This window comes from Dipodomys spectabilis, unplaced genomic scaffold (assembly GCF_019054845.1).
Source record: "Dipodomys spectabilis isolate Male_0828 unplaced genomic scaffold, ASM1905484v1 ptg000175l, whole genome shotgun sequence".
In the NCBI taxonomy this organism is placed as follows: domain Eukaryota; kingdom Metazoa; phylum Chordata; class Mammalia; order Rodentia; family Heteromyidae; genus Dipodomys; species Dipodomys spectabilis.
Window position 1 is genome coordinate 8,856,824 of NW_024870852.1, and position 71,190 is coordinate 8,928,013.

General features: G+C 47.7%; 2 protein-coding genes across 2 annotated transcripts; one reads left to right on the forward strand and one right to left on the reverse strand.

Moving 5' to 3' along the window:
* The first annotated feature begins 1,237 nt into the window (after positions 1–1,237).
* Positions 1,238–6,783, forward strand: Tmem74b (transmembrane protein 74B). The gene is made up of 2 exons (XM_042694611.1): positions 1,238–1,293; positions 4,802–6,783. The coding sequence occupies exon 2, from the start codon at positions 4,843–4,845 to the stop codon at positions 5,512–5,514; it is 672 nt and encodes a 223-aa protein (XP_042550545.1). The 5' UTR covers positions 1,238–1,293; positions 4,802–4,842; the 3' UTR covers positions 5,515–6,783.
* Positions 6,784–16,380: 9,597 nt separating this feature from the next.
* Positions 16,381–41,214, reverse strand: Psmf1 (proteasome inhibitor subunit 1). Its single transcript, XM_042694715.1, has 7 exons — positions 40,936–41,214; positions 37,146–37,298; positions 34,877–34,959; positions 30,595–30,783; positions 18,337–18,390; positions 17,312–17,470; positions 16,381–16,798 (listed from the first exon to the last, which is right to left on the reverse strand). Exons 1-7 carry the CDS (start codon positions 41,062–41,064, stop codon positions 16,747–16,749), a joined length of 819 nt encoding a protein of 272 aa, XP_042550649.1. The 5' UTR covers positions 41,065–41,214; the 3' UTR covers positions 16,381–16,746.
* Between the last annotated feature and the right edge of the window lie 29,976 nt (positions 41,215–71,190).

The following is a 71,190-nucleotide window of genomic DNA, read 5'->3' on the forward strand; positions in this document are numbered from 1 at the left end:
TCCTAGAGACAGACATAGACAAGAAACTCAAAAATAGATGCAAGGGGGCTCACCTGAAGCCCTGCCACGGAATTCTCCTGGAAAGCCAGCTCCTTCGATGGAGTTTCCTGGGCTTGGCCTGGGCCCTCCAAAGGAAGTGTCTAGTTGAGGTCTGTGCTCAACTTAATACACCATAGCAAGAAAGGGTCACGCCCACTCACTACCTGCTCACCCACCCACCATGCTGTATTCTGGGGGTGTCCTGCCTAGGCCCTGTTCTCTTAAGAGCTGCCAGGTTGAAGGAGGAGGCTGGCCCTACATAGACAATCACAACCAAGTGGCTTGGTCTAAAGAGCATGGGGTGTCTGGGAATATTCAGGGGCTGGCTGCAGGTGAGTCTCCTGGGCTTTCTGAGCCTGTATCCACCCTTGTCCATGGGGATAATGATGGCAGGGCTCAGGGAGGGTGAGCAGAGGCAGAGAGAGCCTGAGCTGGGCGCTGGTGGCTCATGCCTGTCATCCTAGCTACTCATGAGGCTGAAATCTGAGGCTCATGGTTCAAAGCAAGCCTGGGCAGGAAAGTCCATGAGTCTCTTATCTCCAATTAACCACCAGAAAACCGGAAGTGGCGCTGTGGCTCTTGGGGTACGCGAGGGGGTGCGAGGAAGCTAGGGGTCTAGCACCTGAGCCATGGAGGGTGAGGGTGTGCATGGCCAGCGGGAAAGCCCAGAACACGCCCGCCCGTTGGGTGTGCATCCTCTCCTGTGTCCCACAGATGAAGACCGGGGGATGGGGTGCGGTCTGTCAGAAGCTTCCCTTCCACCCTCAGGTGGCGCCCTCGAGCCATGGAGTCCCACGCGCGCGGGGACACTGGGAACCCCAGGACCTTAGAGCGGACCTTCGGTCCTACCCGGGGAGGGAGGCGTGGGAGCGGGGAAACCGCGGGGCTGGGCGCAACCGGAGCCCCCAGCGGCGGGGGAAGAGGCGTCTGGACCCCGCTCCTCCCGCCGCCCCGCCCCGGTTCCTTGAACCCTAGCGGGGACGCCCGCACTCCGGAGATGCCCTGAGGGAGGAGGAGGAAGCCGGGTCGGCGCCCCCGAGTCCCCCGCCCTAGGCCGTGGCCCGCCTGCCGGTTCCGCCCCGCGCTAACTCTCGGGGCGCTCTCGCCGGCGGCAGGCGGAGCTCGATCGGCGGCGCTCGAGGATCCCCGGCTCCCGCCCCTTCCCCGCCCCTCCTTCCCTCCCTCCCTCCCTCCCTCCCCGGAGCCCCGCGGCGGCCGGAGCCGCGGCGGTGTGGCCCCGCGCGGCGCGAGCAGGTACGTGCGCCTCGGCCGCGGCTCGGGGCCGGCAGGGGAAGGTGGGCGGGAGCCGAGGAGGGCGAGGCAGGGGCGGCCGGGCCCCGAGCCGCAGCCCAGACTCGGGCAGGCGGGCGCCGGGGAGGACGCACCCCGGGCCGCCCCGCGCCCTCCGTTCCCGCGTGGGGAGGCGGCGGGAGGCCCGGTGCAGGTAGGCGCGCCGGGCGCGATCGGCTCCGCGAGGCGGGCGGCGTGGCGGCGGCGGGAGGCGGAGGCCCGAGGCGGCGGCGGGGGAGCGGCGGCGGACAGCTCAGCCTGACCTCGCGGCCCGCCGAAGGACACGCGCCGCGGCGTGGGGGGGGGGGGGGGACCCGGGCGCGCTCGGATCCCCGCCGCGCCTCGGCATCTCCGGGGCCTCCCTGCGGTGGGCGCTGCCCGGCCGGCCCGCTCCGGCCTGGCCCGGGCCCGCGGCGGCGTTGGCGGTCAAGGGCAGGAGCCGGGGGGTGTGAACTGCGGGCCGGCGGGCGCGCGGGCGCGGCGGGCGGGCGGGCTGCCGGGGCTTTCTGCGCGGAACTTTGGGTATGACAGCGTGGACCTGCGTGTGCGTACCCGCGCGCAGGAGGCTTTGTGTACAACTCATGCGTGCGTGTGTCTGCCGATTGGATTTGTGAAGCTTCGCCCATCCTCGCTGGACGTCTGTTTCCCTGGGTGCTAGGGTACCTACGCCATGGGCCGGGTGTTGGGGCCTGGGCAGGTCTGGGGTGGGCATGGCTTGGATCTCAGCCGTCCTAGGAGGACCAGGGGAATCTTTCTGGATGGTCTCTCTGTCTCTGTCTCCCTTTCTCCCTTTCTCTCTCCACTCTATTCCCTCCTTAGTACCAGAGTGGCCCGCGGGTCACACTGCTGGCTCCCCGTACCTGGGGGTGTGCCTTTCAGGACCTGCCCCACTGCAGATGGGCATGGTGGTGGTGGTGGTGGTGGTGGTGGTGGGGTGTAACCGATGGGCACCAGAACATGGCATGGCATGGCCTTGAGTAACTAATTGGTGGGCACCGGGACCTTAATGAGAAAAAAACATACTCTAAAACTGAGGGTGAGGACCCTCCCCCCACACACACTGTCATCTTACAGAAAAGTTTTGGGTTCTTGCAGGGTGAAAGAGAGCCCCCAAGCCAGGAATTTGAGCACCCAGATTTCCTCTGGGATATAGGGTTATCAGGGAAGAGGTAGGATATTCAAGGGGACTGATGGGTGGGGCACATCTGAGCACCTTAGCACCGTGGACGTAGCTTATGGTGCTAAGAACAAAAAGTCAGCCAGCTCTCCTGTCTTTCCTGAGCACTCACCAGGGAGTGAGAGGGCCCTAGGCAGGACCTTCAGGGCTCTATTACAAGTGGAGGGCAGGCAAGGAGCAGGATGAGCTGGGGAAGGAGGGTGGAGTGCTGTCACCGCACAGGACACACAGCTGTGCAGGCTTTAGGGTATAATCATCTTAGAGCACCTGCATTCAACTGGCTCCCTCATGTGTGCTGTGGAATCCGGGCATGTTTCCTGTTCCCTGTGAAGATTAACCAAGATATTCTTCATCATGAATGAAGGGCGGGTCCAGAGTCCAGCACATAGTGGGTGCTCAGTGAACACTTATTAAATGAGTGCTCCGGAAAGAGGGACAAAGTGACAGAATTATCAGTAGAAGCAGGTCTTTTGCTCAGATGAAAGGCCTAGTGCTGCCCGTCCACATGGTTCGGAAGGTCAGAAGAGGGAAGCCTATGCCTTCTTGCATGGAACCTCTTGTCCTCAGCATGTAAGACTTCCATTTCATTCATGCTCACTTCATTCATTTGCTCAGATTCACACATACATCTGCAGAGCATGAGAGAATAAACACGAGAATGCACAGCATCAGGTATGTGTGCATGTGTGTGCATGTGTGTACATGTGACAGATAGCAGCACAGCCATTCTGAATCTAGGGGATGGTGTCCCTGGGATGTGTGAACACTTGTGTGCTCAGGGGGCCTAGGTATCTGTGCCCAGGGCCCAGCAGAGCCACCTGCTGTGTGGCTTTGCAGTGAAGGAGGGGCCTGTGGGAAAGAGACAGGATCTGGGTGAGACAGGACTAGGCTGATAGCTGCCCCCCCCCCCCCCCCCCCCCCCCCCCGGTGTTAGGAAGGAATGGGACCAGGGTGGGCTGATTCTTCCATTGTTCAAGAGAAGAAAAAGCCAGGCATCCAAAAAATAAAATGGGCTTTTGCTATACATATAAGTGTGTGTATGTGTGTGTGTGTGTGTGTATAAAACTAATTCACTGAAACCAGACTAGAAATAAAACAAAGCAAAAATTTGTGTAAGTCAAATCTGGCCATGGGACTGTAGATAGGTATTGTTTGATGGGTGTGCCTCTGTGTGTGTGTGTGTGTGTGTGTGCGTGCACACTTGTTTGAGCATGGTGGGTGTGAGCTTTGCAGCTCACAGAGTCCCCCTTCTCCTTCCTCCCCTTTTCTCTTCTTCCCCCCTTCCTTCCTCCTCCTCCTAACCTCTCCTATTCAGTTTCAGTCCTGACTCTCAGGTCTGCACCTCCCCGTCCCCGCCTCGCTGCTCCTTATCCCAAGGAGTGAAACACATAGCTTGTTCTAGCCCCCATCAGCCTCCCTGTGAGATGAGCCACCACAGGGCCAGTCCGTGCCCAGGGACCAGTGTGGTGTCAGCTCCCCCAGCCCACTGGCTTCCTGGCGGACATGCCCTCCATTCTCCTTCTGCTTCCTTTCCTACTATCTATCCTGCTGCCTTCTGAAACTCACCTGGATCTAACGCCATCACTCCCCTGACTCCCCGGCCTGGCTTTCAGAGCCCTCTGAGCTGCCTCTGGGGCCCTTCTTTTCCTTTCCTGAATTCCCTCCTAGATCACCTTACTTATGGGGGGCCCCATAAGTCTGGCCCCAGGAACAGCAAGTCTCAGAGGCTTCCCTGGTTCCTCCCCTTTGTTCTCACCCCTCTCCATCCTCACCACAAATAATGATGCTCATGCATTGAACCAGCCAGGGCCTCATGTGCATTGTACTTGAAATCCTCACAGCCACCTTGGGAGGAAGATGTTTTGTTTATTCCCACTTTACACATGAGAATAGTTAGTCTGGAGAGCCACCCACACCATGTGCCTAAGCTCAAGATGGACCTAAAGCCTATGGCCACCCTAACTCCCTCCATTGCTGATACTTCTGTATGTTGCCTCCATCCCACACTAGGCCTGTGCAGCAGGGAGTGCTGCTATCCTGTCACTCCATAGATGGAGACACAGAGGCCTAGAGAGGCCGAGGGACTTGTTCAAAGTCACATACCAGCCAGTGCTGGAGAGGATCTTTGCGTGGACCATACTGCTGTGTCATGTTCTTGTCCCCATCTCCTCCTCTGTGTGTCCAGCCAACCCCGGGTGGAACCACACCCATGGACAAGTGTGACGTCCCATCGCAGCAGGCATTTACTTGGCAGAAGTCGGCTGAATTCAACTAATGTGCTGTTTTCTCTTCTAGCTGCCAAGGGGCCAAGGGATGAACTGGGGTCTTCCTTCCCAATGGCATCGATCCCTGGACTGGAACTGAAGACATTGAGCAATGGTCCCCAGGTCCCAAGGCCACCCAGAGTGGGTGTGGATAATGCCTGTTTCTCCTCTGAGGAGCATGAGACTCGATTCCAGTACTCTGGGGATGCCAGACTGGGTGGCTCCCCCAGCTCCCCAGGGCATGTTTCCTCACTGCCCCGGTCTCAGAGAGACGATTTGTCCCTGCATTCAGAGGAGGGGCCAGGGTTGGAGCCCATAAGCCGCCCGGTGGATTATGGCTTTGTTTCTGCCCTGATTTTCCTGGTGAGTGGGATTCTCCTGGTGGTCACAGCCTATGCCATCCCCCGTGAGGCCCGCATCAACCCAGACACAGTGACCGCGAGGGAGATGGAGCGCCTAGAGATGTACTATGCCCGCCTGGGCACCCACCTGGACAAGTGCATCATCGCGGGCCTGGGGCTACTCACAGTGGGCGGCATGCTCTTGTCTGTGCTGCTCATGGTCTCCCTGTGCAAGGGTGAGCTGTACCGCCGGCGGACCTTCGTCCCAGGCAGGGGCTCCAGGAAGACCTACGGCTCCATTAACCTGCGCATGAGACAGCTCACTGGGGATGGAGGCCAGGCCCTGGTGGAGAATGAGGTTGTCCAAGTCTCAGAGACCAGCCACCCCCTCCAGGGCTCTTAAGTAGGAGCACACCCTTTGTGGCTGCTTCAGCTGCAGGTCTAAGCCCCCCCAGAGGCCTGAGCTCCACATAGTGCCCCATGGAAGGAGTCTTGGTGCCAGAGAAGGAGACAGAGCCTGGGCCAGGCCACATACATGCAAAGTGCTCACTGATCTGTTTTGCAGCTTGAGGTTTTGCATAAGGTTTTGTTTGGAGGGGGATGGCTTCTGCTGCTAAAAATACAAAGTTTGGAAACCACTGCTCTTGGAAGATGAGGTCTCTTGGCATTTCTGAGGGCTGAGAGTTTGTTTGAAAGATTGCCCAGGCCTGGGGGAATTCTGAGACCTCCACCAGCCTCTTCTGCCAAGGTTTGATCTTGGCAGGGTAGGGTGGAGGGGGATTTTGAGCTCTGGCCATCCACGGTGGCAGATAGCTTCTTGAAAATGGGGATCCCATTCAGCATTGGGGTGACTCCTGCAGCATTCCACTGACTGAACTATAATCTCCCCCACTAAAGACAGCTGTTAGGCTTGTCCATAAAGTGAGAGGTTAAACTGCACAAACCCTTAGGGCCAGCTCTGCCCCGGAAATGAGAACTCCCCAACTCTGACCTCGGCCATTCCTCCAAGGACCAGCAGGCACGAGTTATTCTCAGTGGCACATTCTGGCCCACGCTTGGTGATCCAGGCGTAGTGATCTTAGGCCTTCTAGAGTCCTTTGGTCCAGTTGGGCTAAATCTATCATTTGCCAAAACCTTAGTTTTGGTCTTGGGTATCACTTCCCGTAGTGCAGGTGAGTGGGAGGCCAAGAGGGCTTTGCTGTGTCTGTGGCACAAGGTGGGCCATTGTCACTTCCTTTTGCAACCGTGTGTCCCTAGGGATTGACCTCATTCTGGTAGTAAAAAATGTTGTTGTTTTTCTTTTAAAGAATGTGTTTTTTTAAATGCTGAATTTGTAGCAAACTATAGATATGATCCCTGAAAGTATAGTCTGAAGGTATAAATGCTGAATTTGTAATCTTTATTTCTCCTCTTAGTAGTTAACATGCAGTGACATTTGTTTGGGGAGAAATCAGGCACTTTTAGGTAGATACTCCAGCCATATTGATCACTGTTTGTTTTTGGCCCGGTGGAATTTTTGCAGGCTCCTTCCAAACTCCCTTTAAACTTCTAACAGGGAAGGGACACAGATTCTAAGGGCAAGGGGCTGTGGGTGTGTGAGGATTGGGGGCTTCCAGAGCCCATACCTTCTAAGCCACTGGTGAGTTGTTTTGGTGATCCCCTAGGGGCTGAGGATCTGGGCTGTCATGGGGTATGGATGGGGTGGGCGGTGGGGGGATGCAGGGGGAGTCTATGGATTAGAGATGCCCTGAGTCCCTGTAACAAGAGCTTTCAGTCTAGCGAGTTGAGCCTCTGGGGCAGTGTAATGTCACAGCTTCTGAGACAGATCAAATATCTGCTTCTGCTGGCAGTCTTTGCCCAGAGCTGAGGGCCCAGTGATTGCTGAGGGGACAAAGATGGTAGAGCTTGGCCTCCCAGGTTTGGAGGTAGTGGTGGTGAATGGGTGGAGCTTGCCCAGCATGGGCGGGAGGATCACAAGTCCTGGGCTTGTGTAGACAAGTCAGTCTCTCTCTCTCTCAGGCTCCAAGCAAAGGAACAACGCAAAGAATTCCACCCCTGGTGAACCACAGTGGAACTGGACCATCCCAAATGATGGGCCCAGGCTTTGCAAATCCATAATGATAATAATAAAAATGTGAACCTAAGCCATACTGGTTCCTGTGACAGTGGCGGGGGGTGGGGTGGGGGCTCATTTGGTTCTTAAACCTGTGAAGAAGCTGAACCTGAGATCATCCACTCACATCCGTTGAAATGCAATGAATTGTATTGAGGGGGGAAAAAATCTATGAGAAGATTAAATTCCAGGAATCTCAGGTTTTTCTCTAAACCACAGAAGCCTGCTTTGCATGCTGATGTGGAAACTCCTTTAGAAAATGTGGATAATGGATTGAGGCAGTCATTACCTTGTCAGTGAATTAAGAAAAACGTGAGAGATGCCAAAAAACATTTCCCTAGATTGCAGCTGAACTCTCCCAAACTGGCAGATCCCAGACAGAAAGGAGTCAGGTAGAGGGTAGATGCCTAAGAAGGTCCTTTGTAGGGTTTTTCTCTCCCACACAACAGGCTACCAGGGTTCCAAAAGCCGGATTTTCCTCGCAGTATCTTTACACATCATGATTTTGGAGTGAGCGAGCCCTGGTGATACTCATGGCTAGCCTTCGGCTCCTTCTCACTCTGTACCTCTGGCCCACTGGCAGATCCTGCTGGTTCCACTTTTAGTCTCATCACAGCTCATTCCTTGGCCACTGATACTCATCCAGGATACTCTCTGGGGGTTGTGGCTTTCTTTCCTCCCCCTCCCTCCCACCCCGTGTTCAGCTAGGTCAGGTCATCCCTCTGCCCTAAGCCCTGCTAAATGTCTCTTGTTCTAAGCAAAACTCAGCCAGAGGTGGATGGAGGCAGGACTAGCACAGCTCATGCGTCCAGATCCCTCCCCTGCACAGCCCCCTTCTGAGGCCTTCAGAGGCACCCAGTCCTGAGCCTTTGGAAGTCTCCACTCACTCATCTCAGGTGCTGGCTGGGATCCACTGCTGTTGCTCCCTTTCTCAGGAATATTACCTTCCCTGGAATTCTCTTTAAATGCCCTCCTCCTTGCACACATGCATCTGCCTACATGCATGCAGGTGCATATGCACATACCCTTGTGTGTACACACTCACATCCTGTAACACACACACACACACACACACACACACAGCTTCTTCTTGTCTGACCTTGCTCAGAAGCCAAGGACACATGCTCTGGGAAAGCAGCACCAAGCCAGGGCATCCTTTGGATGATTGACGACGTTTGCTTTCTCTGCCAGCTACAGGCTGTGCGGTTCCCGGCATGCCTCCCTCCCCACTGTCAGATCTGCCCTTTCCAGGGTGGGCCGCCATTTCCTTCCATACTCTCTGCACTGCTTCCAAGCCTCTTCCCTTGGGGAGAGGAGGAGGATGTCTAAGACGTTTACCTGGGCACTTTGGGAGGGGACTAGGTGAGCCAGGTCCTGCCCAGTGTTGACTTTGGGCAGGTAGGTCTACCTCCTTGGTCTTCCAGAGTAAAACTGGGCAGGTAGAATGTGGTTCCTTGAATGTCAAAGGGCAGAAGCAAGAGGAAGATGGAGTGTCAGTAGCACTGAGGAAGGCAGAGACACTCAGGGGAGAGAAGCTTGCTGAGATCGTTCCCAGATGCTGGTGGTGAGTACCTCATCACTGAAGGGATGTTAGCAATCAGGCACTGTCTATATTCAGGCATGGAGCTTGTAGAGTTTGGTGAGCTCCCTGAGCTTTTACCCCTCCTGTGAGGAATGCCAATGCTCCATTGGCCAGAGCCTGGCTAAAGACAAGGACAACATTAGCCCAAACACCCTCTTCCAGGCCTAGTTTGCCCAGGGACAGATGGGCAGAGGTACCAGGCCACCTGTGAAGTGCAGAGTGTGACAGGATGGCCACCTCCCTCCTCCGTGTGTGTGTGTGTGTGTGTGTGTGTGTGTGTGTGCGCGTGCGTGCACATGCGTGCACACGTTGTGATTCCCCAGGGGAATCTAGGCTGAGAGCAGAACCTTCCAGAAGGACTGCATGAGATCTGTCTGATGGAAAAGTCAGTCAGTGCCTCTAGACTGCCAGGGTGCTGAGAAGGTGCCCAGTGTCTTGTAGACTGTTTCCTGAGCTGTGTAAGTGACAGTGCGAATCTCAGTACCTTCCCCAGAAGCCTGTCCAGGAAGCACTTAGCACGGTGCTTACTCACTTGATGCTTTCTGCGCCGGTGCTTCCTAATTGTTTGGTAAATGTCAGTGCTCAGGTTCATTTATTCACGCACATCTAATCTCCATTCTTCACACACAGCCCCTGTCCTGGAGCCACTGCCAGGCTGGCTGGGGAACAGGGCAGTTCAGTGGTCCCTGTGGTGATGTGGGAAGCAGGGAGGCTTGTGCATGGGGGGGGGGGTGCGGATGAGGCAGCTGTGTGAGCTGGAGTAAGGCTGTCCTGGTAGGGGGAGGTCTAGTAGGAATCTCAAACAATGATGCGGCACCCATGTGGGATGAGGAGAAAAGACACCCCAGACACACACAGAGGCCAGCGTGAGCAAAGTCCTCCACAGCAGGCAGAGTGGGGATGGGGGGAGGGATAAGGTCTACAGGTTCTGTGCAGGAAGGAGTGGGAGATGACATGCTGGAGTATGGGGGGTGGGGGGTGCGGGTGGCGTTAGTAACTGGCTTGCAGGTTACTGTGAAGACTTCTACAGGCTCCAGGAGTAGCAGAAGGTCTGTTTGCCCTTGGATGGCTACAGATGTGTGTACCAGGAAGGATCTGCAAGGGCAGATGCAGTGGGGGAGCACTGTAGCACTGTGGCTTGCTGTGGGAATTCTCCAGGGCTCCCGCTGCAGTCCTGACCCCAGCATGACCTCAAGCTCCCTCGTGTGACCTCTTACCTCCAAGGTCAAGACACAGCCACTTTCACTGAGTGAAAGGGAGCTCACTAACCAGCTCTGCTAGCAGGAAGACTGGCCCCAGGGAGCAGGGAGGGAGCCGGGGAAGGCGGCGGCTGCCTTGTCAACCTCTTCCCAGGAGGTATGGTGTCTGGGCCCTCACTGACTTAGGGCCAATGACATTCAGCCACCTCTTTCCAATCGTCTCTTTCTTCTTCTCTTCTACTCTCCCTACATCCTTTGATCCCTGTCTCTGTGTCCACCTCTCTTTCACTGAAGCTGCTCAGGAGCAGCCAGGCATCCAGAGGTGAGCTGTCACTTTTGCTGACTCTCCTGCCAGCCGCCAGCCACTCCTGAGCCCCCACCAGATGAAAGCTGGGACCAAGTGCAGATGTCTGCAGGGCTTGGCAGGGACATCAATGAACGCAGCGGGTGGCTGTGGCAGTGGTGGCAGGACCAAAGGGCATCTGTTCCAGCTCTGGCCAGCTGTTCCCTGTGGTCACCAGAGCCCCGGGTTTCTCAAGGGCAGCTGGACAGCTCAACTTTTAAGTGGGCGCAGAGATGATGCCAGGCATTATCGCATTGCTGAGGCCAAAGCTGGGGTGCTGGGGCTAGAACAGTACCCACTCACAGTGACAGGGGCACAGACCATCTGAGGTGCCCAGCCAAACACCATTCATTCATTCATTCATTCTCTGGTGCTTGGAGATTCAGCACTAAATAGATAAAAGTGAGTTTTTTTTTTCAGGGCTTTGTGCTTGGCAGGCAGAGGCTCTACCACTTGAGTCATGCTACACCCCTTTTTGCTTTAGTAATTTTCTAGATAGGGTCTCCTGACCCTCTCCCCCTCTCACCTAGGCTGATCTGGACCACAATTCGATTTATGCTTTCCTTATTCCTACCACTCCTGAGTAGTTTCAGTGAAAGAAATGTGGACATGGAGGAATCCAAAAGGAGGTTGAACACCTGTCATCACCTCCATTTCACAGATGAGGAAGACCAAGGCATCTGCAAAAGTCCACACAGCTGATGAAGCAGGGACAAGACTCAAGCCTAATGATACATCATCATGTATCGCATGACTTAATATGACAGAAGCCAGTTGGAGCTTGTTTATGGAAGATCTAGGCTGTGGACTACTCTTTTATAATCTCACAGGTGGCCAGATCCTAGTCAGCTCCATCCCTACCTTGCCTTTACAGATGGGAAAGCAAAGGGGACAGGACTTGCCCAGGGTGTCTATGGCACAGACCCATCCCTTTTCATGGGCTTCTCATGGATGCAAGAAGCCTGAGGATGAACCTGCTCCTGTAGTTCTGAGGGTGGGACTTCTACATGGGAGGCAGGAATCCTAGGTATAGTTTTCCTCCCTTCAGGGATGCCTCCCTGTTCTTAGGAGTTGGACAATCTGGGTTCTTGGGTAGACTGGTCTGGCATAACCAGGCCCAAAGTTCTCCCAGGGCTGCAGGGCAGGCAGGCGCTGGCCAGGGTGCTGAACCAGTACAATGCTCTCCTGACTACTCAGGAGAGCATCAGAACCTCCATGACTGTTTTGGCCAGTGTTTGGCGGAAGAGCCTTGGAGTTGAAGCCAAGATTTTCTAAGATCAGTGTGACTCTGGGAAGGTCATCCTTACTCATCTGCCCTGGACTTGCTTTTTCACTTGTTTGTTGAGCTTCCATCTTACTAAACTCAGAAGGCTGAGGTGAGCAGCCGCTGGGGGCAAGTGATTGCCATCCTTTAGAGCCCAAACCTGGTTTTGACACCCAGAGAAGCCTCCAAGGAGTTTACCATCCAGGGGGCTCTGGGCTTGTCTCCTCTGCAAGGTGGAGGCTGTGCCGGGTGGACCAGAGTCCCCTTCTGCTCCAGGCATTCTGGAACAGTAGCTGTTAAGCTGCTTAGGGGTATGAGGAGCATTTTGCCAAAGAATGTTTTTGCTTATTAGGATCACACAGCATTGTCCTTTTTCAGACAGGCCTTGATTCTTCCCAGCTTCTGGGATGAGTTTGGGCCAGGGCATGAGGTCTAGGACACCTCTATTGAAAAAAAAATGCTACAGCTGTAGAATCAATGATCCCTGCTCTGCCGCCCCCCTGGGGACATCTGGCACAACAAATGTCACTAGGAGGGTTTATCTTGGGTTTGAGGAGCACTCCTTGAGATGGTATGCCTAGCATACTGGGCACCATATTAATGCTTGTCCCCTGCACTGGGGACAGCACAAGGTTCCTATTCTTTGGCTCACTGAGTCTCATCTCACCTACCCATAAGACCTTGGTAATAATTGTGACTGGCACCCACTGGGCCACCATTACCTGCTGATATGACACATGTTTGCCACACACTGGCAAAAGGAATGTGGGATCACATTCATGCCTGCCTTCTAGGGTCTGTCCTATCACCAGGGCTGGAACACCACACTGCCTCACCCCCAGTGCTGGCTTAGACTTGCCTTATAGCCTACTAGCAGAGGCAGATTCAAGGCTCATCCTAACTGGAGTGAGCCAGGGTGTGTTTGTGGCAAACAAAGTCTGGGGCCCAGATCCTGCCTGGGTCTCTCTGGAGCAAGAAGTCAACACTACCCAGCAAACATGCAAGTGTTAGGACAGCAAAAGGTAGAGGTATGCTTGTGGGGTAGTGAGTCCTGTGTTTACCAGAACTACACCAAAGTGTTATGAGATTAGGTGACAGAGAACATGACCTACTCCCTGTGTCCCAGTTGTCCTCCTGTGAAGACAGCCATGGGTCTGTAACAAAGTGTTACTAATGAAAACAGATAGGGAGGCCCCAGGGAGGCTGGGCCCTAAAGAGTGAGTCTGTGTGGGACTCGCCACACATTCTTTAACTCTGCGTTCATAGGCACTGCTCAGCTTAAGAATATACTCGGCATTGCAAACACTATGCATTCTTGGGATGGGTCTTAAGATACTCATGACTTGGATTGGAGGTGTCCTGAAGTTCAGAATGGAAAGGTAACACAAGGGGCCACTAATCTAAGAATGGGGAAAACCATCCAAAGAAGAGAAAGTGGAATGCGGGTCAGTACAAGGTCTGTGGCACTTCAGCACCACTGGAAGACAATGGTTTAGAACCAGACTCATATTCTACTTGTGTAAGCCTCTGATGAACTATGGTATTTCAAACCATGCAAGGGTGGTGCTGTGGACCTCACTGTATCAGAACAGGTCATAGGAACTCACCTGAAGGACTGTCCTGTATCACATCTAGCCAAGAACCATCCCCCAAAGTCACAACTTCTGTGTCTCACTGGCAATGGCTTGCCCCAAGATGGCTGTTCTCAAAGCCATGGTCTGCTCCCTGAGGGTGAATGCTCTTCTTTCTTGCATGACATAAATATAGGTAAAAAAGAAAACAAAACAAAAAACCCACACAACCAAAACCACAACAAGCTGAGCTGAGAGCCACTAGGTTGGCTGGGCCAGAAGCTGAGTAACAGAGCTGGCAAGAATGACTGGAGTTCTCCTCCACACTTCTGGGTGTGAGGATGGTGCGGTGCTGCGGAAAACAAGAGTTCCTCACCAGCAAGTGGACTCCTTCACTGCCCAGATAAACACAACTCATCTGCCCACATAAAATCTTGTACACCACTTTTCATAGTAGTATTAATTGTAATAGCCAAAAAGAAGAAGCTATCCTAGTAGTATTAATTGTAATAACCCCAAAGGAGAAACTATCCAACTAGCCATCAGCTGATGGATTAATAAAATGTGATCTAGCCCTATAATGGATTATTCAGCCACAAAAGGAATGCAATAGGCTACAATATGAATTAATCTTGAAAAAGCCGGACTGATTCCATTTATGAGAACTGTCCAGAATGAGCAAATTTTTAGATAGTGGACTAAGAGTTGCCTAGGCTGGGACAGAAGAAAAGGGGGTAAACTGCCTGTGGGCATGGAGCTACTTTTTTGGGGATAGTAAAATGTCCTGGTGGCAGATGCCTAATACTATAAATATACTACAATTCACTGAATCACAGTACTTTAAACAGGACAGCTTATAGGTAGTTTCTCTCTCTATAAAGCAGCTACTTTGAAGGAAACAGAAAACAGGCTATTAATGCTGATGTTTATTGTCAAGGCTGTTTTGGGTTCTACAAGACATGGCCTGAAACATGCCACTGCTGCTTGTTACCATTCATAGCTCAGACAAACAGCAGCAACAGCCTGCTGGGAAACTCAAGCCCCACTCCCTGCCTTCTCCCTCCCTCCCCCACCCTCCTCCCTCCCCACCCAGTCCCAGGGCATTGCCAGTGTCCTTGATGCAAGACCACATGAAAAATGGCTGATTCTGCAAATGAATCACTGTCTTCAGAAAACAGGACTTTATATATGATTCTTTTTGACCTTTTGCTACTAGAAAATCAGTGGCCAATTTATTGTTTACATTTCCTTTTTTCCTAAAATCAGAGTTCTAAAAGTTACCAATATTTGCTGTAGATATCTGTCCAATGGCCTTTAATCCAATATTCCTCTAAATGTTCCTCTGGTTGAAATGGGTATTTTTATGAGGAAATTGCTCCTTGAAAGCCCCTTTAGCTGCAGGTATGGTCCAATTCCAAAACAGAGACAGACATTCCACCCATCCGCCAGCCTCAAAGGCAGTTAAGAGCAATGATGGCATTTGCACTCATGCCTTTCTTTCTCCACAGCATATGTTCTAAAGGCTTCAAGGTGGTCAGCACTCTGTCTCCAGGATTTGTGCTAGTGTCTGACGTGGGAACTGCCAGAAATACCCGGAAGACCAAAGCTGAGATTCAGCTCAGGTAGAAAAGTCAGGGGCTGGGAAGGTGGCTCAGTGGTAGACTGCTTGCCTTGCATGTCTGAGGCCCTGGGTTCAATTCCTCAGCACCACATAAGCAAAAAGAAAAAAGCTGGAAGTGGTGCTGTGGCTCAAGTGGTAGAGCGCTAGCCTTGAGCTGAAGAGCTGAGGACAGCGCCCAGGCCCAGAGTTCAGGCCCCACGACCGGATCCCTCCCCAAAAAAGAAAAGTTTGCCAGATTCCAACTCAATGGAAGAAGCTGGAGTGGAGTATACGTCTCAGATGTGTGGGAGGCTTGAGATTGGGAGGATCATAGTTTGAGGCCAGCTTGGGCAGAAAAGCATGAAACTCCATCTTAAAAGAAGCTAGATGTGGTAGCATAGGTCTGTCATTACAGCTACAATGGGAAGCCAAAAATAGGCAGATCAAAGTCCAGGCACCAGCCATGGCAAGTAAGACCCTAGCTTTTATCAAAATTAGTGCAGAAAAAAGCTGGAGGTATGGTTTAGCAGTATAGCACCTGCCTAGCAAGCATAAGACCCTAGTAGTTTAAAATAAACAACCCCCCCCAAAAAAAAACCCAAAACAGATTCAGGGAGCCCACTCATGTTAGCCTGGCCTCAAGTCCAGTTTCTACCTGAGACTAGCTCTGGGCTTGTTCAGTTTTTCCTGCCCATTCTTGGGCTGAGCAGACAGGCAGTCCTAGGCTATAGAAAAAAGCCTGCAGCACTTCAGAAAAGTGACAGCAGCCTGTTGCTGCCTACAGGAAATGCTGTGTTTCATTTTCAGGGAGGGAAACAAGGAAGTGAAAAGTGGAAGGATCCACTCAGATGACAGTGCCAAGCCCACACCTGTCAGCTCAGGCTGCAAAGGATCCAGATGGCCAAATGTCAGGAGGACTGGACAGAGATTTCCAGAGGCTCCCTGCATCCCAGGGTGCATGACCACACTCAGATGGAGCCTATGTTCCTGTGTTCTCATCTGAGCCCCAAGAGAGACAAGAGACACGGATGGACTTAAGGCCTCAAACTTTTACTCTTTTCCTTTTGTTCCAGCTCCTAGGGTTGTTGCTATCCACAGAAAGAGACTTCATAATGTTTCAGAGTAGAAAAGGCAACTCTGATTTTACATGGGGCTACAAGGATCAGAGAGGACTTTTTTTTTTAAGGCCAATACAGAGCAAAAGTAAGATCAGCTTCAGGTCTGTTCTCATTATTCCTCTTCCTGAAGGCCACTGCTACTGAGGCGCACATGTACCTAGAGGTCTGCTCAGAAAAGGAACATTTAGGAGGAGAATAGGAGCAAATGGGAGGATTCTGCCCTCATGTAGAGGGAACAGTATTTCCACATTGTGCCTATCCTGGTGACAATCATCCTGGTGGCCTATTGGGGGCTCCATGCATGCCACCCATCTGGGGCCCATTTTAGTAATGTCAGGAGCAACAGCAATGTATGAAAGGAAGGTACTTGGGAAGCAAGAATGGTTCCTGGATAGGCAAGAAGTCCTTTAGCCCTACAAAGACACGGAAGTCTCACCACTGGACAGCACTGTGCATTAATATAAATAAAAAAAAGTGGAGTCCGGCAACATGAATTCTGTATTGACATTTGGTTCTTAATTATAACATCCAAAATGCATTTTGTTCTTATACCACTGTGAGTGGGACTGCATCGGGACTGCTGCCGGAGTCTCCCTTGGACGAGGGGAGGAGCTGGTGGTGTGTGGACATACTGATTTCTCTTCGGGACCTATATGCAGCCGGGTGGAGAGCTGCAGCAGAAGCCTCGGCTGTGACAAGGGAGGGCGAGGCAATCCCAGCCAGCCTGCAAACATACAGGCAGAGTCCCTTGCTCCGAGCCTGCCAGAACACTGTTGCTGACAGGGCCAGTGGCGGCAGCTCCTGGACAGTGGAGGAAGGACTGGGATGTTACATTCTTGAGGATCTCACAGGTACATGTCATCGTAGCCAGGTGGGGGGAGATGGTCTGGGTTAGGTCTGAAACGGAAAGAGGGGACTAGTGAGCATGAGGAGATGCGAGGGAGGACTGGGTGCACACACAGAGGCGACCCTCTGCCAGCCCTCCAGGGTGTTGCCTGGATCATGGAGTTTCAGTCATGCACTCTACAACCAGAGGGCCTAAGTGTGAGCCCCTTTGGCTAGGTTATCCAATCCTTGGGGGCTCGATTTTACATTTATAAAATGTGGATCGTTGTCATCTACTAAGCCCATCACAGCAGCATTCAGTGTTTCTGCCACACTGTCACTTTCGGTTAAGTGTGGTGCCTCCTCCCTGAGGGGAGGTTAGGGAGCAGGCATGGAAGGTAGGGGCTCCCAGAGGGCTCCAGGGAGGCAGTAAGCAGGGACTGGAGGATGCGCCGCCCTCTTGGCAGTGGCTGGTGGTAGCAGTGGTGACCATGAGCTGGGTGCAGACATCTCAAAGGCTGTAGTGCGGGGTGAGCTGAGCTGCCTCCAGGTCCCACCACTGGGCATGATGGAGTAAATACCTACCCGGATGGGCTGGTCCCAATGGGTCCAAAGGGGTCAAAACGAGCTCCTGGGGGCACAGCGCCGGGAGGAAGCCGGTTTGGGAGGCCCGAAGATGGGTCAATGAGTGCTCGTGGAAAGCCAGATCTCAGGGGATCCACAATCATGCCACCTCTCCGGCACCTGAGGCAACAAGGAAGCTGGTTAAGCAGCTGGGCAGGGATTGCGCTGGATAAGGAGGTGAAGAAGGCGAGAAGGGACCAGGTGGACGTGTGGGGCTCAGCTGGAAGTGGGCCAGAGCCCCAGCACAAGAGTGTGAAGGGCACACTGTCACTGTACAGACACCTAGCACAGTCCAGGAAGTTCTGCAGGGATGGTTCCACAAAGTACTGCTTAGCTTTAAGGACTAATAGCACAGAGACTCTAATGCCAGTGCTTTTCCTTTAGGGTATCAGGGTGGTAGCTTCTACCCAAGTCTGGCTCTACACAGCATCTGTCCCTCATGGAGTTCCATGGACCTGACTTCGGGCCCTTGCAATGGGAGGGATGAGCCTCACGTTCTCAGGTCATTGGTGGTCAGATGATATAGTTGGGTCACTGCAGCAGGGGTTACAAGCTCATCTGAACCTTTCACAACACACACACTGCACAGCCGAGGCTGTAATTCCTTTGCTAAGTGCATGACAAGGATCACAGAGAACCTAACGGGACTCAAAGACTCCCGTTACAGAGGAAAAGAGCACTGAGGCGGCTTGGGCTGCCCTCAGGCCTGTGACCCACTGAGTGCTCTGCACTATATACCCAATATCCTTCCACCCAGGGGAGGGCTGCTGTCCCCTGGGTGGGGTGGGGGTAGGGCATGACGGAGGACCTGAGGTCCTCCCCAACATCAGCGCTCTCCTGGCTGTTCCACGAACGGCAGAACATGGCTGTGTTTTCTCAGCCACTCAGCGACAATGGCCTCCTTCACCCCTAAGGACAACACTGACGAAAGCTCTAAAATTAGAAAATGAGCTGGGGCTGACAGCCACAGAACCAGCAGTACTCACCCGAAGGGGTCTAGGTCTTCTCCCCCGACAGTAAATGGGCCCAGGGGATCACACCTGAAACAAACAAGGGACAATTACTTCAAGTCCCTGAACAGCTGGGCGCCTGGGCTCCCACAGGCTCGAAGCTGACGCCGGCAGAGTCACAAATGCACGCCCACGCATAGGAGGCAGGGAAGACACCCACCCGCAAGAGACCATAACACAAGGGTATTTTAGCACAGATTAACAGATTAACACTGATGGCAATTACAGAAGAAGGGATGAGGCAAAGCAAAGTTACGTAGAGGATGACAATCTGTATCAACAATGGTTACCCATACGTACATTGTGTTTTATTCCCACTTACCTCAAGTTCCTAAACTTTAAAGAATCAGAATGTTTACATCTGAAAAGTATTAGTCTAAAGCTAAAACCCCAAACCCCAAAGCTGAGATTTACAAGACAGGCATGTGCTGGAAAGCTGATGATCCTCAGTGCATTACAATTAGCCTCACAGGGGACCTCTACACTCTGAAACCTGGTTGTGCAGGTAGCCTGTTAGATGACCACAGGCCAAAACCTCAGCAATCTCCAAGATTTTCTCCTCTATTTTCCTTCACTGAGATGCCTAGGCTAGGAGCATAAACGTCATGCATTCTGGAGGGCATTTCTGATTTATCTCAACACACACAAAGTATCATCGATCTCTTTGTCCTTTAGCTAAATAATTTTGTGCTTCAGTATCCAAAATATATCCACAAAGGACTTTAATGAGAAAAAGTGGACTCAGCCTAAATGGGGACCAGTCAGGCTCTCCATGGTTTAGCCTCTAGGTAGCCATGGAAACAATAGAAACAAGGTTTTAAGAATGCAGAAAGTACTCCTGCCCTAGTGCTAAATGTTGAGGAGCGTGTGTGGGGGCGGGGTATGAGTGTGTATGGGCGGGGCCTGAGCACAGGGAGGAAACTAGGAAGCAGCACACTCAAGCCGCAACTGTGACAGGCACTTCTGGGGGTGGGTTTCTCTTTATATTTTTCACAAGGGATGTACACACAACTGTAATAATGTAAGAGAGATTCAGTGTTTAAAAATGTGTGCTTGGAACCCTGGCAAACCACATAACCCTGACAGTTCTGGGGCACAGGCAGCTTCCTGCCAGAATAGAAGAGCCTGTTCAGCAGCAGCTAATCCAAGCTCACAGGTAGAGAACTGGTAAGAAACCCCAAAGTGCCTCTGCCCCAACCAGTTGCACCTACTGGGCTGGAAACCAAGGCCAGGCTCCAAAGGAAGGAAGTGAATTGTTCCTGACCTAGGTTAGGTTGCCAAGACATGGTTCATGGAGCCAGACACAGTTTCTGGTGCCCTTACTCCTCCCCAAACCTGGCCTTTCTGGAGACAAGCCAGATGGTGCCTGAGGGAAGCATCTTCTTAACTCTATGAAGTGCTTGGCCAGACCAGCAGCTGCAGGGGTTACTAGTGTCTGGGCAGATGTCTAGGGTAGAGCCTAACTGCTCCTATTCTTCTTGGACCAGAGTGAGGATGAGAGAAGAAACAGCAAAAAGGCTAGCAAGGCGGCTGCAAGGCCGTCCCAGCAAGTTACACACTTGAAACTGTCACAGCACATTCAGTAGGCTCTCAACAGTGTCACTGCTACCCGTGCATACTTGTGGGAACACATTCTGTACACACAGCTCCTTTAAAGCAAATGGGCCAGGTTCTGGTCTTCCTTTCCACAACTCCCTTAGCCAGTCTTAGTCCTAGATGTGCTCAATGGGGCTCCAGGGATGAGAAAAAAAAAATCACTTTCATACAAGGCTCCTGAATTCAAGTCCCTACTCTTTTCTGGTGAAGAACTGTTGACAAGATCTTCTGGATCTGTAATGGTCTCTCTTGTTCTTGTCCTCTAGCTAATGAGGCACGAATGACATTAGTTTCTTCCAAAGGTGCCCATGAGACACGCCGATGTGTTCCCACTTTTTAAGTAGATGAGGTGTGTGGCTCTCCCTACACACCTCATCTCACCACACCTCTGCAGCAGCCCTCTCAGTGTGTTTCTCATCCCTTGTCACAGAGGAGGACACAGGCCCATAGAGGCAGTTGTTTTTTGGTCAGTTGTGGGGCTTGAACTCGGCCTGGGCGGCCTGGGCGCTGTCCCAGTGTTCTACCACTTGAGCCACAGAGCCACTTCCGTTTTTCTGAGTGGTTTATTAGAGATAAAAGTCTCACCGACTTTCCTGCCTGGGCTGGCTGTGAACTGCTATCCTCAGATCTCAGCCTCCTCAGTAGCCAAGATTACAGGCATGAGCCACCAGCACCCAGCTGGCAGTTTCTTGTATGAGGCCACAGACATTAATAAATGACAAGATGGAGCCAGGCTCCACAGTGGCTCACACATGTAATCCTAGATACTCAGGAGGCTGAGATCTGAGGATTGTAGTCAAAGCCAGCCCCAGCAGAAAAGTCTGTCAGATTTTTATCTCCAATTAACCACCAGAAAACCAGAAGTGGAAGTGGAGCTCCAAGTGGTAAAGCACTAGCCCTGAGCAAAAGAGCTCAGGGACAGAGCACAGGCCTTGAGTTCATGCCCCAAAACAAACAAACAAACAAGGTAGGGGGGCTGGGAAGGTGGCTCAGTGGTAGAGTGCTTGCCTTGCATGCATGAGGCCCTGGGTTCAATTCCTCAGCACCACATAAGCAGAAAAAGCTGGAAGTTGGACTGAGGCTCAAGTGGTAGAGTGCTAGTCTACAGCTGAAGAGCTGAGCAACAGTGCCCAGGCCGAGTTCAGGCCCCACGACCGACAAAAAAAAAACAACAAGATAGGAATCATATCAAGGCCAGTCCAACTTCAAAAATCAAGCTATTTTAACTGGGCTGTGGAGACTGTTTAGCTTTATGTAATTATTGTTTAGATTTTGATGTCATTTTATTACTGGATTTCCTAATGCTCCCTCTCGTTTTTATTTTCCCCTTCCCATTCCTCCATTTTAATTTGTTGTGGTTTTTGCTATTTCTCTTTGCAACAGTTTTGTTGGTTGTGGGTTTTTTTTTTTTTTAGTGGCTGCTCAAGAGATTGCAAGTTATCAGTCTTCTTAGAAATAATCTTTAGCCACTTCAAGGGGAATGCAGGGACCATATATATTCTCTGCTTCAGCTCTGACACACATTTTAGAGAACCCTAGAGAACAGTCTATTATGCTTTTCATTTCTTTCACTCTTCTTCCATTCCTGATGCTTCCATCTTGTACCATTTCCCTTTTCCCTTCTGTCTGAAGAACACTTCTCTTTGAGGAGACTTACTAAATTCTCTTAAGCTTCTTTCAAAAAGGAGACAATCTTTAGAAATGAAGGTGAAATACTCACTGGAATCTGGGTTGAGGATTCTTTATTCTCTATACTTTAAAAACGCTGTTTTACTTCTTTCTGGTTCCCATTGTTTCTGATGAAGAATTCATAACCATCAGAATATGTCATTTTTCCCTAGCTGCATTCAAAACTTTTCTTGGTCTTTAGTGTTCAACAGTTTATGAAATGTTTAAGACTTCATTTTTTTTTTTTTTTGGTAGGTCGTGGGGCTTGAACTCTGGGTCTGGGCGCTGTCCCTCAATCCTTCAGCTCAAGGCTAGCACTCTACCACTTGAGCCACAGTGTCACTTCCAGCTTTTTTCTGTTTATGTGGTGCTGAGGATTCAAATCCAGGGCCTCATGTGTGTGAGGCAAGCACTCTGCCACTGAGCCACCTTCCCAGCCTCCAAGTTTATCTTATTTAGGATTTGGCAGGCTTCCTGGATCTCTTGGCTGTTTTGTTTTTGCAAGATGGAAGGAGTTTCCAGTCATTATTTTCTTCCATCATTTCTTCTGTATTGTATTCTCCTTTTCTTCTTGGACTCCAATGGCCCCACAGAGTTAAGACCTTTTACAATTGTTTCCTAGGTGCTAAGAATTTTAAATCCTCTTTTCTCTCTTGTTCAATTGGATAGTTTGTTAATTTCTAAGTTAATTCTTCAGTCAAATAAATTCTATTAATCATTCAAAGAGATTTAATCTTAATTCAAATTCTTCTTAATTCAAATTCATTTTGTATATTTGTGGAGACTTTTTATCATTCCAGTCGTTTCAAGATTGGCAGGCTGATAGTCATGGGAGTCATAGCTGGAGAGTCATAGCTTGAGCCAGGAATCCTAGCTACATGGTAGGCAGAGGGTAGGATTGCAATTCAAGGGCAGCCCAAGCAAAAACACAGAGACTTCCTTAGAAAACAAACTGAGCATGGTGGAACAAGGCTATAAACTCAGTTATATAGGTAGGGTGTATAGGAGGATCACAGGCTAAGGCTGTCCAAGGCAAAATAAAAGATCTTACCTGAAAAACTAAAGCAAAAAGGCTAGGGGCCTGGCTCAAGTGGAGTGTAAAAGCTTGCCTGTGTAAGGCAAATCCTAGTATACAAAAAGCAAAAGCAAAACAAAAACCTGTCCTCACTCTTGTAGTAGGTTTATAATAGTTGCTTTGAAGTCTTTAACAGGTAATTACGATATCCTAGTAATTATGCCCAGTAATTTTGGACTTTAACCCACACAGTTTGAACATTCTGAATCTTGGGGAGATCTTGTCTTTCTTGTGGTCGTGCTGTCAGCTGAGTCTTCCAGCCTTTGCAGTACTCGTAAGCTCTGCACCCAAGTCTGTGCTCTCCAGGAGCTGGTCTGGGACCCAGGCAGTGGCTCTCCTATAGTCCTATGTGCTATTTAGAATCAGATGCATTCATATACACTTTGAAGGAAGGCCAGATGTCCAGAAACAACTTTAATGGAGTGTTCCCTGAGCTTCTTCCTCTCTGTGGTCTCCTTGGTAATTCCCACTGTCCAAGGGGTGAGGAGCATTTTGGTCCTTTGCCAGAAAGCTAGGGGCTTTATTCACCCTGTTCTGCCATGGTGGCACCCATGTCCAGCATCAAGCATTGTTACTATTTCTACAAAGGAGACAGCTATGCTGGCTTACCTTTTTGAGACAGGATTGTGCTATGGAGCCCAGGCAGCGTTCTTGCCCTGAGCCACCATGCCTGGCTCTGCCTTATACTCCTGAGACTCTAAGCCCTCCCACTGGAAGGCAAGCTACTTCACCCTTGGCTGAGGTGTCTGTGCATGGAGGGGAACCAGGAAAAGAACACAGGAGGTTCCACCTGGTGCACTCTGTCCAGGCCCACGTCCACTTCCTTCACTTCCGACTGGAGGGCCTGCCCCCAAGTTTGATGGTGCTTCCACTCCACATGAAAGGCAGGATGGGCTGCACTTACTTGAGCCTAGGGCTTTCTCAGCCAGCACAAAACATGAACACGCTGCCTTCAACACAGCTGCTTCTGGCACCGATGGCCAACCCATCGCTGTGTGCGCACAACGCTGCTGGCACTCTGGGCTTTCCAGGGGCACTCGCTGTGGTTTCATGAAGGACCAGCAACAACAACTTGGCATTTCCAGACCTTCTTCTGAAGACTATGGTGGTGTTTGATTTGTCTAGGTCTATATTGCTTAGGCTGTCTCAAGCACAAGAATCAGTGGAGGCTTTTGCTAAAATATGGGCTCTAATTTAGAAGATCAGGATAGGACTAGAGACGGGTTTCTGTTTTTGTTTTTTTAAACTATAAGCTCTCTGAACTGGCTAGCTTCTTTTCCAGCCACTGTATAAGTCTGGCTTCAGAATTGTGGAGATCTGGGTTTACAGGCCTTGTTTTTTTTTTTTTTTTTTTTTTTTCCACTTATATCTTTTTTTTTTTTTTTTTTATTGTAAAGCTACTATACAGAGGGTCACAGTTACATGAGTGAGGTTATGAGTACACTTCCTCTTGAACATTGTTACCCCCTCCATTGTTTTCCCCCTACCATCCCCTCCCTCCCTCCCTTCCCCGAGGTTCTTTTTTTTTTTTTTTTTTTTTTGATTGTGATTAAATGATTACATAATTTCAAAGTCACAAGTTCATTCTAACTTCCCTGGAGCAAATTGTCTACCACAGTCTGTAATATATAACAGTGTTCACATGTTATATACCATATTTGTGATCAGCATACAGGCCTTGTTTTGCCAAGTATGCAAGTGTAGGGTTAGAAAAGGGGAGATGGTGATAAACTAGATACACAGTGTGCACACAGACACCAAGTACAGCACCTGTCACAGGACCCGAGCAAGGAGTTCTGGCCTTCTCCTTCTGAGGAGAGCCTGTGAGTTCAAAGACAAATCAGGAACTCAGAAGGACTCAGAAATACTGTGTTTAGGCTAAGAGATCAAAGATTCTTTTTTTTTTTTTTGGGTCCGGTCACAGGGCCTGAACTCTGGGCCTGGGCGCTGTCCCTCAGCTCTTCATCTCAAGGCTAGTGCTCTACCACTTGAGCCACAGCGCCACTTCCGGCTTTTTTTCTTTTTGCTTATGTGGTACTGGGGAATCGAACCCAGGGCCTCATGCATACAAGGCAAGCGCTCTACCACTGAGCCACCTTCCCAGTCCCGAGATCAAAGATTCTTAAAAGAGAAAACATCTTTATAAATTAGACTAAAAAGTATAGAGCATTCAGAGAAAAACAAATGTCCCCCATATTTGACTATCACAGTGACTATTTGTTATCCCTTTTAAGTCTTCTTTCATAAGCACATTTTCTTAATCAGTTGTAATCACATTATAATGTCATTCTGGATCGTGCTGCTCTTTCTCCATGGTAGAGCTGCATTTCTCAAGTTGTCTTTTACCTTTCTAATTGCCAAGCAATATTCACTCAAGTAAAGCAAAAGTTTAACTTGATCTTTTATTTCAGGTACTAATACTGCTTCTGGAGTAACTATTACTGGAGTAACTATTACTAACACTTATAACTTCCATGCACATCTTTAGAAACTATAACTGTCCCCTTCTGTGTACTCTTCCCTGCTGTGAGGGGGAGCCCACAACCTATTTCCTTGGTCAACAAACAGAAAGGAGCTGCACTACTTAAGAGCCTCTACTGCACCTGATTCAGAGTATGAATGAGACTTGGGTCTTTGAAGCTATTAAAATCTAGATGACTTTCTTTTTTGGGGGAGGGGAGGGGCGTCCAGTCGTGGGGCCTGAACTCTGGCCTGGGCGCTGTCCCTCAGCTCTTCAGCTCAAGGCTAGCACTCTACCACTTTTGAGCCACATTGCCACTTCTGGCTTTTTTTTCCCCCCTGCTTATGTGGTGCTGAGGAATCGAACTCAGGGCCTCATGCATGCAAGGCAAGCGCTCTACCACTGAGCCACCTTCCCAGCCCACTTTTTTTTGTGTGTGTGTGATTAAGTGATTACATGATTTCCCAAATTTCACAGTATTGTGGAATAATGATGCTCATTTAAGGTCACAAGCTCATTCTAACTTTCCTGGAGCAAATTGTCTATCACAGTCTATAACATATAACGGTATACATATACACACCATACATGTGATCAGCAGCATGGGGATATTTAGTGATGGTTCGACCAGATGAGTGGAAGTTCTTTGTTTCTTAAGTCTTGTTAATTTTGTCATATTACCTAACATTTTGGATTTAACATCCACTTATCAGGGAGACCATGTGCCGTTTGTCTCTTTGCTCTTGGCTTACCTCGCTCAACATGATTTCTTCTAGCTCCATCCATTTCCCTGCAAATGCCATTATTTTGTCATTTCTAATGGCTGCATAATATAGATACCACAATTTTTGGATCCATTCAATTCTAGGTGACTTTTGAAGTGAGTTGTAGTAATGGGTAAAACTTGGAAACGAGGAGAGAAAAGAGCTGTGTTTTGCATTTGGCAGGCCAAAGGCTAGACTGCAACAGGCAGAATTTGGCACAATGCTTGTGATCCTAACTACTTGAGAGGTGGAGATAAGGAAGACTGTGGTTCAAGGCTAGCCTGAACAAAAAAGTATGAGACCCCTTTCTTCAGCATCTGGATGCAGTGGTCCATTAGCTATCCTCCTAGCTTCATAGAAGGCATAGAAACGGTGCATCACCGTCGAGGCATGTGCCTCCATAGAAACTGAGACTATCTCAGAAAAAAGGGCCAGAATTGTGGCTCATTGGTGGAGCAACTGCCTAGCAAGTGTAAGGCCTTGAGTTTAGACCTCAGTACTTCCAAAACAAAAACAAAATCTTGCCAAGAGCCAGTGGCTCATGCCTGTAATCTTAGCTACTCAGGAGGCTGAGAGCTGAGGATCATGGTTCAATGCCAGCCCGGGCAGGAAACTCCATGAGACTCTTATATCCAGTTAACCACCAGAAAACTTAAGCACTGTTGCTTAAGTGGTAGAGCATATACCTTGAGCTGAACAGCACCGGGACAGTGCCCAGGCCCAGAGTTCAAGCCCCATGACTGACAAACAAAAAAACAAACAAAAACACCTTTAAAAATAGGCTTAATCCTTATTGCAATGTTTGCCAAGGGACTATTCAGAGATGTGCCCCAAGTTGCATGAAGAGTATCTCCATTGAAGCCTATGCTATGGTAGCCCCAAATTAGAAATGACTTGGGCTAAAAACAAAACTTGCACCATCCTGAGTTTCTCTCCCTTCATTTAGTCAACCCATCAGCAAGTCCTGTCAGGTACACTTCCAGATATATACCAGCTCCATTCACCACCACCTACTGCCTACCACCATGACTTCCTGCCTGGAAGCCTGCGTCAGCCTCTTCCCTGGTCTCCTGTTTCTACTCTTGTCCCTCTATAATACCTTTCTATAAAGAAGTGAGGGGACTGGGGTTTGTATTTTTTTTTAAACTGTATGCCAATACACAGTAAAGACTCAAAATATTTACCATCTTAGAATCTTAGCTGTCAGACTCTTACTGGGATTCCTTGGAAGAAAAAGTCACTTATTTAAGAGATGGAAATCAGGTCACTATTGAAAACTTTCACTAGGAGCAGTAGCTTATACCTATAATTTTGGCTACTTTGGCAGGTATTGAGAGAATTGCCAACACAGGCAACAAAACAAAAAACCACTTGAGAGACCCCATCTTAATCAATAAAACCTGTCCTGCCAATCTAGCTACATGAGAAACACAAATAGGAGGATCATGATCTAGGTCAGCTGGAGCATAAACATGGGACCCTATTAAAAAATTAACTAAAGTCATAAAAAGGCTGGTGGCAAGGCTCAAGAGGTAGGGCACCTGCCTAGCAAGTGCAAGACCCTGAGTTCAAACCCCAGTATTACCAAGAAACAAAACAAAAAGCATGACTCCTGAAGGACCCTATCACCCAGGGTAGCTTCTGTTCTCCAGCACACACTGGCCCTTGATGGCTTTCACATTCACCTCTTCTCCTGTCCAAGGGGATTTCATAGCCCTATTAGCACCCACCATTCCCTTGGTTATAAAACCCAATTACCCTCAATACCATGACATTTTTATTGGTCTTTCAAAACTTCGGCATCATCTTTGTGAAGCTGTCCTTCCATCCTGTCCTACTGAGTCCTTCAGAGCTACTGCTGTCCTCTGTGCTCAGCACACATCAGGCACACTTCTGGCACAGTCTTCAAGACTTATGATCTAGACTAATAAGGGTAATTAGCCCTACCTATCTGGAAACAACCGTTTGGGCAGTAATTAGGAGGTGAACTCAGGGACTAGCATTTGTTTGGCTAGCACTCTACCACTTTAGCCATACCTCCAGACATGATTTTTGTTGTTTATTTTGCAGATGGAGTCTAACAAACTTTTCTGCCCAGGCTAGCTTCCAATCATAACCATCCAATTTCATTCTCCTGATAGGATTACAGCTGTGAGCCACTGGCCTTTATTTTTTGTGTGTGGGGGGGAAGAAGGGAGGGAAGTACTGAGGTTTGAACTGAGCCTTACACTTGTTAAACCACAACCCAAATGGCTTAGAAACTTCTCTAAGGTTGGTCCACATCTCTGTGTATTTCCAGAGCCAAGTACAGTATCTGAGAATTTGAACAGATTGACTTGGGGATTAGAAAAACAAAAGCTTCTAAAAGAAAATATGTGAGAATGTCTCCAGAATTTGGGATAAAGCAAAGTTTTTTCAAATAAAGAAAACAGCAATATACTGCAAAACTATTGATAAACTAGATTATATAAAAATTAAGTTTTATTAAAAACACCTTAAGCCAGGTAAAGAGATTTACAAAATTAAAACGGTACTCTTTCATAAAAGTTTGTAATTTATGTTACAAAATGTATTCTTTTAAAACAATGAATGAGCATTTGAAATTGTTCATTTTAATTTCCAATGCATTAAATATTGCTAGATATAACCTAAACAAGAGCTTTTTAGGGTCTTTAATAACTCTGGAGAGTGCAGAAAGGTTCCTGAGGCTAAAAAGGTTGAGGTCTGTTAGAACATGGATTAACAGAGCATAAGAAAAAAAAATCTATCTATCTATCTATCTATCTATCTATCTATCTATCTATCTATCTATCTATCTATCTATATCTATATATAATTTGCAACTGTTCTACTTAAAATAGGAAAGTTGGAAATACTTGAAAAGGTCCTTTATGGATTCATGGAGGTTAGGCAAACTACATCATGCCAATAAAACAAAACTATCAAATACTCAAAAGATATGCTCAGTGTTTTTACAAAGGGAGTACAAAAATTTAAAAAGAAAATGTAAAACATAAACTGGAACATTAAAAAAATTACAAGTCAAGATACAGGCTGATCAGGATTAAAAATAAATTTAGAAAGACACAAAGAGCTTTATATAGAGATTTACTTTTAGCAAACCTGGTTAAACATAGGAGAAATTAGTTTTTCTAAACAAGGGACAGGATTTGGGGCAAACGTTTTCCTGACTGTGAGGACAGATGGTAAAAGAGAGGTGGCTAGATTTATACAGTAGGGACAATAAAAAGTTAGGCTTAGATAACAAAACAACCCTTCCCTAGACAGGCTGGTTCAGTCATTCTTTCCTACAGAGCTTGGCAGTAGGACTGACCCATGCCCCTTATTTCTCCTTTGCAATGGGATGTCCTCTCTAACTGTATGCCCAGCACAGGACCCGTATTGAGCCAGCCCGCCCACCCATTACCCATTCACATACTCTGGATATACTTTACTACTCACTTAGGAAAAGACATTAAAAACATTTTTTTTTTGTGGTACTGGGGAATGAACCAGGGCCTTGTGCCTGTTGCTGGATGAGCCCTCTACCATCTGAATTATATTCCAAACCCCAAACACCCTATAATGTGCTAGGGCAGACCTTGAAAGTTTCCAGGTCTAGAATGAGCAAAATGCTGGTGTGGCAGGTAAGGGGTGAGGGGTGGCCTGCATCAGGGCAAAAGGGGTGGAAAGGGGCGCAGAGCACCTGCCAGGAATGGGGATGTTACTTTGCTACCCCCAAACCTCCCCCGACTTGACAGCTCTCCTGGGCTTATGCTTGCATCTTACCACCACACTTCAATTTGCAGGCAGCCAGGATGCCTGGCCGCAGTCCCAGTTAGGCAGGTCAATCTTACCTCCAGTTGCCTTCTAAGAAATAAGGTTGTATCAGTAAGCTGTTCCCAACCATTTTAACCACTTTTTTTTTTTTTTTTTTTACTATTTTCCAATCTCTATAGAACCTACTGTTTTTGCTAGACTACCAATTATCACCTACAATAATTGATCCTCGTTTTTAAAGTAAAGCTATACAACTGCAAGCCAAAATAAAATGTTAGTTAACACCTTGAGCACTTACTTCCTTCTCTAGCTCTGTCAACCCCATCCTTTCTACCACACCTCATGGGCCCCAAACTGGGAAGTGCTAGAGACTGAGGTTCCCTGGTATTTGTTCCCCATGCCAGAGCAGAAGTCTCCAATTCAAGTTAGCTGCCACCCCAATCTGCAAGGACTATGGCTGTGACTCACTCCCACCTGCAGCGTGCTGCTTTGGAAGACTTCACAAGTTGCCAGAGTGGTCCGGGCACCTCAATTGAGTGAAATGGACAAGAGCCTGGAACTACACTCTTCCTGGACAGTGCACTTCTGCATTTTTTGCATTTTCCCAAAAAATCCAGCTCAGAGTCCTACACAAAGAGGTTTGGAATGAATAACTGGACAGCAGCCCTGGGCCCTTGGCCAGTGTCAGGATGCTGGATAGTTAGAATGATCACTAGTGCAAGAATTCACTGATCTACTCAGGCCTCCACTTTCTACCCCACTCACTACAACCTTGGCAGCTGTGCTGAAGACATGAGGGGGCCATGGAGGGCGTCAAGTGGCCGGAGAGGACAGATGGCAGGGCTCCTGCCACAGAAGCATGGGCTGCGCTCTGGAGGCTGTGTACTCACCAGGGAGGCTGCTGGCTGGTTTGGGGGTGGTGGTGCGGGGGAATCCGGAGGGGGTCTACCTCTCTTGCAGTGGCAGGTGGGAACTCCCTCGGGACACTGCTTACACTAGGCTTGTCCCACTGCTCATGGATGGGTGTGAGGATTCCAGATGCAATTAGAGACCGAAGTTCCTCACTGTTTCGGTAAGTCCTGTAGGAAGGAGACGAGGAGTCAACTTCTTGCGGCTGGCTGGCACTCTTGGGTACAGTATTCTGACGGCGACAGCGACGGTCCTGAGAGCCCTTGTCCTTGCACTTGGCCTGTTTACAAGGCTGGGAATGGGCCGTCCGGCGGACCTGGGTGAGGGGGGCAACGGCCCGGCGCTGTCTCCGAGACTTGGGCCTAAGCTTCTTAGGCATCTGAGTTGCCCCTCCTCATTTACCACCCCATTAGAAAGAGGTGAGGGTGTAGGGGCACAGGGCCTGGTCTAGCTGCTCCTGTCCCCACCACACCCCTCCTCCGCATCATTGTGTGCTCATCACATGTCATGGGAAAGGTCATGGATGGCAAAGGCTCTGTGAGAGGACGGTCTAGCTGCCTGGTCTGGGCAGGCAGGGATCTCAGAGCTCAAGGCCCACTTCTGTCACAGGACCTTGAAAGGCTGCTCCACTCTCTGTCCTGTCTTGCCTTGCTTCTTTTCTCTACCAGTGAGGTAATGTGAGCTTCAGCCGAGGCAACAGAGAACGGGCAGGACACTAGGACTCTTGTCTTAAAATAAGCCAAATCCTGAGCCATAAGTGAACCTCAAGCTAAAATCATATGGAGTATATCCCTGACCATACAGTCACACTGGTAGTCAAAACTGAGAGGAAGTCTCTGAATACATGACCAAATAACCTAGAGATCAAACAGGAAGTCCTAAAAAAAATACAGCACTGAATTAAAATGAAAATATAACATTAAAGTATGTAAGATATAGCTAAAGCACTGTTGAAACTCTAAAATTAAAGACAGATGTTAGAAGTGGGAAAAGGCCTCAAGCCAGTGAGGTCAATGTTGACCTCAAGAATCTAGAAAAGAGCAAACCAAACCAGAAGCAAGCATGTAACAATGAGCAGAAATCAGTAAAATTGGAAATAGTAAAATGCAAAGAAATCTGGCTTTTAAGAAAGTGAAGGATTGGCCGGGCGCTGGTGGCTCACACCTGTATCCTAGCTACTCAGGAAGCTGAGATCTGAGGATCGCGGTTCAAAGCCAGCCCGGACAGGAGAGACCGTGAGACTCCTATCTCCAATAAACCACAGAAAACCAGAAGTGGTGCTGTAGCTCAAGTGGTAGAGTGCTCGCCTTGAGATGAAGAGCTGAGGGACAGCGCCCAGGCCCAGAGTTCAAGCCCCACGACCGACCAAAAAAAGAAAAAAGAAAGTGAAGGAAGCTGACAACCTCTAGTAAAATTTACAAGTGTATAAAAAATGACAAACTAATGTCAAAGTGATATTTGATACCATAGATTTGTAACCACTGAAAAGATAAAGAGAACGTACAGAACAAATTCAGTAACTCAGAATAATCAATTATTCATCAATGATAAATTACAACTCAGTCAAAATAAAATACATAATATGAACAGTTGTATTAATGTGATTGAATTCACAATGAAGTACCCTTTCCCCCAAGACAGGCTTTAGACCTAAATACAGGGAAGTCTACTAAATAGAGAGAAAAAGACAATTTGACAGTCATCACCAGGAAACAGGAAAGAACATTTCCCAATTCACTTCATGATCACTCTCACGTCAAAGCTTCAAAAAAAGCAAGAGCGTAGAGCTAACAATCCATTTCATGATGACTGAGTGCTTTACTCCTAGTCTTGGGTGAGACAAGCATGTCCTCTCTCACTATTCTCATGTGACACAATACTGGAATATAGGAAGTTACAGGCACTGTACTAAGGCATAAGGATTAGAGAGAAAAACCCCTCATTCACTATTAGGGTAATTACAAATTAGAACTATGATGAGGTATCACTACACACTTACAAGAGTAATTAATATAAACTGAATGCTAACACAGACGCAGAACTGGGCCACTCATATATGAGTTGTGGATGTGAACTGCTGTAAACTTTCTAGAAAACAATTTCTTAGAACATGAAACTACCACTGTACTAGAGAATACTTCCTGCAGAGGAATGAAGACTATGGCACACAGTTCCCAATTGGACATAACACTGTCCTTTATCCTTTAATAATAAACAAACCCAAAGCTGGACGCTGATGGCTCATGCTTGTAATCCTAGCTACTCAGGAGACTGAGGTCTGAGAATCGCAATTCAAAACCAGCCTGGGCAGCAAAGTCTGTAAGACTCTTCTCTCCAATTAACCACCAGAAATCCAGAAGTGGAACTGTGGCATAAGGTGGTAGAGTACTAGCTATGAGCAAAAAAGCTCGGGGGGGGGGGGGGGGCTGGGGAGGAGAAGGGGACGCAGGAAGGGGGGGAGTGTAGTTGAGGAGGTGGGAGGGAAGGGATGGTAGGGGAAAAAAAGCTCAGGGACAGTGCCCAGGCCCTGAGTTCAAGCCCCATGACCAACAAAAGAAAAAAAGAAAAAAGAAAGAAAGAAAAAGAAAAGAAAAACCTCAAAGATTAGGACACTGTTGGCATGACAAAAATTAGAATATGGACAGAATATTAGATGCTTTATTCCTAAGTGTGACAGTTGTATTGACGTTAGGCCCTTGTGCTGCAGTATTAGGGGTGAAGGTTCATAGAGTCTAGGAATACCCTCAGATGATTAAAAAACAAAAGGTAATATGAACAAATTAAGAAAGAGTGGAAAATGTCTTTTTTTAAAAAAACAACAAAACACCTGGCAATTGTACATGATAGTTGTGTTCACTGTGTTTTTACAAGCTATCTCTCTCATGTGTTGAAAATTTCAAAATAAGAGCCTCACATATCAAGTGAGGGCTGGAGCAGTGATAAGAGCACCTGTCTAGCAAACGTGGGGGTCTAGTAAGGCCCCATGTTCAATCCCCAGTACCACAAAACAGTCAAGAAAAGGAGAAGACAAGCAAGACAGAAAATTTTTGCAAAACACAGATCAAGTAAAAAACCCATTGTTTAAAATATACAATGAACTCTTAAAATGCAGAAAGAAAATAAATTGAGCAAAGAAGAAATGCAGATGGCAAAGAAGAGCAAAAGGAAAGATATTCCATATATTCTAGGAAACTACAATGAAAGCAAAGAAATACTACTATTTGAATGGCCTACATTCAAAACACTGGCATTGTCAGATGCTGGCCAGGATGCCGAATAAGAGAACCCCTTCTCCATCGATGGGAAAGTAAAAAAGTACAGACACAATGGAGACAGCTCATATGAAATTTTTTCCAACTACATGATGTTCCAAAAGGGCAAAACCATGGAGAAAGTGATGAGATCAGAGTTTCCAGGCATAGGTAGGAGAAGAATGTGAACAGGTTGATCACAGAGAATTTTATGGAGTGAAACTGTCACTGTCCACAGAATGTAGGACACCAGGATGAATCGTCATGTGAATGTCAGGTGGTAAGTATTGTGTTCGGTCATGAATGGTAACAGATGTGGACTCTGTTGCCAGGGGCTAAGGGGGAGGGGTTCTTCTTGCTCAGGGGCAACATAGGGACTCTGTCATTTCTGCTCTATTTTACTATGAACCTAAAAGTGCTCGAAAAATAAAGCTTATTAAAAAAAAAATCTGGGCCTGTCACTCATGACTCTTGCAATGATCGTAATCCTAGCTACTCAGAAGGCTGAGATCTGATGATCAAGGCTTGAAGCCACCCTGGATATACAAATCTGTGACTTTTATCTTCAATTAGCCAGCAAAATGCCAGAGCCACTGAAGAGGTGAGGGAGTGCCAGTGTAAGCAAAAAGATCAAGCTAGAGCTTGAGACCCTGATTTCAAGTCCTGTTACGGACAAAAATTAGTAAGTAAGTAAATAACATTAAGGTGGAGTGGGGACCTGATTTGGCATACCTCCTCGCCAGAAGCCCACACTGGACTGAACCAGCTGGCCTGGCCTCAACTCTGTCACCACTGTTGGGCCTGCAGACATCTGATTAATTCCTCATTTTATGTCCTGTATGATTTTTTTTCCTCTTCCAATAAATGAAAGCAGAAAAGAGAACTAAAAAAATGACTGTTCCCCGGAAAGCAAGTTCTTCCATTCACTTGCCTTGGGCACTTCAACCTCATTTCTCATTCTTGCTGTTGCTTCTCTTCCTTGCGCTAGGTTAAAGACATCATTTAGAAGTACCTGTGGAAGTCACTCAGATCTTCATCACTGATATAATCATCTAAGTTCAGAGTCAAGTCTGCCACTTGCTGTGAGCCATATTCCTAGAAAAATGAAAATAAGAGAGTAAGAGACGGGGATATTTCTGGGCTAAGGTGTGCGTGGATAGGGAGGACATACAACCTGATTTACTCACTTATGTTCACAAAGCAACAGATATAAGAACTGTTTCTAATGTGTGAAACGTTCTCACACTTAGGGACATCTGTGGTTTAGGAATATTGCCTTTCCAACACCAAATTCCAAGAATGTCCACATCATGGGCCCAGGCATGTAATCAAGGTGCCTGATGGATGTACCACAGTGACTTCAGTGACATGGAGAAACAGGCATCACAAGAAGTAGGCATCTTGCTAATAAGGGTAGCAATGGAGAATATAAGGGTTACAGCAGTGGTTGATACAAAGCACCAAGCTGGCAGTACTAGATAGCACCTAAAGCTGGAGGCAGGTAGGAAGTAGTGGTTTCTAAGGTGTGAGGCACTGCTTTCTGTAAGCCCAACACTGACCTGTTTCAATGGGCTATCTCAGTTCTTTAAAACACTTTCTTCTTACACTAACCTGAAGGGATTCTGTTGCTTACAAATAAGAACCCTGTTTACAAGACTCAGTGCTCATCAATGGAAGGTATAGTGAAAATATTTTATAGTAGCTAAAGCAAATGAGGTATGTCTTAAATATGTTCTTGTGTAAAGACTTGCAAAAAAAGCAAAGTACAAAATATGCCGTATGATACAGTAGGCCTGCCTATTTACAGTTTTCACCAAACACAGTAAAAAAAATTTTTTAAAACCAATCCAATAAAATTCAAAAGAATAAAATAAAATCTCTGTATGCATTACACAGCTGAGTTGATGTGGAAAGCTTTCAGTAAGTCTAGCATTATTTGTCAGTTGTGTTTAAATCACTGTGTGATCTGCCACATGGGCCTAGCCTTTCTCTGAATTTTGTGTAAATCTACCTCTCCAAAAGCAAATGGTATCAAAAAGGAAGGTTAAAAATTAATGTAAGCTGGGTGCCAGTGGCTCACACCTAAATTCTAACTATTCAGGATGCTGTGATTTAAGAATGGCAGTTTAAAACCAGGTAGGGCAGGAAAGTCCACAAGACTTGTATTTCCAATTAACCAACAAAAAAAGCAGAAGTGGAGTTGTGGCTCAAGTAGTAAGGTACTAATCTTGAGGGGGGAAAAAAAATCAGTGACAGCACAAAGGCCTGAGATCAAGCCCCAAGACCAGTACCAAAAACAAACAAGCAAACAAACAAATGAATAAATAAATACACTAATGTACCTAATTTAAGTGATAAAGTGAAAATTTTGAGATTTGGTGAAAATCAGGAGGTCTTTAGCAGAAAAGTTCAATGGCATTATGGAGAAAGTGAATGGCACGTGTACAGTACAGCAGAACTCTGCATCCTAAGCATGCATGGGCTTTCACTGGCTCTCTCCCTGGAACACTTGCAGATATCAAGGAGTTACCTTACTTGCATATTAACAGACACAGACCACCATGACAGATTTAACAAGAAAGCAATTGCCCTCAGGGTGCTTATAGTTCAGTGACAGAATTTAGACATTAAAGCAAAGCACAAATAAAAGTGCATAATTGCAAGACATGATGGGTACCCTGCAGGAAGTACAATGACAGTGAGGAGACGCATCTTCCTGGCAGCTGGGAGTGAGGTGTCAGGACTGAACTTTTTGAGTAGTGAAAAAAGAGAAGAAATTATGCAGCTGAAGGAATGAAGGGACAGTGGAGTGTGGGAGGAGGGGGGAGGAATTAGCATCTTTAGAAATATGAAATGTAAACCCTCTGAGGTAACAAAGAATGTGGCTGACTTAAAGTAAAAGAGCCCAATGAGGTACAAGCCATTGCTTTCCCCTACGATGTCACTGAATGGGTTTAACATTACTTTGTGGACGAAAGCCCTTGCTTTGTCACACCAGCAGTGAGCATCTCTGTAACAAAGCCTTTCTGCATTTAGGGGTCTCACCTCAGGAAAACGCTCCAGAAGTGAGGACACTGGGTACAAGCTTCAGGGATATGCCCTCTGTTAAAGGTGTTTTTTTTTTAATTTTTTTTATTGTAAAGCTACTATACAGAGGGTTACAGTTACATGAGCAAGGTAATGAGTACACTTCCTATTAAGCATTGTTACCCCCTCCATTGTGTTAAAGGTGTTTTATCCCAATTCTCATACCATGGACAGACCACACAGACCTGACTCACCAGCACGTTGATGATCATGCTGTTCTCTATGGTGACGGCTTTCATCAGGAGCTTTCTGGAGCCATCTTTGGACTCATACCGGATAACATATAGGTCTTTGTTGCTATTCCACCCAGCTGGCAGCAGTTCTGACTTCTTATCATTGGGACCTGGCTGGAAGACACCAGTGTTGAGAGGAGAAAGATGAGAACACAGAGCTCTAAAGGACTTTACAGATATCTAGTCCCACCCTCACGTCACAGACAAGGATACAGAGGCCAAGTTACATTCAGCAAGATAGATGCCTTGGACCCAGGGCTCTCCCAGGTATCTGCTGCCTTTAGGACACAGCACAGGACCTGGGGAGAACCTACAGCTTCTCCATCGTCCTGCTGGGAATAAAACCAAATGGCTCTATGCTGGTGGCTCATGCCTGCAATCCTAGCTACTTAGAGGAGGTTGAGATCTGAGGATCTCAGCTTGAAGCCAGCCTGGGCAGACAAATATGAGATTCTTATTTCTAATTAACCAGCAAAAAGCTAGAACTGCAGGTGTAGCTCAAGTGGCAGAGCACCAACATTAAGCAAAAGAAACTAAGCAAGAGCCTGAGGTCCTGAGTTCAAGCCCTAGTACCAGTACAAAAGAAAGGGGGGGTGGGGAGGAGACCAAGTGTCTCAAGGTGGGGCTACATCTTCCATGACGAGATCTTGGGTCATCTGTAATAGATCACAAAATGTTGACAGTGGCTTAAGAAAAATTATAAAAAAAATTTATGTACACTAAAACGTGCACTTTTTTAAATTGTAAGACAGATCTCTGTAGCTACCATTAGGTGATATAGGTTACTGATCACCAAAAAAGATTACTGATCACCAAACACTGACATCCTCACTATAGCCTGGCATAGCATATTACGTGAACCTGCTTCTGCTCCCTTGACAGTAACCACTACTCTTGACAACATTTTTTTTTACTTTGTCCTGGAGTTCCATTAGTATAGGAGCAACCATAAAAAAGTCTCAAATGTTTCTGAGTAAACAGTTTTGCCAACTGTCTTCTTGATCTAATTATTGGTTTTGGAGATCCATCCCACAGTGCATTTAACTATGACTGACTGAATTCACAACAGCATCCCACTGAATGACAAAGCTGACACTCATGATCACTGGATGATGGTGATCAAAAGTGCTTCTAGTCTATTTCTTTTGCCATTATAAAGAATGCAGTGAACATTCTTGTACACATGTGGTACAACTCCCAGAAGCTTTTAATTTCTACGGTGCATGCAAAAATACAATGTACTGTGAGTTGTGGTATTTTCCTTCTTTATTTGCCAGACTCCTCCATTAGCCCTTTTGGTGTTGGTTATTTTTTTAAAAAATAGATTCTCATATAATGTCTGGGGGCTAGCCTAGACAGCAATTCTATTTGTACTTCCCAGAGTAGCTGGAATAACAGATACTCACCATCATGCCTAGCTTTTAGTTGAGATGAAGTCTCACAAACCTTTTTTTGTTACTGAACTATAATACTCTGATCTTGGTCTCTGCTATCATTTTAGGCTTGAGCAACTATGCTTGGCCTCTTTCTTTTTAAAATCCTAAAACTTTCATGTAAGAAATCTGAAACAGTTCTCAAATTGTCTTGATGTTAAAGGCAAACACAGTTGATTTCTAGGTGGGGAAAGTATTCTTACACAGGAGCCATTAAAGAAAAAAAATGCCACTTTTAAGACAGTCTATAAAAAGCTTCTGCTCAGGGCTGGGAAGGTGGCTCAGTGGTAAAGTGCTTGCCTTGCATGCATGAGTTCGATTCCCTGGGTTCGATTCCGCAGCACCACATAAGCAAAAAGAAAAAAGCCATAAGTGGCGCTGTGGCTCAAGTGGTAGAGCGCTAGCCTTGAGCTGAAGAGCTGAGGGACAGTGCCCAGGCCCACAGAGTTCAGGCCCTACGACTGGCAAAAAAAAAATAAAAAAGCTTCTGCTCACTGACAAAATGTGAAAGTAATATCTGTTAAGAACAACAGGAGGCCATTAATTGAGAATAGCTGGCATCTTTCATCTCCCTCCTGTTTTGAGAATCCACGTGGGGAAAATGATCCCAAGTAAAATTCAGGAGGTAGCAACTGGAATAATTTAAACCTGGCTAATGACAGTGAAATTCACTGGCCCCAGTGAGACATAAAAACAACAAAAAACTAAAAGTGAAACTAATCAAACCACACATCCAGGAAAGTGAAACAAACCCTTTTCCCAACCCAGGCTCATTTCCTGTGACACTTCAGAGCTATGAATGTTTAAGGTTTTTCTGGACAGGTGGGTTTGATCACAGGTTTTATTTTTGTTCTGTCAAAGGCCTTTAACTTTCTCCTACATCCTCTGAAAATTCCACACTTACTCAGTCCACATAAATTCTCTCGACATAAAAGTGATTTGATCTTCTTACTACCTCATCTTTGGCTTCCAGAGTTGAGTGAATCCCTGTTCATGTAAGATGGATGGCCCTCACTGCTGTTCCCCAGAAAGCAGTTAGGACTGATGGGACAAACCCTGGTACAATCGGGCCAAACAAAGCATTTGACTGTCCTTTGGACCCAAGGTCCAAAAACCAACCACCATCAACAACAACACACACACACACACACACACACACAAATATCTAAGAAAGCTCCAGGTGAAAAGCAACCAGGACACAGGTGCATAGTTTAACTCCTTTGGATGACAACTAAAAACTGGAAAGCAGCTAAGACTCACAGCAAGTGAAGTGCAGAGCTGAATTCCTGCCAGCCGAGGCTATGGCCGGAAACTCTTCTCGGCCAGGTCCACTAAAATACCCATCATCACCACCACCCCAAAAAAGAAGATAATTGACGTTTTAGGCAAAACGCTGGGACTGAAAACATTCTTAATGGCCACCGAACTCATCCTAGTGTCTCTGGGTTAAAACAAAAGAACCCAAACAGATAATTTTGGGGTATTTTCTCTTCCTTTTTAATCCTTAGATTGCCGCAATAGAAAGCCACGTTCTCTAACTCAAGTGTATGGCCATCTCCATTCCCCCGCCACAGAAAGCTCCCATGAGGAGTGGCACCGAATTCAAATGGTGGATTGTTGTTGAAACCAGTGGATGCCTTGTTCTTCTCATCGTTTTACACACACACATTACACAGTATGTAAAACTAAAAGGCAGATCAATAGATTAAGAAGGAGTCCTGGATTTCTGTGGGGATGTCAATGAGTCAGAATCCGGGAATGGGGAAAAGAGGAGCTGTCCTGCAGGGGCCAGCTTTAGAGAGGACCCACACCGCCAGGGCGTGGTGGACTGTAGTTGCGTGTTGGGGGCGTTGTTTCCTGGAGCTGAGCCAGGTGACAGCAGCTAGTCAACTGTATTGCCAGCGTGATAACGGGTGAGGGTGTGTGTGTGAGCTCTGAACGGTGAAGAACCGGCCCTTGACTGGGGCTGATTAGGTCCCAGCTCACCCTTTAGACCTGTGCTTGGGCTCGGATGTCTGGGAGGCTGGGTTATCAGGGCTCAGATGTCTGGGAGGCTAGAGCTGGGGATCAGGGCAGCGTCGGGGCGTCTCCCCCATCCCGCTCCGTGCCCGTACGGAGCTTGGCGGGGATCCCGGGAGAGCTACACCGGTCTCGGTGCTCGATCCACCGGCTGTGGCCTGGAACTGTCGGGCAGCGCTGGTACGACGTTGTCTCGCGAGCCCCTGGGCTGTGAACTCGGGCTCGGGCGTCCCGCACCAGACAGGCCACCAGGCCTCGGGGTCTGGGCGGAGGATGACCCCAGCAGGCTCGTGGCGTACCTGGTCGCCGGCGCCGAGGCCGTGGTAGCCTTGGGTCACCACCTCCCAGTGTAGGAAGCAGACGAGCGCGTCCTGCGGGCAGGTGATGGACGGCGCAGCCGACGTATAAAGGACTTCTAGACCCGCCATGAGCGCCTTGGCTTCCGCGGGCCAAAGAGGAAGGGGTCAGCGCCGCGAGCCGTTCCGCTCCGTCCCGCCTGGGACAACCGCGAGCCCGCAGCACGATCCGCGGCTTCCGGCCCGCTCTGCTCCTGCAGCCAAAAGAGAAGCAGCCCAGGCGTAGTGCCCGGCGCCGGAAGTGCTCCACGCGCAGGCGCACTGCCTCGAGGCGTACGATCTCTAGACGCACGGACTGGAAACGCGGGTGCGACGCTTAAAGTTCCGCCCAGCAGTGCGTGGGCCGGGCCAAGCCGGGCTGTGGAGGCCCTCAAAGCTGGGGGCCCTCATCTTACCTGCCGCTGTCTGGACAGTGACACACAGGGTGATGTGTCCTCGGGGAAAGACCACCGTTCTGGGAACTACAGACTTAGCATCCTCAAAAAATGTGTGTGTGTGGGGGGGAGGGATCTAAGCTAGGGAAACACTTAGGAAATGTGTCTAAGATATATTCAGAATTGTTAGCACGCATGCAGTACTCACCCTGTTCTAAGTGCGTTACTTGCACAGATTTATTGAATGCTTCCTACTCAACCTTATGCAATTGGTATTGATGATAATGACCCTTCACAGGTGAGAAAACTGAGGCACAAACTCAGCTAGTGAGTGGCAGAATTGGGACCCGGTGCTCTGCCTCTTAGGTTAGCAAGAACCCCTTCACTTTGTTTTTCTTGATATTGCCTTAGTCTGTCCCTTCTGCTTCTAATGTCCTTTCCCAATTATGGAAGATTCCCATAGATTCATTCATTTCTTTAACACACCTTCATCAACTAGGCTGCCATGGACAATAGTGTAGGTTGTGAAATGTGCATCTGCCCAGTGGCAGCTCCATTCCTAAGTGCCTACTGTGAACTAGGCCTGGATGGACAAAGCATATAGCTTCTGTCTCTATGGAGCTCACTCCAGTCTGAAAACTGAGAAGAGGGGGAGGCCATTTGCAAGCCCACAGGAGGCATCTCTGGCTTGGGGGACCAGCAAGGGCGTCTTTGGGGAAGAAATGAACTTTAATGGATAAAGGAACAAAAGGAATTACAGTAAAGGGACAGTGTGTGCAAAGGCCCCAAGGTGGAAGAGGTGGGACAGGTTCTGGGAATGGAGTGTCAACGCCACCTTTCCTTCATGTCTTGCCTGGGACTGATCGCCCTTTTCTCAGTGATCTGAGCCTTGATGGGTGCCAAGAGCCAGGTTTGGCACAGTAAGAGCTATCAGCCCCAGTGAGGAGGGAAAGTTCATCATCGAAGTTGGTGAGAAATGCTGGTTTGTGGTGATAATAAAAGGCAGATCAGCCTTTCATCCCTTTTCTTACTGCTTGTAAGGCTGTTGTTGCTGTTTTGTTGTTAGTTTTTAACAAATAACACACCCTTGCTGCCAGCCCCTGTGCAGCTAGCTCCTGCCTCAGTCCTGCCCTGTGTTGCCACACTGCCATGCTTACCAATCATGGCTTGCATCTCCCTGTTAAACCTCACCACTCCTGTCTTAGCCTGGGCTCTCTCAGAAGCCGATTCAGAGGTGAGAATTTGAGTGGCTGTCTGGGAGCAGGAGGGAAATGGGGACAGAGGATGGGGGAGAGAAGGAGGTGGCACTGCCACAGACAGCTAGAGCTCAGCCGCTGGGAACTCCCAGAAGAAAGGTCATGCAAGGCAATTCCACTCACATCCCTTTGCAAAGCGGTGCAAATTCAGAGACTATGGCTCTGGTGCTGACTGGTGGGTGACTGCGATGGGGATCGAGGGCATTGAGTGCTACCTGCCGTTCTCCTACCTCCAGCTAAGGGTGACCTAGCAAGTCTGCTTCTAGTAGCCAATGCAGGAGAGCCATTAACACCTTGGAAAAGGAAGTAACCTTGTTTTCCTGCACCAGGCTGAGAGCTCCCTGGGGGCCAGGGCTGGGTTCAGTCCATCCTACGCCCCAACATCCCTGGATGGGCAGGACTGAAGTTGTCTGCGTCATGCCTGATTCTGCCATTGCTTGCTGTGGACTTACCTACATCAGCAAGAGTCCCAGGATGGCTGGGAGGCCCGTGGGAGCTAAGAAGGGAAGCAGGTGGATGGTGCTTCCCCGGCTGGTCCCCTCTACCTGACCAAATCAGAGCCCATGCCAGAGCTGAGGGCCCCGGGGAGTGGAAAGGACTTGGCTGGTGGCTGCAGCCACCAGTTCCTTGTTGCCAAGTGACAGCAATGTGGGTATTCCAAACTCCCTGTCTCCTTGGAAACTGTGAAAACATGGGCTAAGGCTAGGGCCCATATAGGCACTATGGCAGGATGATTCACTATGGGAATCTCCTCTTTTGGCTTAACCTAAGCACAACCATCTCACCTCCTCCAGGAGGCTCTCTGTGATTAATACTAATCTTTATTTATACCGAGTGGCTAAGAGGTAGCTGAGTTCCCAGCATACTTGACACCAAGAGCAGAGAACTTCTTTTGAAATATACATTTAATGTAATATTATTACTTTAAAAAATCAGTTGAAGCCATTTGACAGTGGCTCATACTTATAATCCTAGGTATTCAGGAAGCTGAGAGCTGAGGATTATGGTTTGAAGCCAGCCAGGCAGGAAAGTCCTAAAACTCTTATCTCTATTAACCATTAAAAAATACAATGCCTATAGTACAGGTTTGTCTCAAGGGGTAGAGCACCAGCCTTGAGCAAATAAGCTAACTAGCAGCGCCAAGGGCCTGAGTTCAAGTCCCAGTACTGGCACAAAAATGCATTAAAATATTTGTAACACAAAATTGACCATCTTAATCATTTTTAAGTGGACAGTTCAATGGCATGGTATACATCACACCCTCTAACTCTTCATCTTACAAAACTGCACTGTGAAAACATTTATTGTTTCCAGTATTGAGGATCAAACCCTGAGCCTCAGGGTGTTCTAGATGAATGCTCTATCACTTGAGCCATGCTCCCAGCCTGCAAAACTGAAACTCTGCACCCATTAAACAATAATCCCCCACTTCCCTCCTCTTTCAACCTCTTCACCTTCTATAATTCAGACTATTGCAGGTATGCCATGTAAGTGGAACTCTATAGCATTTGACCTTCTGTGACTTGCTTGTTTCATGGATCACATCATCGTCAAAGTCCATGTTCAACGGTGTACCATGTGACAGAGTTCCTTTTTAGGAAGAGTGGTTTCCCACTGCCTGTAGCACACGACAGTCTGCTGATTTATCCAGGCATCAAAGGACAGGTGTGTTTCTCCCTCATTTTGGCTATGGTGAATGATGCTGCGATCGACATCCATGTAAAGTATCTCTTTGAGACCCTTCTTCTCATGCTCTGGGGGTCCTAGAAGGATGGCTGCATCATATACTAATTCTAGGTGGGCTTATATTAGGGCTTGAACTCAGGGTCTTGCACCTTCACTCTCCTTTTCCACTCAAGGCTAGTGCTCTGCCACTTGAGACACAGTTCCACTTGCAGCTTTCTGTTGGTTAATTAAGATAAGAAGAGAGAAGAAGAGGTGAAGGAGCCACGACTGGGAAAGTGTGTATGTGTGTGTGTGTGCACGCACATGTGCACGCATATACATACACATATATGCTTACACACCAACACTAGGGATAAGCTCAGGGCTCTGTCACTTGGCTTTTTCGCTCAAGGCTAGTGCTTTGCCATTTAAGACACAGCTCCACTTTTGATTTTTTTGGTGGTTAATTGAAATAAGAATCTTATGGACTTTCCTGACCTGGCTGGCTTCAAGCCAGGCTTCAGCCATCAGATCTCAGTCTCATGAGTAGCAGGCTTACAGGGGTGAGCCATGGGTGTCCAGTTTGAGGCCCATTTTTTTTGGGGGGGGTCCAGTCATGGGGCCTGAACTCTGGGCCTGGGTGCTGTCCCTCAACTCTTCAGCTCAAGGCTAGCGCTCTACCACTTGAGCCACAGCGCCACTTCTGGATTTTTTTCTTTTTTGCTTATGTCGTACTGAGGAATCGAACCCAGGGCCTCATGCATGCAAGGCAAGCGCTCTACCACTGAGCCACCTTCCCAGCCCCTTGAGGCCCATTTTTAAGACCTCAGTTGGGGTCAGAAGAGTCTAGATAAAGGATCTGGTGGGGATGGAGAAATGATGATGGTACTAGAAGCCTCTGGAATCTCAGGAGCCTTGCAGGGCCTGTGCAGAGACAAGAGAAGCCACAAGGGGGCACCAGGCCCGCCCAAATATCCACAAAGGGCAGCACTGCAGGGGAGAGCTGTAAACCCCACACTGCACCTCTGACTCCATGTGGAGTCAGGGGAGCCCTGGACTGGAGCCCCAGGAGGCTGTGTGCCTGATAGTGCAGTATGCACACCTGGGCACACCTGCTTTTCTCTCTGGGCATCACCAACCTCTGGGAAGGACAGTTGTGAGACAGCCCTGGTGTGTCTGAGAGCATAGGCCTTCCAAGGTCCCCTCTAGGAAGATGAGCAAGGGGGAACGTGAGGCCTGGTTTCCACAGCTACCAGAGTAAGATTCGGGCAGTGGTTTCTAAGGCAGGCCCCGTTAAGTGATCGTTTTCAGAAACAGACTAAAGTCATGACTCTCAGCGATGAAAATGACCACATGTTAGGGTTTTTATTTTGCTTGTTAAACAATGAGGGAACCACAGATGTTATAACTGGTTAAAAGGAAAAGTAATAAAAGCATAAAATTCTATTGAATGGTGAATAAAGGCCAACCCTGACTTTCCATGAAGGGGAGGGAGGAGATTTTTTCCAAGGCAGCACAGAGTTTGCAGCACTATTGTTGATCTGCAATCTGCAGTGTAACTTCAAGACAGGGAAACAGGGATGGAAAAAGCCTGGAGATTCTAGGCCTCTTATCCTGGACCAGTGCAGCCTTCTCAACCTTCCGAGGTCTGTTTTTCCCTTCTGTAAAACAAAGTTGCTGATTGAATTCCTCCGAAGGTGAATGAGAGGATGAAATGGAGCCAGTAGAGTGCTTAGAAGGAGGCTCACATATACCACGTTGTTATCTCTCTGTCTCTGTCTCTGTCTTTCTGTCTCTTTTGCCAATCTTGACGCTTGAACTCTGGGCCTGGGCACTGAACCTAAGGTCCTTTTGCACAAGGCTAGAACTCTACCACTTGAACCACAGTACCACTGCTGGCTTTTTCTGTATTTAATTGGAGATAAGAGTTTCATGGACTTTCCTGCCCAGGCTGGCCTTGAACCATGATCCTCAGATCTCAGTCTCTTGAGTAACTAAGATTACAGGCATGAGCCACTGGTGCCCGGCTCTGTTATCCCTTTTTCAGGGTCCAACACTGTCTTTACCAGGAGACTCATGTCTGATCAGGCACCATTTTGTGTGGAGCTTTGCTTCAATCTCTCTACAACCGTATGTGAGAGAAATTGTGCTTAGACTCCTGAGGTGGCAGCATCTGACCAAGGCCATTTTGCAAGTAATAAACTGGCTTAAAACTCAGGTCTGTAGCTGGGGACCAGGGGTTTATACTTATAATCCTAGCTACTCAGGAAGCTGAGATCTGAAGGATTACGATTTGAAACCATCTTGGGGGGTGGAAATTCCCTGAAACTTTATCTCCGAAGAGACTTTATCAGCAAAAAGGTGTACTACAGGCATGGCTCACGTAGTAGCACGCCAGCGCAGCAAGCAACCCTGGGGAGTGTGAGGCTCTGAGTTTAAATTCCAGTAATACTAAACAAAATCCAAGCAAACAGCAGATTTCAAAAACCCACCCATAACTGTGTGTTCTCATGAGCTGTTGTGATGTTTGTTGCTGACTTTCCCCCCACCCCCTCCCTGTGTTCTTGGGGGTCTGCTCCACTCCCTCCACTATGGGGGGAGGACACTTCATGACTGTCAATCAAGTCAGGCTGGAGGCTCTGGGAATGGTCTGGCAGGCAGGTGGCATGGGTGTGGCGGTTCAGGAACCCAGCCTGGCAGGGATGTTGTCCAGCCTCTAGCACGCAAACTTCAGCCTGTCCAGAACCGCCATACTTTCCACCTTGCTCACACAGCCTGGTGGGCAGGGCAGGGCGGGCCCAGCTGAGCTTTAACAAGAGGGAAGGAAAAGCCGTTTCCCAATCACTGGGTCCAACCCAAGCGGGCAGCGAGGGTGGGCAGGATGGGGCAGAGGCCAGGCCCATCTGTATCCACAGTCCCTGCCTTGTCTGTGGCACAGCTGTCTCGCCACCCGCTCAGAGCATCCCTGTTGCCAACGCCAGCAGCTGGCAAGGCATCGTGCCATGGGCCAAGGCCTCTGAAGACCAACTTCCATCCAAAGCCTACAGCCGGGCCGAAGGAGGAGCCCTGATCCTCACAGAGGCTTGGAGGGACAACTCAAATGAGTTTGGACAAAAGAGTGACTTATTGGTTTATGTAACAAAATTATATCAAGAGCAAAAGCAAAACAGAGAGCAAGGCAAGTTTGTTTTAACTATGGAGGCTAGCGCAGGTCTCACTGACAAGGGACATTTTAGTAAAGACCTCAGGAAGGTGAGGGAGTAAGTGTTCCAGGTAGAGACTGGCGAGTGCAAAGGCCCTGAGGTGCAGTGCTTGGCATGGATGTTCAGAGTCCAGAGAGGGAGAAAACGGGTGGAAGATGAAGCCAGGGAAAGAGCAGGGAATCCAAATATTAGGAGAACCTTGGAAGTTAAGAAAAGAAGGAGGAAGGCAGTTTTTAAAGAAATCTTTTGTCCTACAGGTTGATAGTGGAGTCTGGTTCCTACAGGCTTTGGTGGGGAGGGATTAAGGGGAGGAACAGAAGTCAGGAAGAGAGGGATGAAATAAGAATCACTTATCCTAGACGCACCTTCAGCCTCCACAGGCCCAGACAGGGAGTCAAAAGAGAATTCATGATGAAGGCTCTGCTGACAAAGGACCCTGATGCTGAGCATTGGTGGCTCACTCCTATTACCTACCTAACTCACAAGGCTGAGATTTGAGGATTATTGTTCAAAGCCAGCCAGGCAGGAAAGCCCATGAAACTTTTATCTCCAATTAAACACCCAAAACTTCTAGAAGTAGAGCTGTGGCTCAAGTGGTAGAACATTAGTCGAGCAAAAAAACAAAATGCTCAGGGACAGAGCCTAGCCTCTGAGTTCAAGCCCCATGACCAGCATAAACACACACATACAAAATTGACAGGTGAACCAATATCTGAGTGGAAAAAAATAAGGGACAGCACCTAGACCCTGAATTCAAACCCCATTATTGGATGGACAGATAGACAGGGATGGAGGGAAGGAAGGGAAAGGAAGGGAAGGGAGGGGAAGGGAAGGGAAGGGAAGGGAAGGGAAGGGAAGGGAAGGGAAGGGAAGGGAAGGGAAGGGAAGGGAAGGGAAGGGAAATGAGGACAAGGTAAGGTGCCCAGGAGTCATACATACCTGTACGTGCACACACACGCCTGCCTCCATGTGTGCACACACACCCACACACGCACACACATTCATGCAAGCAGCAAGGTGGTCTGCTATCACAGTATCCAGAGAGACCCAGAGGTCAGTTCGCTAAAGACTGCATCATTTATGCAAATCCCAACTCTACTCATAGACTCATTCATTTCCTATTATGCTCATCCCCCCCCCCCCCATTTTCACCCATGGAAACAGGGAGTGACACTAGCTCCCCCTCTTACTTGTGTGACTACGTAACCACAGCCCCTAACGCAGCCTCCGATAGCTAGAGGTCCTCGCTGTCTTCTGCATCCTTCTTCCCAAATCAATCCTCGAGGTCACTACAGTTGTAGGAGACATCAAAGGACTCCAGTTTTAGAGCAAGCCCTGAGCAAATGAGATGAGAGTTAACACTTGCCTCAGTGCTTCCTTAGTGAAGCCTCACTGGCCAGAAGACCCTCTCCTGCCCTCTTTCTGTGGGGTGTCTTGAGAGGAGCCCATGGAGGTAAGCGGTCAGCAACTGGATAGTGTACAGAGAAGAGCTTGTTTGGACTCTATGGCTCTGCATGTTCCAGCTGAGGATCATTGGTGCTTTTGCTCTGGGCCTCTGGCTGGGGCAGCACATCATGGTGGGAGTACAGGAAGGAGACCAGAGAGAACAGGAAGAGACTGGGATCCCAGAATCCCCCTAATTTTCCTCCAATGACTCAGGAAGATTTCTCTTAGGTCCCCCCCCCACCCCGGCCCCCTACAGCCCACACTACATAGCCAGACCACAGCAGCGCCATCTGTGTGGCAGATAAGAGTCCGAGGGATTCTGCCCTAGGAAGATTTGAGGTATAGCCAGTCACTCCCTGGGCCTCTGCTGCCCATATATAGAAGGGGGACAGGAACTCTTAGGCTGGACAGTTTCTAAACCTCCTCCTTCAAGCCTGACTTAAAGTTTCTGAAGTGCTAGCGGAAAAGGGGCAAGAAAGGGAGAGGAAGAAGGGCAGAGTGTTAAAGGGGAATGGTTTGGACGGCAGTTGTTCTTTTTAAGGTCCTAACAAGAAGAGATTCAAGCCAGATGTGGTCTTGGGGACTTGCAGTAGCCAAGAGGGGAATTGTGGTGATAATCCCACATTAGCATGAAGCAATCTGTCCATCTCAGCCCGGGTCAGGGCACAGCAGTTGGCATTGGCATGACAGGATGTACCCACATTGGATTTCAGCATTTGAAAGGACCGTAGACCCCAAATGGGCCTCGAGACTCTTCCAGACATTGCCGAGTCTTTCATGTGCCGTGCCCAGCTCTCACTCACACCTCACTTGTGGGGCACATCAAGGACTACAGACACTCACTTGGCTACACATTTGAGGCAGCAGGCTGAGGAGGCAGGAAGAGCCGCAGCTCGGCTGAGCCAGGCCAAGTGGGGGCTGATGGAGCGGAGCCCAAATAGCCCACAGAGTCACAAGCTACATGGTTATTACTTTTTAATTAAAATGGCGTCTTTCCCCCTTATTACAAAAGCCATGTCTGTTTATTGTAACAAAATTAGAAAGGACAGACAAGGACCCAGAGAGAGCCATCGTGAATAGCCAAGAGGTGGGGGTCAGGAACCAAATGCCCCAAAGTGCCAAGCTGTTAAATGGAAATGTGACATGGATTGATGGTATGAAATTGATACATGTGTGCATAGCTCATACTAACATATATATGATTATAAATATTTATGCATGATGGGGGTGTTATAAATACACCAACTGTGGTATTAAAACCATCAGAAAATTTTGAATCAGTGAGTACAACAGGCAGAGTAATGATATTTACAAGTCAAAGAGGGGCTTGGGTGTGAGGGCTCACACCTATAATCCCAGCTACTTTGGGAGGTAGAGATGGGATAATCACGGTTCAAGGCCAGTCTGGGTAAAAGTTAGTTAGACTCTACCTCAAGCTGGACAAGGTGGTATATACTTGTAATCCCAGCTATTCAAGATCCAAGGCTGGCTTGGGCAAAGTTAACATGACACGCTAATCTGAAAAACAAGTTGAAAGCAAAAGGACTGGGGGAGAGCACATGCCTAACAAGTATGAGGTCCTGTGTTCAATCCCTAATGCCCCCTGCTCCCCCAAAAGTCAAAACATTTAAAATACTGATTTAGGCTCCATTGGACCACCACTTTGAAATTCCTGCTAAGAACCATTCCACATTTTTATATATAATAATATACATGTTTGTAAACACACATATATATATTTATAGGCCTATATAAAATACAAATACACATTGATACACATGCATATATACCTATATATGTATTTACATGCATATACACATATACACACGTAGGCACACAATGCATGTGCACATGTATATACACATATGTATACATATCTCTAGGCATATATATGCACACACATATATGTATATGAATCAAATAGAATTGTATGTGTATGCTGAATATAATAAAATGCATCCATATGTCTTCTTGCCCAGCCCTGGGCCCAAGGACTCCGCTGGGGACCATTGCCCTGTGACCTTCACACTTACCCCCCACATCTGGTCTGGCTCTCTGCCAGCCAGCCCTATGCATTGTCCAAAACATACTCAGGCCCCTGTAGTAATTCAAGGAGTGACTTAGTTAGATATTAAACACTATACTATAATGATATATTGTGTATACTGATAGTATATTGTGTCACAAATTAGAAAATATAATAGCTTAAAATAAAGACTGACAAACTATCATCCTTAGGCCAAACCTGACTTGCTGCTTGTTTTGTAAATAAAGTTTTGTTGCAACGCAACCACCCCCACATTTGTCTGTGGTTACTTTTACACCTAGTTGAATAATGGTGACAGAGGCTATATAACCCACAAATACCAAAATAGTTACTGTCTGATCCTTTACAGAAACTGTGTTGGTTCACTCCTGCCTGTATCCTGCATGTGGGAGAGCCAGGTGGCTCACTCAAGACCTGTGGGGGGGAGCGCGAGGGTGGGGGGGAGGGGGTGGCAGAGTGACAAGACACACCCTTCACAGGCATGCCCCAGTGACCCACTTCCTCCAGTAGCTCCACCTCCTCATAGCTTATTTGGCTATGAACTTGTGGCTGCGTGAAGCCATGAAGGGGTAGTGCCCTCATGACTCTATCAGCTCTCAATAGCTGGAGATCAACTCTATAATCCCAGTCTTTGGGGGAAGTTCCAGTCCTAGCACTTGCCCGATAAGAGACATCTTCCTTGAAGGAGTACTCTGCTCAGTTTACTTAGTTCTTGTAACTTTACCCTCCACAAAGGTAACGCGTTATTTACTTATTTATTTTCTGCTTCTCCCACAAAACAATCAGCCCTGGAGCTTAGCACAGTGTCTGCAAGCAAAGAGTTGAGGGAATGAAGCATCTGTGAAAACGATGCCCTGTGCTCAGCACCATGCATGATGTGAGCCTGAATGAATGAATAAGTGAATGAGTGTGTGCACAGACTATAGCTTCCCCATCCTTGGTCATATTGGCTGTGGCTCCACTCAAAGACAGCACAGGGCCTGTCTAAGGGACTTGTTTTTGTTTCCCTTTCTGCAAAAATCTCCTGTGACTGTTTAGAGCCAGGAAACAAAATCAAAGGACTCTGGGTCCAAAGGATGCTAATTACCTTTCAAAGAGTTCCCCTTGGCTCTGGCCACATGATTTGATTCCTGGTCAGAGGCTGTGGGAGTCTGTGGTTCTTGTGTTGGGCTTTGAAACGGGGAGGGATTAATGGGGCCTTGATTAAGCTACAAATGTCAGGAAGTGTGGAGGACTACTAGGAATGCTGGCCACCTCCGCCCTGGAGTGGGTAAGGTGGTCACTGACCTCCGCTTCCTACACTGGGCTGAGGGGGAGAGTGTCTCCCTCCACCCCATGACTCTCCAGGGTACCACATCCAGGTTTATGATGATGCTTGTGGATGCAGACATGACTGATGTGCTGATGGGAGAATTTGATTTTGCCTTTGAAATCCTCCCACTAATTTTCCATGGCCTGATGTCTTGATATTCAATCATTTGAAGAAAAAGAAAAAAATCTGTGTCTCAAAGGCTCATGGTCTGCATAGGCATGCTAAGGGTTCTATCCCCACTTGATTCCAGGAAATGCTGAGTTCTTTAATGTGCTAATACTGGGGGCAGAGCTCAGAAGAGAGTAGCCTAAAGCACCCCTACACACACATAACTTTGATTAGCTCACAAAATGCCTTTTAAGGAATATGACCTGTGGAAATATTTTGAGGAATTAACATGTCCTAACAGAACAATGGAAAAATCAATGTAAAGCACTCGTGTGTTGTTTATAAAATGTCATGTTTACCCTTGTGAAGTATAAAAAAAAGTTAGTACTTAGCTAGGTGAGGTGGTGCACACCTGTAATCCCAGCATTTTGGGAGGCAGGAGGATTGAGAGTTCACGGCCAGCCTAGGCTACATGTTGAAACCCTGTTGCTTTTGTTCCTTCAGTCTCTAACATGAATTTTTAGGATACAGCTGTGTGAAAGTTTAATTTAAAAGTTGTATTGGGACTTTTCTCTGAATAGTATTATAAATGGAAAGACAAAATGCTGTGTGTATGACATGGACCCAGATTTATGTTTATCCACTGAGATTTTGTTAGATTTGCTTCTAGGACTTCTATAGATTCTGTGGCTGGAATCAACTGAGTCTCATATATATATACATACATATATGTGTGTGTGTGTGTGTGTGTGTGTTTTCTATTGGCACACAAAAATACTGCTGATGTTTGCATATTGACCATCTATGTGGTAATTGGATCTCTCTCCTTCCTTCTCTTCCTCCCTCCCTCTCTCTCTCTCTCTCTTTCCGGAAGTACTGGGAGACTTAGTACCTCATGCTTGCTAGGCAGTCCCTCTACCAATCCAGCCCTGTCTCCCACCCCTTCCCTTTTTTTTTTATTGTAAAGATACTATACAGAGGGTTACAGTTACATGAGTGAGGTAATGAGTACACTTCCTATTGAACATTGTTAGCCCCTACCATCCCCTCCCTCCCTACCTTCCCCCAGGTTCTTTTTTTTTTTTTTTGATTGTGATTAAGTGATTACATAATTTCCTGAATTTCACAGTATTGTGGAATAATGATGCTCATTTAAAGTCACAAGTTCATTCTAACTTTCCTGGAGCAAATTGTCTATCACAGTCTATAACATATAACGGTGTTCACATGTTATACACCATACATGTGATCAGCAGCATGAGGATATTTAGTAGTGGTTCGACCAGATGAGTGGGGAGTTCTTTGTTTCTTAAGTCCTGTTAGTTTTGTCGTATCACCTAACATTTTGGACTTAGCATCCACTTATCAGGGAGACCATGTACTGTTTGTCTCTTCGCTCTTGGCTTACTTCGCTCAACATGATTCCTTCTAGCTCCATCCATTTCCCTGCAAATGCCATTATTTTGTCATTTCTAATGGCTGCATAATATTCCATTATGTATAGATACCACAATTTTTGGATCCATTCATCTGTGGTGGGGCATCTGGGTTGTTTCCATAACCTAGCTATTGTGAACAGTGCTGCAATAAACATGGAGGTGCACGTGTCCTTGTATATTGGTTCCTGTTGTTCAGGGTAGATGCCTAGAAGTGGTATGACTGGGTCGTAAGGGAGGTCAATCTTTAGCTTTCTAAGGACCCTCCAGACTGCTTTCCAAAGTGGTTGTATAAGTGTACATTCCCACCAGCAGTGTAATAGGGTTCCTCTTTCTCCACATCCCCTCCAGCATTTGTCGTTGGCTGATTTGTGGATATGGGACATTCTGACTGGGGTAAGGTGGTTGTCTTTATTTGCATTTCCTTCACCACCAGCCACCCCTTCCCTTTTGAAGGGAGGGTCTTGCATCATGTCCAGCCAGCCTGGACTGTGGCCCTCCAGCTGTGCTTCTTCATATCCAGTTGCATGGCACTGCATTCAGCCATTGTGTAGCTAGGATAGAAGGCATCTACCACCACACCTAGCCATTGGTTGAAATAGAGTCTCCCAAACTTTGAGTTGGCCTTTAACCATGATTGAAGAACTCAAGTCTCTCAACTGGGGGCTCTTGTAAGAGTCACTGTCCCTCTCCTTGTCTTGGCTGAGCTGTTTTGTTTATTGGCTTCATTCTCAAGCAGGCATTCCTCACATGACAGTAAAGACATATGCCAGAGGCTCCTTATTAGTGGCAGCCTGAATTTGTCTCTCCATCCCCTATCAAGCACTCTGATTGGTCGATCTGCCCATGGGCCATCCCACATAAGACCACATGATTGACAGTTCCACTTGATTAGCAGAAGGGAAAGAAGATAGAGAGTGGTATTGCATGGCCTGAGTGAATGGTAGGTGTTCACACTATCCCACCAGTTCCCACAGCCCCTAACTGGGCCAGGGATGTGCTCCAGAGGCCACCCCTGCATTCTGCACTGGCTTTCCCACAAGTCCTTTGCATGCAGTGACTTCTAGAACTCTTACTTTGCATCTCTGACAAATGCAGAGTCCAAATGCATGAGTGGGAACCAGATGGGAACTGCATGGAAGACTAGCTCTGTCAAAGCAAACTCTTCATCACTCTGCACCATTTTGGCCTTCAGTAATGGAGCCATACCTCAGCTCCAGAATCTTGAACAGTTCCCTGCTATCTGATTCACTGAGTTCATTATTGTGGAGTTTGCAGGGCTCCTGAGTGAGGCCCCACCTGGTCTATCTCCACTGTCCCTAACCCACCTCCTCCACCCAAAGAAGACTAATCTTCATGGTTCTGGCCTAGCTGTACTTCAGAGTCAGTCCCATGGCTCCTCCCAGAATGAACCCTTTCCTGTACATTCCCAGACACTCAGTTCACTCATCTCTTAGATGGGACCAGTCACTCTACAGGCTCATTGTATTGTGGGAAAGAACAGCGGTCAGGAAGATAGCATAATGTATGCTCTTCCATGCAGAGGTTGGGCTGTGTCCCCTTTCCCTGGAATCTGGGTCCATCTGTGGCTATCCTGACTAGTAAAATACAGTAGAAGGGAACTTGGGGACCAGAATGAAGGTTACAAAAGTCTATATGTGTCAAGCCAAGTACCAGTGCCTCATGCCTCTAATCACTCAAGAGGCTGAGATCTTAGGATCACAGTTTGAAGCCAGCCCTGGTAGATATGTAAATGAGACTTTTTTTTTTTGCGGTCATAGGGCTTGAACTCTGGGTCTGGGCGCTGTCCCTCTGCTCGTTAGCTTAAGGCAAGCGCTCTACCACTTGAGCCACAGTGCCACTTCTGGTTTTCTGGTGGTTTATTGGAGATAAGAGTCTCATAGACTTTCCCACCTGGGCTGACTTTGAACCACGATCCTCAGATCTCAGCCTCTTGAGTAGCTAGGATTACAGGCGTGAGCCACCAGTGCCCGGCTATAAATGAGACTCTTATCTCTAATTAACCAGCAAACAAAACAAAACAATTTAAAAAAACCCAAAAAACTGGGGGTGAAGCTGTGGCTCACATGGTAGAGATTAGCCTTAAGCAAAGAAGGCTCAGGGACAGCACCCTGAGTTCAAGATCCAGGACCAGCACCAGCACACACATACACACACACACACACACACACACACACACACACACACACACACACACATAAGTATATGTACATTCCATCTGGTTTTCCTGCCTTGAGGATGGTCAGACACACCATCCCAGAAGCCAGCATCATGCACAACAGGCCCAGGCCAACTGAAAAGCCATGGCAGGAGTGAGGGGGTAGTGGACAGTCCCAGCCAAGCCTGGCCTGGCCACCAGCTATGTGAGTAGAGAAGCCTCCAGAAGGTTCTAAATCCACTTGTTTGAATCGTCCCAGCTGAAGTCCCAGACACAACAGGGCTGAGCTAAACCTGACACAGAGCATCTGGGGACATCATAAAATGCTTGCTTTATATCAGTAGATCTGGGGTGGTTTGTAACATAAAAATATTAACTTCTAAACGTTGGATCCAGTTAGCAACATTTAAAATTGGGAGATCTTACATACACATGGGTGGCTTCTGGGTTTTAATGTGAAATCAGAAAATCTGTGTGCATTTGGCAAAATTTGGTCAAGTATATTCAGGTTTTCTCAGGATCCTTGATTCTCCTGGATGGCTTTGGCTACCTTGACTTCTCTGGTTATCTGCCTCCCCCCCCCCCATCTTTTCTCCCCAGAGGGACCCACAGCTATTGTATCCTGTAAGGTTCCATTCTTCCCTCTGCTGAGAGAATTGCTTATGGGAACTACAAAGCAGGCACAGGCTGGAGTGGTGATGGCAGTGTCTGGAGCTCACTTGTCCAGTAAACAATTTCTTCGTAATAATCTTTTCAATTATCCCCCCCCTCCAACCTCCCCAGTCCAAGCTGGAGCTGCTCTGTGAAATGAAGCTGGCTGCCCTTGGCTTCTCTTGGGCCTCATGGAGTCATTACAGTCTGGCTTTCAATGTCAGGGTGAGCAATCCAAGGCCACAAAGGCCAGCATTGCCACCATCCTTGACACATACGATGGTGTCAGAAAGCTTAGAAATAATCACAGGGCAGACAGAGGCTGCACAGACAGCAAGACTTAAAACCATTTTTTCTTAACACCCAGCACATCTAAGAGCCAGGAATGTATCCTGATATACATATTTTTCCTTGCTTCCTCCTATACAAAGCAATTCACTAGATAATCATCTATCTATACAGGTAGCCGATGTTTCATTAATTCAACAGATGTTTATCAAGGGTTCTATGTACCAGGACTTGGATTTTTTATTGGCTAGGGGTGTGTAGTGGGGAGGACATAACCATAGAGAAGGTACCTAAAAATCTCTGGTACTGTGGAGTTTAATTTGCAATTCAGTGGACAAGACTGATGAAAAACAAATAACATGAAAGAATGTTACAAGTGCTGATAAGCACTCTAAAGAAAATTGAAGCAAGTGGAAGGGACAGGTGTTAATGAAGGAGTGTTACTTTGTACAGGATAGACAGGGAAACTGTCCTTTTGAGATGACATTTATGTAGTGACCTAGAAGATTTAAGAGAACAAGACCCAGAAGGCCCCAGAGGAAAAGGGTCCATCTATATGAGGGAACAAGACTTGCAAAGGTTCTGGGCTGGAGCAGCTTGATGAGAAATGAGAGTAGGAAGAATGGGAACAAGGAATCTTAAGCTGACTGGGGCTTCAGATTCCTTGTTCCCACTGGGTGAAGCCTATTTCTGGAGGGGGAGTAACCCCTCCCAATAAGATGGCACACCCAGTCCTACACACACCCCTTGTGCTGGCAGCTCCTGTCCTCATCCGTTTCATCCAGGACTGTGGGCCTTTGATGTGTCCTCTTTGTGTGGGTCTTGTCGGCACCATGAATGCACACCACCGAAAGCACTCTGAGCCTGAGGAGTATGTGAAGCATGAAACTAAAATTAATTGTTGCATCAGATTGATGTCTCTATTATCTGCCGATGGATTTTGTTTTGGCACTCCATCAGTCTCTGACCAGGAGCTGTGATGAGAGAGCATCCTATAGCACTTTGTAGCTCAAGAAAGATCAAATTTGTTTCTTCTTCGCTTTCCCCCTCCCCTTCCCCTTCCCCTTCCCTTTCCCCTTCCCCTTCCGTCCCTCCCTCCCTCCCTTCTCTTTTTCCTCCCCTCCCTCCTTCATTCCTCCTCCTCCTTCTTCTGATAAAGAATGGACCCAAAGCTTCATTCATGCTTTCTACCATCAATCTACACCTCCAGCCCCCCACCTATTAAATATCTACAGGGGCTCTACTTTGGGAGTCAAAGCTTTAGCAGACAGGCTTTGAGGATAGTACTGTAGTCACACTGTAGCATAAGGTTACCATATAGCCCTGACTCATGACAGTCCCTAGCTAGACTAAGTTGCTCATTCCACCTTGTGCCTAGCTGAGGGTGAGTCTTCTTTGGAGGAATTTATTATCTGGAGTCTCTGTGTAATGTACACTGAGTGTCATTTGAATAAAGTGATTAGTCATGCCATAACCAGAGCCTGTATCTGAAAATGGGGTGAGTTGGGACTATATAGAAAGCAGGATCAGATACACAGTCATGATTTATAAAATACTAGCGTTAATATGGAATGGAAGCCAAGAATTGGAACCCCTGTGGAAAAGAATGCAATGGCACCTCTAGAATAGAAAATCTTAGTGACTGAAGATAGAAATCCAACAGTCAATTAAATACACAGAAGATAGGATTAATGGGCTTTTTAAAAAAGTGAAAGTTGCAAAATTGAAGTACATAAAGAAGAATAATGGGAAACACAGGAGTGTTCTATGTAGGACACTAGCAGTAATAAATGCATGTATTTGGAGTCCTACGAGGAAAGGAGATGGAGAACTAGGAACAGGTTTGCAGAAATAGGATTGAGAATTTTTCTTAAACTGATGAAAGACATCAACCCACAGACTCAAGAAGCTCTACAAATCCCTACTGGGAAAAACACCAAGAAAAATTTGTACAGAGAAATATGAGAGGAAAGAAGCTGGAAAATAATGACAAAAAGAAACCCTAAAAGTTCTGAGAGATAAATGACAGATTGCCATTGAAAGAGCACGAGTAAGACTGACAGGTAACTTGTTAACAGACACGATTGAAAGCTAGGAGACAATGAAATGCCACATGGAAAGTGCTGCAGGAAAACAGGCCAAGCTAGAATTTCACAGCAGTAAATACATCCTTCAAAAATGAAGGCAAAGGGCTGGGAAGGTGGCTCAGTGGTAGAGCGCTTGCCTTGCATGCATGAGGCCCTGGGTTCAATTCCTCAGCACCACATAAGCAAAAAGAAAAAAGCCGGAAGTGGCGCTGTGGCTCAAGTGGTAGCGCGCTAGCCTTGAGCTGAAGAGCTGAGGGACAGTGCCCAGGCCCAGAGTTCAGGCCCCACGACCAGACCCCCCCCCCAAAAAAAAAATGAAGGCAAAAATAAAGGTGCTTTTACAATAAGAGGATTGTGGCTGAACAAGACTTTACTACCAGGAAACTTGCTTTAAAATAAATACACAATAAAAGGAGTTCTCAAAGGCCCAAAGAAAATGACCCCATTAAAAAAAAAATAACCCAAGCAAACAAAAAACCTCCAGGGAAGAGTAAAGTGGTAGAAAGGAAAATTTATTATGCTCCTCATATCAAGACCCATGATCAGAGAAAGATGCATAAATGTTCTCATTTGTTTTATTTTCCTTCTCTTATTGCCGAGTTGACATTTCTACTCACCTTCCTCACCCTCTAGTCCTAAGAAGGCACCCACCTTGGAGTGTAGGCTGTGTCTTCCTGATGTAAGAACCTAAAAATTTGGTGTATATATATTTTTAAGTATGCAAGTGATACTGGGCTGCAGTTATCAATGTAAATATATATTATCCGATGATAAGAAATACTCTGAGTCGGGCGCCAGTGGCTCATGCCTGTAATCCTAGCTACTCAGGAGGCTAAGATCTGAGGATCAAGGTTCAAAGCCAGCCCGGGCAGGAAACTCTGTGAGACTCTTACCTCCAATAAACCACTAGAAAATTGGAAGTGGTGCTGTGGCTCAAGCGGTAAAGCACTTGCCTTGAGCTGAAGAGTGCAGGGATAGCGCCCAAGGTCAGAGTTCAAGCCCCACAACGGAAGAAAAAAAAAAAAAGAAATACTCTGAGCAGGGTGCTGGTGGCTTATGCCTGTAATTCTAGTTACGCAGGAGGCTGAAATCTGAGGATCACAGGTCGAAGCCATCCCAGTCAGAAAAGTCCCTATGAGATTCTTATCTCCATGCTCCACTAGAAGTGGAGCTGTGGCTCAGAGTGATAGGGTGCTAGCATTGAGCCAAAAGAGCTCAGGGACAGCTCCCAGGCCCTAGGTCAAGCCCCACAAGTGACAAATAAAGATGACTCTGAAGAAAGATGAAGTGGAATACAGAGTCAGTGATTAAGGAAGTGTCTTTGAAGAGGTGATGTTCCAGGATGATCCAAATGTCTTCTGAGTTGGGGGAGAAGTAGTGAGATCAGTAAGTGCAAAGGCCCTGCTGCAGGAGTACAGTCACTGTGTTTTGAATAATTTTCATAAGTTTATTGGAGCCACCACCCATCAAGGCCTCACTGGATACTGTCTCTTAAGCCCCAGTGACTCATTTGGTTCTAATTTTGATGATTTGTAGCACCTGCTGCTAGGGCAGGGCTGCCTCCGGAGTTGTTAACGCCTTGTAAATCTGTCCCTATAAGTGGCACCATATGCATATATTTTGGCCCAGTTATAATTACAGTGTTGGTTTTCATTAGAGGAAACCCTGGAACCTAGCTGGGTGCTAGCAAAGGCAGTTGGGCATCTTTCCGCAATGCACCATGTCATCAAGGCTCTGCTCAACCCACCGGGGTGGGCTATCCCACAGGGGTGGGGGTGGAGTCACCTTGGAAGTCCAGGCTTCACTGTGGCAGAGAGATGCCCAGCGGTGGAGGTGGCACCAGCCCTTTCCCTTGAACTGGATTTCTGTGGATGGGGAATCAGAACTGCTTGCCCCATTTAATGGTGGGGGAAACCTAAGGCACAGCATCCTTGTATTTCCTTCAGTTAAAGGGAATTGCTGTTTGAATGTCAGACATGTTGTTCATGGAGCACTTGCTGAATCCTTGCTCAGGGCTGGGTCCACGTGAATGCCCAGGGTGAAAGGCAGAGCAAGCCACAGTCACTACTCCCGAGGACATAGTGGCATCTCCTCCATCTGGGCTTAACTCTGGGATGTTGTGTTCCTATTAGAAGCAGTTCTCAGCCATCATGCTGGATGCTTAATATCAAATCTCTACCCTGGACCACTACTGGGGTAGAAGCAAGGGCTGTCTGCTGGGCAGTTCATCGGCTCTTAAGTATTCCCAGGCCTTCTTTACTCCTCCACCTCCATCCTCTCTCTGTTTTTTCCCTACCCTCTCTCCTTCCCCAGCCATTTTGGGAGCTCCCCACCCACTATGTGTCACAGGTGCCTTCAAGGAGCTCACTGTCTACAGGTTTTCTTAGAAATAGGCCAGAAATTCACAAATCAAATGATCACAGACTGTACTTACGTGCTGGGAGGTGCCGAGCGGGATGCAGAGTGTGTGTCAAAGAGTAACAGATGGATCAGGGACATCCTTCCCCAGAGCTGACATACAAACAAACCTGAAAGATGAGCAGTAGCCACGCAAGCAGAGCCCCCAGGAACAGAAATCTTAATGCATGGAGCTGCAGACTTGAGAAGTAACTGCATGTGTGTAGGGGAGAAAGGAAAGCCCGCATGTTGGGAGCATCTAAACCAGGGCAGGGCAGGGGTGGGGGGACTGTATAATGTTGAGAAGGGTTCAGGACCTCATCAGCCATGAGCAAGAGCTGAGGTCTTTTTCTCTTCTTTTTTTAATTTTAATTTTTATTTTTTGTGAACATACTGTACAGAGGGGTTACAATTACATGGGCAGGATAATGAGTACATTTCTTATCAAGCATTGCAGCCTCCTCCTTTGTTTACCCTTCACATCCCTTCCCAGCCTCCCCCCCGCCCTGCACCAAAGTTGTAAAGTTCGTTTTCGACATGACAACTTGTACTTCTCATAGCTGAAACGGGTCCACCTGTATCCTTAAACGACTTGTTTTTCCCAAGAGCTGAGGTCTTATGCCAAGGATGATGGGAAGTTTTGCAGGACTTGAGAAAGGCTTATCAGGGTCTGGTTTATGATACGAAGAGCTCCCTCTGGCTGCTCTGTAGGGATGCTTTGGCCAGGGAGTGAACTGTGGAAGGGCAATGAAGGTCAGGTCAATTGTGGATGCCCCGCAAGGCTAGAGCTGATGGCATTGTGACCCCAGAGGTAGCCAGTAGAGCAGGTAGAGAAAAGACAGGGTGGGAATAGGGATGGCCTAGGATGCAGAATGGACTGGATCGCCAACCCTGTAGGTAAGATCTGACCAGAAAGGGACCAAAGACAGTGGCAAGGTTTTAGCCTGAGATACTGGAGGAATAGAGATGCCATTTGCTGATGTCGGTGGGGGGGGGGGGGAGGGAGGGGAAGGAAGGATGGGGAGGGAGGGGGAGAGAGATGAGAAGTACATGCTGGGAAGTAAGAAGTAGGGATCTCACCTGCACATGGGTTGTATAGATGCTGAGGTGCCTGTGAGAAACCCAAATAGAGGTGCTAGGTGCTAGCACTTGGGTGACCCAGGCTGACCTCCAAGGACAAGTGTAGGAAACGGGGGAGGGGGCCAATGATGACTTGGAAGCATGTAGGCACTCCCCTAACCTCTCTCCTCGGTTTGAAACTCCAGGTGGCCATGGCATAATGCACATGATTCCAATCGGGATCTCTGGGGTATGAAATCTTCAGATCCGATCAGTATTGTTATAAAACGGCCCCGGGTGAGTGCAATACACAGCCAGAGCCGAGAGCCACAGCTCTGATGGCTGCTTGAGACAAAGTGGTGAGAAACCTCAAGGTTTGGTCTCCAGAGCAGCAGCACCAGCAGCATTTGGACCCTGTTAGGAAGGCAAATAAATGATTCAGTTAAAGAATAGGACAGGCCAGGGGCAAGTGGTGTGTGGGGCCCTCCTGTGGCTTGCTGATGCCAGCTTCCACCATCTTGTAACTTGGGATGTGATGCTTGGAGCTGTGGCAGACTGAAAGGCAAATGGTTGAAAGATGGCTGAATGGGAATAAAATGATAAGTAGGAAAAGAAGGGGGAAAGAGAGCATAAGAGGGAGCTCTTGGGGCTTAATCACATCCTTGAGCCCATAATTAGACCCTGGAGGCTCCTGAATCTGGTATGACAATCTTGGATTTTTGTTTTTGTTTTTTGGTTTGGGCAGTATTGGGGTTTGAACACAGGGTTTCCTGCGTACTAGGCAGATACTCTACCACTTGAGCCACACCCCTAGCCCTTTTGCTTTTAGTTTGTTTCTCAGCTAGGATCTCATGCTTTTTGCTTGGGCTGGCCTTAGAACTCGATCCTCCTATCTCCACCTCTTGAGTAGCTGGAATTACAGACGTGTGCGACGGAACCCAATAATATTATTGTTTAAGCTCCTGTTCATCTGGAGTTGTGCTGTTTGCAGCAGCAACCACTGGCAACTGACATGTAAAGTATTCTTACTCACTTTGGTCAGGGGAGGCTGGAAAAATGGGAGTAGAAAGGAATGAAGTTTCTTAGGGTCTTACAAGAGTGAGTGTGTAGGCTTGGCCATGTGTATTGGTTCTTAGATCATTGTCTGTGGACACAGCTTAAGCCCACACAAATCTTGGGGAGATGATTCTGCAGCTGAGAGCAGAGAGGGGGTGGAGAAAAGTTTCAGACCAAAAGTGTAGTGAATTCCAAAGGCTGCAAGTCTACAAAGGATGGAAGATTGCAGGGATGGCCCTTCAACACTGGCTCAGTGAAGAGAGGTTATAGAACGGGATTGGAGAGATGGTGTTCATTAGAAACTACCTGTGTCCTGGTAGATTTGGTGATTTCTCATTGCTCAACTTTGTTAGCCTCTCCCTGTATCGGTAGAGTATTATTTTCCTCACTCTACTGTTGCTGAACTTGGTCATGTGACTTTCTTTGGCCCATGAAATGTAGGTAAGAGTGGCAGCTAGTTCTGAGGTAAGGCCTAAGAGGCCTTGCTGTATGTTTCCATTTGGCTGTTCCAGACTTCTGTGGCCAAGGGAAGAATACATGGCACAGATAATGGGGTCAAGGGGGTGGGGGAGAAGAGAACTGTGTAGAGCAGACCTGCAACTTGATCTTGAAGCCTATCCCAGATCAGCTGAATCCTACACCTAGGATTGACAGTCCCAAGAGGCAGAACAAGTGGAGTAATTGTTATGCAGCAGCATCACTATGGCAACAGCTGACTGAGACCTGTGCAGAAGGCATGTAGCATGTTCAGATGGCTTCACGATCTATGAGGAAAGTAGACTTTTGGAGTGACTGGCATAAAATCCTGGAGGCCAGTTTCTCCATAAGGGAAGATGGACAAGGAGCCAGGCCTCATGAAGAGGAATAGCTGGAGAAGGCTTAGGGTGGGGCGGAGGGAGGGGGAGAGGGCTGAGGCGGCAGCATGGAGGGGGGTAGGAGGGAGCAATGAGCAGCGTCAGAGGATTGGCATGCACCAGGCATCCACAGGCCTGGTGGCACTGGGAGAGGAGATGGACCTGCTTCCACCCCACTCAGGAAAATGACTCTATCTGCCTTAGGCTTTTGTTTTTTTGCCCACATTGCATGGAAATCTGATGGGCAAAATGTGCCAACTTGTGTTCAGGTCCATTATCTTGGCAGTAAATCACATGATCACTCTATGCCTTGTGGAGATGGCTTGGTATGTCCCTCCAAGGCTCCATTCTGTGTCCGCATGTTGTCCTGGCAAGAAGGGGATTTTCAGCCATTTGGGGACAATTCAGGAATTTAATGGCGGGTGCAGGTGAAGCATGTGGCAAAGAGCTAATTATATGTTTGGTGTTTGTGTTCGTTCCCAGGATGTGATGCCAGCTCTCCTGGGGTGAGCACAGCCAGGGTGCCCAGCCTTGGCCACGTGGGGGTGCTAAGATCTCATTGTTTCCTCCCCCATTAGCTCCACAGGGGTGGCCTGTCACCTAGTTATGCTGTGTGCTTGTTTGGTGCTCATCCCATTAGCCTGGAAGTTCTCTTGTTCCTTGAGGCAAAGGGATGTTATATTCATCATTTTTTTTCCTTTCTTTCTTTCTTTCTTTCTTTCTTTCTTTCTTTCTTTCTTTCTTTCTTTCTTTCTTTCTTTCTTTCTTTCTTCCTTCCTTCCTTCCTTCCTTCCTTCCTTTTTTTTTTTGTCTGTTGTAGGGCTTGAACTCAGGGTCTGGGAACCATTCCTGAGCTTTTTCTCTCAAGGCTAGTGCTCTACTACTTTGAGCCACAGCACCAGTTTTCCAGTTTTCTGGTGGTTAATTGGAGGTAAGAGTTTCATGGAATTTCCTGCCTAGGCTGGATTTGAACTGTGATCCTCAGATTTCAGCCTTCTCAGTCACAAAGTCTACAGGTGTGAGGTGCCAGTGCCTGGATTAGAGAAGATGGAGAACAAATGTCTGGGTCTCATTTTTTTTTTCCTCTTCCGGCAATGTGCCTCTTGTTTGCCTCGTTCCCAACCCTGGTGATGGCCACAGAAGGGGCTGGATAATGGGCATTGGTAGAGGGATAGGTGGGTGATTGCATTCCATAAAGGTGGGCTGAGGGAGAGCAGCCGTGACTACAGATGCCCCAGTGGGCACCATCAGGAAGAAAAACACCAACTTCAACTTGGCCTTGGAGACTTTCCAGGGGTAGAGGTTGGGAGGTGGCAAAGGAGCTGCCTGTGAGAAGATAAAGGGCTGGAGGGGGAGGTGTTCTGTGTAGAAGAGACAGTGACAGTGTGTCCTGCTCTCCCAGCACCCTGCACCCCTTTGGGAAAGGTCTCCCAGGTCTCACTCTGAGGAACAGCTCCCACTCAGTCTAGAGGACGGTTTACCCTTTTCTGCCCACAAGCTAACAGGACTCAAGTCTAGCCTTTAGAGTGATTTGGGGGTGAGCTCCTGGCCTAACCAGGCTCATCTGCCTCAGGATTCTTTTCTAGAACTTAAAGGAGAGAGAACTGAATCTCCTATTTGGCCCATCCAAGGCACAAGTATATAGAGCGCTAAGGTGGAAAGGGAGCATGCCCCCTGTGGATCTCACATCAATACTCCACATGGGTCTCACGGGTCCAAGGAAGCAGCAGCAGACAGCCCATCCTCAGTAGGACAACGCTATTTGCAAGGATATGACAAAATATTAAACATGACAATGATTCGTGGCCCTCAAAGGACCACAGTGCATAAACAGGTATACATTTGGTATTGGATTTTTCGTAGGAACTAATTTTAAAGAAAGAATTTCTAACACAACATTTTAGGGAGTCAATAATGAAAAGATTAAGAAATCCTGACAATCATGGTTTATTCCTTCTGTCAATCTCCTCAGGGTATTGTCACTAAGTACCATAACCAAAATGCATTTTCTCACAGATCTGGTAATCCAAGACCAAGCCCTCTCCCCCCAGCTCATTGGTGCCCACCAAGCCACTGGATCTTTACAAGGCTGTACATGGACTCAGACGCTCTAGCATCTGTTCTGCTTATGAGAAACACGGTCCTGTTAAACCACCACCCCACCCTCTAGCCTCATATCAGTGCTCCTCTTAAGTCTGTCCTCTAATACAGCCATTTTAGGGGTTTGCCATGTGAGTTTTGGCATGACACACAATTCAGTCTATAACACCCTGACACTGAGACCTCTTTGAAACAGGTAGATCTGGGGAGATAAGAGAAATCAGGACAGCCCAGTGTGGCCTAGGGAGTCACTGGCAGCTGCTCCTTCTCTTCCTCAGGAGCTGCCAAAGTAAGAGGCAAGGGCCATGGAATTACCAGGACACAGGGCAACAGCTGCCTAAGAACTAATGGATGCCTGATTCTACTCTCTGTGCTTAGATCCACTGGAGTCAAGTACACTTACCACTGAGTGATGACCGGCTCATCCTTAGGCAGAGCCTGTCCTGTGTCCTCTTCGATGGTATGATCCAGAGTTTTACCTTGGGGACTTGGTGGAAACGGTTAACACCTGGAGAAGGCCTACAGGAGCCAATTCTTCAGCAGTTGCAAGCAATGGTAGCACACATAGCCAGACACAGTGTTGAGCAGAACAGCTAAAAAATAACCACATCATCTGGGCGCTGGTGGCTCAAGCTGTTAATCCTAGCTACTCAGGAGGCTGAGATCTGAGGCTCAAGGTTCAAAGCCAGCCTAGGTAGAAAAGTCCATGAGACTCTTATCTCTAATAAACCACTCAGAAAACCAGAAGTGGCACTGTGGCTCAACTGGTAGAGTGCTAGCCTTGAGTGGAAGAGCTAAGGGACAGCGCCCATGCCACAGTTCAAGCCCCACAACCAACAAAAAGAAAGAAAGAGAGAAAAAAAGAAAGGAAGCAAGGAAGGAAGGAAAGAAGGAAGGAAGGAAAAGAAACCACATCAATGGCATTGGTGCAATTCAAGTCATACACCTAGAAGATGCCCATGTATGTCTTCAAGGGCACGTACATACATCAAAACATTTGTCATTTGTGTTGAGATAAGGGTGAGAGTGGGGATGGGCAGGAAAGGGGCCAGTCATGGGGACATGGAACGGACACATTATTGCATAGTGACAAGGAAGGGTGCTCCATCTGGTGGTGTCCTCTGCCTGGGATGTGTGATTACCTCTGCATCTGACTTCCAGTTAGGAGGAGAACACTAAATATACATGTGTTTGGTGTCCTGCTGTGGCCAAGGGGGAAGTAGAGGAAGATGCGCTCTGCTAGTCTTTGCAGCACCTGTCCTGGAGGGCTGCAAGGCTGAGGTGTGGCCCTAACTCTTTTTTGGACACTAGTGAGCCCGGGGAAGTTTTGGAGTGGGGAAATCATGGGCTCTGACTCCTTCAGAAGTTCACACTGTCAGTTGTGATCAGTTGGGTCTGGTGAAGGAGAGATGCTGTTCACCATGTAGCTATCAAAAATGAGATATGACCCCATGTGATTCCTGGTTGTGGAAGGCCAATGGGAGGACTTGGAGTGGATACAGAGTCCTTCACAGACTTCTATGATACTTTCTACACACAGCGGCCTCCAGGTGGGAGCGGTGAACACGCCCAGGAACTTGGGACAGTGATGAGTACTTCGAAGCTCTGAGGTACACTTTCTCAGCTCCCAGGGGGAGGGGAGGGAGTGCTGTGATGGAGACTCAGAGCCTCCTCTACCCAGACCAACTGACACCCGACTCGCCCCCTCTTATTTATGTTCTGTTTTCCTGTCTAATTTTGGGCATATTTTTCTATTTAAAGTTATTTGCTGGCACTAGAACATCATACTTAGAGAGACCAAAATACCCCCAGTCTCTTTAATGAGGAACAGGGCACTCCCTTAGGGAGGGAGGGTAAGAACAGCTGGAGGCTGACAGCAAGGCAGAGTAGAAGGCTAATGCTGGGTAAGGTGAGGTGGGAGAGGAGAGGAACCCCTGGGGGAGAAGGAAGAGATCACCTTCTCGCCCTAGTGAGGCACCTCCGGTCACCTCCCATTTTGTGGCCCTCAGATTTCTCACTGGTACCATGGAGGCAGAAAGTAGATGAGAAGGTATGGTCCTAACCCCCTTCTGAGATTCTGCCACCTCAGCTTAAAACACAGAATCATCGATTCACTGAGTTCAAGTCCCAGCATTGGCACATATGCACAAAAGAATACATTTAGGAAGCTGGGCAAGGTGCTTTTCCCCTGTTATCCTAGCTAATCCAGAATTCGTGATGATGAGAACGGACATTTTGAGTCCAGCCTGCGCAAAAGTATTAGCAAAATCCTCTTTCAATTAACAAGCTGGTCATAATGGTGTATGCCTGTCATCTCAGCTATGAGGGAAATGTAAACAGAGAATTACACTGCAGGCCAGTCCAGGGGAGAAAAAAGTCAAGACTCGTCTGTCAAAATAACAAAAGCAGAAAAAGATGGAGATGAGATGCAAGTGGTAGGATGCCTGCCTAGGCAGTGTTGGAGTCCAAGTTCAAATCCTAAAAACATTGAGTCTTCAGTCAAAGCTCGGTGGTAGAACACTTGCCTGAGCATGCATAAGGCCCTGAATTCAATTCCCAGCGCCACCAGAAGCCGAAGCAAAATGTTTTGTCTTGTGCTCCCCACCAGATTATTATCTTGGTGGCTTAACTGGACAGGTACCTCCTTGATTCTGAGACACTGTCCTTTCTCCCCTCTCAGAAATCAGCTTTCTAAAATCAGAACAAGTCTAAGAATCAGTGTGGGATGGTTCATTTCTCTCCCCTGAAAAGCTGCTGATTTGACATGCCTCCACTAGCTAGAAGTATCCTGTGACCTAGGAAACACAGATCCCTGGGATCTGCTGTCAACAGCTTGTAGGATTTCCCTTTGTTCTAGGTTTTCTTTTGCCTTCAGGTAAGCACCTGTCTTTCACCCCTCATTTGAAGGACTTTGAGATAAAGTAGAAATTCGTGCCACTTTAGATCAGCACCTTAGGATATGGCCATTGTATACTGTACTCTCCTTCCCCACACCCCCCCCCCCCAAAAAGCCCAAGCTATTGCCTCTTCTCAGCACAGAGGAGGCAAAGGACTTTGTGGAGCTGCTTTGGTGAACAAATGGCTAAACTGTGATCTATGCTCAAGAAGGAGCCTGGGGTGCTGCATCCTGGGACAGAGGTGTATCTGGAGGGAGGGAGGGTTATCAAATATGGGCCAGCAGCTTTTTGGGTTGTGGGGACTGTTTTTTAAAAACCCACCATAGAGCTGGGGCCCAAGTTCAAATTCAGGCCCTGATTCTTACAGATTATGTAATTTCTCTGGGCCTCAATCTCCTCATTTGTAAAATGGAGATAAATGTTATTTCCCTCAAATTGTTACAGCGGGAATAAAGAAAACTATATATGCAAAGTGCATGACTCAGATAAAAATGCTTAATGAAGAGAAACTAGACCAATGAAGTTGGGACCAAGGATGTGGAGGAAATCATCAAGATCTATGACATGTCACTGTATAAATATTCTACCACTTGAGCCACAGCTCCTCTTCTGACTTTTTTGGGTGATTAATTAGAGATAAGAAGAATCTCATGGACTTTTCTGCCTGAGTTGGCTTTGAACTATAATCCTCAAATCTCAGCCTCTTGCATAGCTAGGATTGTAGGTGTGTGCCACCTGTGCTGGCAAGGTAGTTATTTTGTAACAGGGTAGGGGTAGGGATGAAGAAGATATGGCTTCACCCCCAGGCATGTGGAAACCCACTGCAGGCTAATATGGAAAATGATGAATACCACTTAATTTTCCCCCTTTGTACATATACGAATAATGGGAAAGTGTTACAGATGTTGCAATCATGCATAAGGATGGCTCTGGCCCCTGCAAGCAGGCAGAGGGGCGGGGAGGCAGCATCTGCTGGCGTCTGATTGTAGGACCCTTGGCCACATGGAAAATTTCTGTGGTTTAAGCACATGTCTGGCCTGCTGGTCCGCTGCTGAGGCTCTGCTCTGGACTGATTCTGTTCCTCAAGCCTGAGCAAGGCCTTTCCTCATCAAGGGGGTGAGGCAGGAGGGCCGAGGGAACGCAGTGAGCCTTGCTCAGCAGGAAGGGTGGAGTGGGGGAGAGGTAGGAGGAGGACAGCATCGTGGAGCTTGATCTGGCACCTCTGAGTTCTGCAAGTGGACATGGTGAGGCTCTGGTTCTGGAGAGCTTCTGGGAGCAGGTGGAGGACATGGGGCTGGCAGCATGCAGAGACTTGAGGGTCAGAATTTGCTGCCAGCAATCTGTGGACAAGGGAGGGCGATCCATCTGCAGATACATGGAGGGAGGCTGGGAGGATGATCCCTGAAGAGCTCATTCTTTCTCATCTTCTGGCTTTATCCCTCCTGAGCCCTCTATTGAGGGCTCCACACCTTTGCCAGAGGCTCCACCTCTGAACATTGCTGCACTGGGGACCAAGCTGCCCACCTGTGATTTGGGGGGACATTTCAGATCCAAATCATAACATCTCTCAGCGACAGAGGGAATTTGGGGTGGCTAGTTCATGGCCCCATGCTTAGCCCCTAGAGGCTCAGGAAATGCTGTTCAAAGGAAAGGCCAGAGACATAATTCTCATTTTGTCCATGAGGAGACCAGGGGTTTCGTGATCAGCACAGGCTTTGCCCAATGGCTTGGCACAGATAGGAGCCCCACACATGCTAATTCCTTTCCCAACCCACTGTGGATG

Excerpts from the sequence above, each read along its gene's own strand:
- Tmem74b (XM_042694611.1), top strand. The coding sequence starts at position 4,843 with ATGGCATCGATCCCTGGACTGGAACTGAAGACATTGAGCAATGGTCCC.
- Psmf1 (XM_042694715.1), bottom strand. The coding sequence starts at position 41,064 with ATGGCGGGTCTAGAAGTCCTTTATACGTCGGCTGCGCCGTCCATCACC. Across the intron at positions 30,784-34,876 it reads GATCTGAGTGACTTCCACAG|GACTTACCGAAACAGTGAGG; the intron begins GTACTTCTAAAT and ends TCCTTCCTACAG. Across the intron at positions 16,799-17,311 it reads ATTGGGACCAGCCCATCCGG|ACCTAACCCAGACCATCTCC; the intron begins GTAGGTATTTAC and ends TTTCCGTTTCAG.